This window comes from Quercus lobata, chromosome 4 (assembly GCF_001633185.2).
Source record: "Quercus lobata isolate SW786 chromosome 4, ValleyOak3.0 Primary Assembly, whole genome shotgun sequence".
NCBI lineage: Eukaryota > Viridiplantae > Streptophyta > Magnoliopsida > Fagales > Fagaceae > Quercus > Quercus lobata.
In genome coordinates this window covers 52,161,711-52,233,799 of record NC_044907.1, presented here as the reverse complement: position 1 = coordinate 52,233,799, position 72,089 = coordinate 52,161,711, and the positions used below count along the sequence as shown (strand labels likewise).

Below are 72,089 nucleotides of genomic sequence, written 5' to 3'. Positions count from 1 at the left end.
TAGGTTGATATTTTTTGAGCGGTAGGTCATATTTATTTTTTGGTTGGGGTTTAGGTCAGTTTCATTTGCTTCTTAAAATCAACGGAAAGTTGATGAGGAATGGTGTTTAGGGTATATCATTTATACTATTTATAAGAAAATTTGTTTCTTTGGATTAAATTTTTATGTGGTTTAAAAATATTCTTAAACCTTATATTTAATAGGAAAAAAACTTGAAGACAACTTGGTAAAAATATATATCTCCAATTTCACTTAAAATACCTATAAAATAGGACATTCTCCTACTAATCCATATTTTTATAACAAATTTATCCAATTTTTTTATTCTTAAAAAAAAAATTTATCTAATTTTTTTATATATAAAAAAATTATGACATTAGAAAAAAAAAAAAAAAAATCTCATCACATGTGCAAAGCGCATGCGATGAGGCTAGTATCATATAAGATGATGAAGTAAAAAAATATTAGGAATTGAAGTGTGGATTCGTCGTTTGGTCCAAAACAAACGTCTACATTTACAAAGCTTTCTATCTACTGGTGAAGGTGTTTTACTTTTACATAATTTACAATGCACAAAATCAAGTATATATTTAAGTTTTCTATAAACAAAAGAATTAATAAAAATACATTAAATTAGAAAAGATTAAGGAATGTCTGTTAACTGTTAATACATTCTCGGGATTCTCTCAGCTGGACGCTAGTTTTGGCATTAGAACTAATTCATCTTTCATTCAATTTGTTTCCTTTTAAATAAAAAATAGGACTAAACAAAGAAAAGCCATTTGCATGAATCATGAAATATATTCTCTGTCTCTTTTTTTTTTCCCCCGATATTACACATATTCTATATATTGTTTCACATGAAATTAAGTTTCAAGTTATGTTATTAGTTGTATGGTCACGAATATACTGTTATTAGAGGTTTAAATTAAGTTTGTGTTGTGTATCTAAGAGTTAAACTCTTTTGGATATGCACCATTGTTAGTTTCTTTAAAACATTTTTTCATCTCCTTTTATGTGTGTATTAAAATACTTAGTATTCTAAAAAAAAAAAAAAGTTGTATGGTCACGTATTCATTGCATAAGATGCACATGGCACGTGAAATTCCAACTAACAAAGTAAATAATCATGATCATTATCATATATACATGGTGTCGTGTGGTAGGGCATCATGACCAAGATGATTATAAATTATAAAAGTTTTGACAGCTATATATGTGCCCATGTCATTGTTCTTTCTAGATTTCAATATATTCTCTTTTTTCTCTCATAAGTCCTACCTTTCTTTTTTCCTTTCCCCACTAGTTTTAACCTTATTAAGTAGTAGTTGGAGCCTACAATGATGATGTTCTTTTGCAAAGTTGAATTAGCTAGGGTGGGTTGGTGAGCTCCCCAAAGTCAATCAAATTACGGAGTAATAATATAAATAGTCAAGATTTGAGAATACCAAAATTTTATAAGGGTACTTGTCCATTTAAAAACTCTTATAATATACATATTGTATACGTTGTTGCAGTTCCATGTGATTGCGATATCGATGCTAATCATATGAGAAATTTAGCATATGGCATAGAATATTCTCCACAAAAAAAAAGTTAAAAGAAAAAGAGGCACATTATGGAGCTTCTGTTTTTTTATACAGTACTTTGCTATGTTCACCTACATACCAATCATATTATATGCATGCCTTTTACAATAATTAATTGATTACTCTGCTCCACTGCCCCATTATACTTTCTAGTCAAAGTCTAGCATGAAATATTTTTTTGGCACTTCAATTATCACAACTAATCTGTTATATTTATAGTTGTAATAATTTTTTTCGATCGATATAACAATGAGCGGGAGAATTTAAATTCTAATTTTTCTTTCTTTCAAAGGAAATGAGGCAATACCACTAAGGGTTTGTTTGGATACAGTTGAAAATTGAAAAACACTGTAGTAAAATAATTTTTAAATGTGTGAATAGTATCGTGAGACCCATTTTTAATAAAAAAGTTGTTGAAAAGTTAGGTTTGTGGATTCCATGACTGAAAAGTTACTGAGGTGTGCACTGTTCACACTTTTCCAGTCAACAATCACGGCACAGAGAAAAAAAAAAGGGGTGAAATGTGTTTTGCGTCTAGACGTGGACGCAAAACACAGTACCCAAACGGAGACTAAATATTTAAATTACAAAACTCTTAGATTGTTGTAATTATTGCATTCGTACAAATAAGAAATTAATAATATCTATGTAAGATGCAAAGTTTTATCAAATTCATGTCTACATCTATGATCTATGTTGATAATACTAACCCAAATTTACTGTCAATTAGTATATGAATTATAACCATATTCAATTAAATTTTACTAACACAAATTAATCCCATAATTACTTTGTTTTCAGAGAAAATCCCGTTAAACTTAAAACAAACTATTAATACTACTAATTCATATATACGTAATTGTATTTTACTACTCAAATATAGGCAAATTTTTAAGTCACAAGCGTGAGTCTCTCTCTCTATATAGGACGACTTGCTAAATACATCAAACTAACTATTATCTAGCTCAAAATCACTTTTTTTTTTTTTTTTTTGAGCTTACAAGGAATACAAAACTACTTCTTTAACGGAAAAAAAATCAAATAACATTTTGGAAAGAATAAACTTTCTTTCTATAATGAAAAATCCAAATAAGTAACCAAATAAAAACATATTTGTGTTGTGTGTGTTTATCTAAATAAAAAAAAGAAAAAAGAAAAAGTAAAAACATACATGTGCGTGAGGCTCCACTGCATTTCTTTGGTGGCAGACAAGGAATACAAACTTAATTTTTTGACGAGAAATATTAAACTATTATTATCTCCTTTTATTTTTTAAAAAGAATAAGCTTTCCTTATATTAATAGAACTAACTCATAAACTTGAATGATGTACTAGGTCTTCATGCTCATGAAATGCGCTGGTTTTACTAAAAAAGAAAAAAGAAAAAAAAGAAGAAGTAAGCAAGTAAAATAAAAAAAAGAATGTGCATGCATGAAGCAATTTCCCTAAATTCTATTGTAAATTTACAAGTAAAACAATTTTTGTTTGGCAATAAGCCTTTTATACAAGTGTGAAATTGCGCATGATGTTCAGGTTGTAGCTTAGAACTTGTATAGAATAAAAATTCAAAATGGATTTCTTTTTTAATTCAATTTTCAGACTATAGAAAGGAAAACTTAAAGATATTGAATAATCAAATTATTTATTCAGTTATTACCTTTCTTTTTTCTCTTTTCTTTCTTTGCACTTAGGACGCTTTACTATTTTCATGTGATCTGATGGGTCAATTCAATTGTCAACAGGAACCTTAGAAAATTGAAATACTTATTACACTTCCACGACTTTGATCTACATTTCAAGAAGCATTGTGAGGAAGGGAACTTACCAAACTACGTTGTAATTGAACAAAGATGGTACGACCTGTTATCAATACCTGCAAACGATGACCACCCATCTCATGATGTCTCAGTAGGACAAAAATTCATCAAGGAAGTCTATGAAGCATTGAGAGCAAGCCCACAATGGAATGAAATGTTGTTCATAATTACATATGATGAGCATGGTGGATTTTACGACCATGTTCCAACACCAGTGACCGGAGTCCCTAGTCCCGATGACCTTGTTGGTCCTGCACCATATTACTTCAAATTTGACCGTCTTGGTGTTAGGGTTCCAACCATCTTAATTTCTCCATGGATTGAACGTGGAACAGGTATGTTCAGCATGCTATTAATTAGTTGCAATTGCAAATTTAAGTCTTATTTTTTAAACTAAATTATAAATTACACCCTCTAAATTTTTTTGACATGATTTCCTCTTTTTATTTATTGATAATTCGATAGTTAGGAGATGAGAGATTTAAATTTTGGATGCCTCCATTGAAAATACCAAGAGATGTTAAAATGAGTTGAGCTATAAATTTCTTAGTGACAATGTTTTTAATTCAGTTTATTAAATTTAATATTTTTTTTTTCATTTCAATCCTTAAACTTCTATTTTTTGTCAATGTAATCCTTCTGTCCACCTAAGTCCAATCTATATCATTGAAAAATAAATATGAAAGGACTAAATTGAAAATATATCAAAGTTAAAGGATTGAAATGCAAAAAAAAAAAAATGAAGAGGAAGAAGAAAAAAAGGTGAAACTTAGCACTAAATTGAAAACAAATCAAAATTAGAGTGTTTAATTAGTAATATAACTTATATTTTTTGTGTATTAGTCTTATATAAATTAGAATTTAACAATTTAAAAAAAAAAAGAAAAAGAAAAAGGTGAACAGAAATATGCTTGTCTTTTGGGTCATTTGAGTATTAATTGTTTTTCTTCCTTTAGTAATTCCTAGTTGCAGACAAAATATAAATTATTATGGCTAAATCTTGTTACATATTTTGAGTACACATTTCCTATGTAATTGTGTTTTGAAAACAATTTTAACTAAAATTGTGTTTTTAAAACGTGATTTTAGCCCACAAGACAACGAGTGTCCAACAAGTGTGCAATAAACCATCTGTGATTTTTAGTACCCAATTATAGCACTTCATTTAAAATTTTTCTTATTATTAGTTGGCATATGAGGTAAGTTTATAGGGAGGAAAGTATTAATACAAGTTGTTGATAATCAAAATGCAGTGTTGCATGGTCCTTCAGGGCCATATGAAACTTCACAGTTCGAGCATTCCTCCATTCCAGCAACTGTTAAGAAGATTTTCAATCTAAAAGAGTTTCTAACTAAGCGTGATGCATGGGCTGGCACTTTTGAAGGTGTTTTGACTAGAAAAACCCCAAGATCCGACTGTCCAGGTAAACCTTCACATCTTTTAATCACCAACTATTTTATAATTGTCACTTGGGTAAAACTTAAGTACAGTTCCTTGGATGCAGCATTTTTCATTCCTCAATTAAATTCAAAAGAATGGTTGTAAGTTGTATCAACTAATGAGTTATAAATACTGTTATCTTTTCCAAAAGTAACTAAATTCAATGCAATTATGTAAAGACTGTATCTGTGGTTTATCCATTGTGTAATCTATCTCTCTCTCATAAACTTATAAGCGACCATGCATGTTATTATGCATATTGCAGTTACTTTAGGGGAACCTGTGAAACTACGCGATGATGGGCCACCAGATGAGGCAAAACTTAGTGAGTTTCAAGAAGAGTTAGTACAATTGGCCGCAGTATTGAACGGAGACCACAGAAAGGAAACCTACCCTGACAAATTAGTGGAGAACATGACTGTTGCAGAGGCTGCTAAATATGTTACAGATGCATTCAAGACATTCCTAGATGAATGTGACAAAGCCAGGGCAAGTGGAGTAAGCGAGGATGAGATTGTTGTTTGTGCTACAAACTCATCATCCAAATCCATTGCTTCTAAGCTATTTTCTTGCTTGATCTGTGATAATTGACTAATTTCCATTTTCACTTCTCTGCAAATCACATTCATTGGTTTTCGATTGAAGCACGACTTTGGCCTTGTAGAATCAGTTTGGAGCTGCGTTTTAGCTTACGTTCTTCGGATTTACAGATTCATTTGTTAAATAATGTAGAGACCCTGTATATCTATGTTCTTTATTCTGATTCCAGTTATATTAATGTCAAACTTTTTTTTTTTGAAAAACGGAGCTGTAAAATTTAATAAATATTAGCCATGTTAGCTAAAGTTACAGCTAAGAGTTGGGGGGAACATCCTCTATCCACACCAACTTAGAGCTAACATGTCTAGCATGTCTGGCCAAACAATGAGCGACAGAATTACCTTGCCTTTTAACATGAGAGAAAATACAAAAAGAAAATAATGCAAATATGAGTTTTGCTTCTTCCACTAGGTGTCCATGATCTGCAAATGAGATGTCCTCGCTGAGCAAAGCCTTAATCGCAATCTCTGAATATCCCTCCACCACAACAGATGAGAGGCCTAATTCAGCAGCAAAATTGAGAGCCTTGACAGCTGCTACTGCTTCAAGAGCAGCAACGGAATTGGGAAGTGGTACTTTTTCAGCCATAGAAGCTATAATTTGACCCTTCTCATCGCGAATAATTACTCCAACTCCAGCCATATTTTCCTCTCTAAAAACAACCCCATCAAAGTTCACTTTGAGGCAGTTAGGATCAGGGGGCTTCCATTTGATGTGTTGGGGAGGCCGTGTCTCATAATCTGGTGGCTTTGGGGGACTGCACGAATGAAGGCTGAAAGTGCAGTAAGAGCATCAGGCATTACTTGTTCCACAGGAAAAGGTTTGGTGCCAGTCCTCAATTGGTTTCTGCGGAACCAATAGTCCATGAGATTTGTGCAAACAGCTCTAAGTTCAAGCTTTCCTTGCTCAGATATTTTACTAAATCCACAAAACTTCAAAACTGAGTTGAAGCCCGAAAAATCCAGCAAGTATTTGAACTCCAAATAGGATCCAAAGAGGGCATTGCCAAAGAGCATGGAGTACATCCTCTGGATCATGATGGCAGTGATCACAAGAGTCATCAATTAAAACTTTCCTCTTCACCAGATTAGATTTCACAGGTATGGAGTTTCAGATGGCTCTCCATATGAAATTTCTAATCTTATTTTGGACTTTTAAACCCCAAACCACCTTCCAAACATCATTATCCACCCATTGTGCCCTGAAATCCAAAACCTCCACCTCCTGAGATAGCAATTTGTATCCAGATTTCACAGTATAGACCCCAGAAAAATTGTAGGGCCACACAAGCTTATCTTCAACTGGTCTTTGGCTTAAAGGGATTGACTGAATAAGGAGCACCTCATGAGGTAGAAAAAGCCTATTCAATAGGTTAGCATCCCAACATTTATAAATTGGGTTGATGATGGAACAAACCTTGGCATTTGCAAAATCTTGGACTACTGGGGACTGAATTTGTGGTTGAATGGTAGAGGGTAGCCACAGGTCAGACTAGAGATTGACAGCATCCCCAATGCCAATCCTCCATCTGAGACCTTTCCTTAATACATCTCTTCCCTTCGATAAACTCTTCCAAGTATAGGACCCCTATGAGCAAACTGGTGCATCCATAATTGAACCGTGAGGGAAGAACTTGGATTTAAAAATCCGGTAGAATTGGGATTCTTTATTATGAAGAATGCGACAAGCTTGCTTGGCCAAGAGCACATCATTGAACAAGGCCAGATTTTTGAAACCTATACCACCTTCCGCCTTTGGCTTGCACAAAACCTCCTAACTGACCTAATGAATTTTTTGGTGGTCACCATGTTGGCCCCACCAAAATTTCCTAATCAAACTCTCAATTTCATCACACAAACCCAAAGGAAGTTTAAAGCAATTCAGGGTATAAGTGGGGATGGTCAAACAAAGAATTTGAATATATTGCATCCAAAATTTCTCCCACCTCACCCCAAAATTTGTTTTTTCTTAGAGCATTAGCATCAACCATTTTTTAAAAATATATTATTTTAATACATCCAAACTTTGTCTCCACTTCGTCATTTTCTTTCCTCATGTAGAAAGGATTATTGGTCTGAATTGGCTTGACTGTTTGGTGAAGCGCCTCATATTTCGTAATCCATGATTCAGGAATAAGGGAAGTCATCTGGTCTCTTGTAAGTTGTCTTGGGACAAACGTACACATAGGGTTCATCCCCGGATTAACAAGGTATCTTTCGTTTGGGCCATGGCTGGAATCGCCATATCAAAGGCATGATTTTGAAGCCTGTAAGCAAGCTAATAGTAAAGTGTAGCTGCATATGTATCTTGTACCTGAGAAGCTCCTGTGATCTGGACTTGAACCTTGAGAGCATAACAAAGATGAGGTCTTTGAGAGGCATGTTGAAATTTGGAAAAAGTGTGACAAAGACAATTCCTGCATTGAGAGTTGTCTAAACTGTTCCTATAACTACATGTTGATACAATAGAAATCTAGAGTCGAGTAAGATTCTAGAGACTGCAGGGAGTCATTTTCTTCCATGAAAGGTCAGTGCTAATTTTATAGCACCAAAATGAAGATGAATGTACCCTTGTTTTTGCCATGGAACAACAAATTCTTTGGAAAGCGCAAGGGTGATGAAATTTTCACTATCACTTGCTGGAATATTGAATTGGTCAAATTTAGAGGCTTGGACATATTCTTTTACAGTAGGGAATTGAGAAGGGCTAATATATTTTTTATAGTTTTTTTAAGGGAAGACTGGGGCTTATTAAACACAGTGTAGGGATTTACAATGGGGAAGTCAATAATAGGAATCTTACTATCTTTAGGTATACAAGAGATTTCATACAAGTAATCTAGTCTATATGAAATAGATCTACGGAGGGTAAGATCAGAGGAGATTTTGGAGGAATCAATATCTATGGAAGACGAGCTAGCCAAATTATTTTCTTTAAGAAAGAATTGTTTACCCAATACCAGACAGGACAAGAACGCCAACTCTAGGCTCAAATGTCCACAAGGTGACTGTGGTAAACTGAATTCTTTGGAACTTTTAAAACAAACTCCTTAGTGTTCTACTTGATTATCTAATCCAGTGTTTTGATGTGACTAATATAGAGGATCCACATATTGTGGCAATTGTAAATCACAGAGCATACTAATCAGGATAATAATCAATGTATACTAATCAAAGGAGATGAAAATGGTATATGGCTTTTGATGATGCAAAAAATCGTCAGTATAAACTCCTCATCGATACAGATGGATGAAGGCGTTGGCCTCATCCAGAGACGAACCTGTTAGTGCTATTCTTCTCTGGCTATTAATACGGAAGGACGAAGCTGTTGGATTCGTCTAGAGACGAACTTGCAATAAGATATAGATGGAGAAAAAGAAGTACACCAACGTGGCGTTTTGCTAAACACCCTTCGATGATTAAGTTAGAATGAGATTCAATTGAAGTACATTGCAAAAGAATTCAACTTATAGAATAGTTTTTGAGGTGAGAGTTGTGTGCACCTTTGGATTTCGTAGTTCTTTTCTTTTATAGTTGTTTCCTATCTTAATGGATAATAAATCTCAGCCTGTACGAGAAACAACTAATACGTTATCGATGTGAGCTTTGAAGTGCACAGCTTATTTGTTACCGTTGCTTCGTCTATTATGTTTCATCATCAATGCGTGTAATAAATGTGTAACGCTCGCTTTAATTGTCATTAATGGGAATGACAACCCTAGGTTATTTTCTAACTTATCAGAGCCGTTGGTATTAATGGCTGGCTTTTATTGTCTGCCAATGGCTATTTGTCTATTGGTACCCGTACATTACTCCTTAGCTATCTTAGGCGTCGAATGTCTTTTATGGCTTCGTCTGTTATTGATTTCCATACATTACACCTTACTTTGAATAGCATTTAATTCGTTCGTCGGTTACGCTTTTTCCTGTGTAGCGCGTTAATTGTTACTCATGTCATTTATAGAGAACTCATTTAATGTATGCTGTAGTCGTTTGTCACATAGATGATGTTGGCTTGATGGATGAAGCTGGCTTTCTCTTCTTTTGGACGAGGGTAATTTTTCTTCTTATTAGTTGCCCCCTATTCCTACCATTGTTTGTACAAGCACGGTTGGAATATGAAAGGTAATGAAGCCACTTTCATTAGTCAATAGGTTTGTCCAAGCAGAATCTGATGTGAATGAGTCTAAGATCTGCAAGAGAATAACAATGGTGTTTAGACCGTCCACCTATAGGTGACTTTGGTCGTTTGTCCACCTGCAGGTAACTTTGTGTTTATACTGTCTACCCATAGTCGATTTTGTGTTCAGACCGTTCACCCATAGGCTACTTTGGTCTTCTGTCCACCTGTAGGCGACATTGTGTTTAAATCGTCCACTCATAAGCGACTTTGGTCGTTTATCCATCTGTAGGCGACTTTGTTTAGACCATCCACCTGTAGGCGACTTTGGTTATTCGCCCACTTATAGGCGACTTTTGTTTAGACCATCTACCTGTAGGCAACTTTGGTCGTTTGTCCACCCGTAGGCGACTTTGTTTAGATCATCCACCTGTATGCAACTTTAGTTGTCTGTCCACTCATAGGCGACTTTGTTTAGACCATCCACCCGTAGGCGACTTTGGTTGTCCGTCCACCCGTAGGCGACTTTTGTTTAGACTGTCCGCCCGTAGGTGACTTTGTTTAGACCGTCCATCGGTAGACGACTTTGGTTGTCCGTCCACTCGTAGGCAACTTTTGTTTAGACCGTCCACCCGTAGGTGACTTTGGTCGTCCGTCCACCCGTAGGTGACTTTTGTTTAGACCGTCCAACCATAGGAGACTTTGGTCTTCTATCCACCAGTAGACGACTTTTATTCAGACTGTCCACCCGTAGGAGACTTTGGTCGTTCATCCACTTGTAGGTGACTTTATTTGTCCGTCCAGTTATAGGCGACTTTTTATATTTAGACTGTCCACCCATAGACAACAACTTTGGTTATTCGATTCCTTCTACCCAATGCATCATAAGTGGAGAAATTTTTTTATTCAAATGGTAAGTCTCAAATAAGAAAATAACATCAAACTATAAGTTGCATCAAAGCATGACACTTATAAGCAATGTATGCAATGGAAATGCAAACATGGTTGTAGGGAGTGAAGGAGTGAACTACTGGTAGTAAAGTGTTTGGCGTACCAAGGACGAGGTAGCTTCTACCTGTCAAGTGTCTCTTGTCGGGTGGTTGTCGTCCAAAGAGACTTTCCAATTCTTCTTTTGGTTCTACCATTAATCTTTGGTCTTCAAGGGGTGCTCTAAGTTGTTCTTCCGCTCTGCCATCAATCTTGTAGTGCCTTATGTGATCATTCTTATCTCTCCAAGGGGTGCTCTAGACTATTCTTCCGCTCTGCCTAGTTGCTCTGGTCCTTGTAGAGGTTGTATCCAAGGTCCACCTCTAATAAATCGCTGTAACTTCCCCTTTCGAATAAGGGCTTCGACTTGACTTTTTAGCTCGTAGCATTCAAAAATATTATGTATATGGTCATGATGGAAGCGACAATATTTTTCCCTTGATCGTTTGTCTGGGTCTCCTTTTAGCTTTTATGGCCAATTGAGTGCGGGTTCATCACTGATCTGCATCAATAGTTGATCCAGTGGAGTATTTAGTGGGTGAAGTTGATGATTCACTCGGATGGAGGCCTCGCCTTCTTGTTGTCTCTCTTCCTTTTGTACCGCGAGGTCTTCTCTCTAGTGTCAAGTTGGGTATCTTCTGTATTTTCCCTCTTCCTCTTACCTTTTTCATCCTTACGAGCAATTAGTGCGTCCTCCACATTCATGTACTTGGGAGGCTTTAAAAAGCATATCAGCCATGGTTTTTGGCTCGTTCTTCAACATAGAGAAGATGAATTCTCCTTCTTTAAGCCCACTAGAGAAAGTTGTTACAAGGATCATCTCGTCCGCTTCATCTATCAGTAGGGCTTCCTTGTTGAATCAGGCCACATACAATCTCAGGCTCTTATCTTCCCATTGCCTGATTTGCATTAGAGCATGTGTTGAGCATTTATGCCTTTGCCCCCTCCCCCCCCCCCCCCCCAAAAAAAAGTGAGTGATGAAGCTATTGCTCAACTCCTTGAAGGTTGACATAAAGTTTGGCTTGATCTTGCTGGACCAAACTTACACTAGCCCTTTCATGGTGGTAGGAAAGACTCAACACATTATCTCAACACATTATCTCAACAGGGACGCCTTGGAGGATCATGAGAGTCTTGAAAGATTCAAGATGGTCAAGTGGGTCTTTCGTCCCATCATAAGTCTCCAAGGATGGCATCCGAAACTTAGGCAGTAGAGGGCAAGATGTGACTTATGCTGTGAAGGGAGAGTTAGTGTGATGTACCAGGTCGTCAAGCATTGAGGTGGTGCATTTCCTCTTCTGGTCTGCTTATTAGATGCGTTGCTCTCAGCCTCGTCTTCCTCACGATGATCATTCCCTGACTGGCGATTGTTGCTATGCTTTTAATGGTTGCTGGCTTCAAGTTGTGGCTTTCCCAGTTGTTCGATTCTTACTTTTAACGCTTGATTTTGTTGCACTAGGGCTTCATTCTGTTAGGTAAGTAGTTCAATGGTAGCCAAAAGCGTTTGTAGCTGCTTCTCTATGCCGGTAGGGGGATTTTCAATTTCTGGATTGACTGATGTCATTGATCGAGTTTGGACCATATGGCGTTTTATCTTAGGAGTAAAGCAATGGCTAATTACTTAGTCCCTACTAGTGATGCAGAAAATTGTCAGTTGAGTTCTTCGTTTGTGTAGAAGAACGATTTCAACATAGCAGTTGTGAGACCATGCAAATTTTTTGTGTTGTGGAATCCAATTGGTATCGAGAGGAATTCTTATGTCAAGAAAAAGGGAAAATGTATGGCTTTGAAAACGTCCCCATAGACGGTGCCAAACTAATGATGCAAATAATCGTCAATATGAACTCCTCATCAATACAGATGGATGAAGGTGTTGGCCTCATCCAGAGACGAACCTATTAGTGCTATTCTTCTCGGGCTGTCAATACAGAAGGACGAAGCTGTTGGATTCGTCCAAAGACAAACTTGCAATAAAATATGAGAGGGAGAAAAAGAATTCAAACACCCTCCGATGATTAAGTTAGAATGAGATTCAAGCAAAGTACATTGCAAAAGAATTCAACTTATAGAATAGTTTTTGGGGTGAAAGTTGTGTGCACCTTTGGATTCTGTAGTTCTTCTCTTTTATAGTGGTTTTTAGCCTTAATGGATAATGAATCTCAGACTTTACGAGCAATTGCTAGTACGTTATCAATGGGAGCTCTAAAGTGCACAGCTCACTTGTTACCGTTGTTTTGTCTGTTACGTTTCGTCATCAATGTGTGCAATAAATGTGTAACACTCCCTTTGGTCATCATTAATAGGAATGATGACCCTAGGTTATTTTCTAACTCATCAGAGTCGTTGGTATTAATGGCTGGCTTTTATTGTCTGCCAACGGCTATTCATCCGTTGGTGCCCGTACGTTACTTCTTAGCCATCTTAGGTGTCGAATGTCTTTTATGGCTTCATCCGTCATTGATTTCCATATGTTACGCCTTACTTTGAATAGCATTTAATTCGTCCATTGAATAGCAAAATAAAAAAAGAAGTTAGTTGTTAGACACTAATACAAACAAATACTACTACACTAGAACCTCACTCTCCATTGCTTATAGTTACTCTTAATATGGAGGGAAAAAGTTCAAAGGAGAAAGAAGGTTGCTAGCTCGTTAGAACCAACTTTGATGTAACAAATTTATTATCTGAGTAATTTCACCCAAGAAAGCAATCGAATCTCTACCAAAAAAAAAAAAAAAAATGGAGAAAAAACTCACACCCTAGGACCTAGATTACCCATTAAATTGCAACAGAGCTTTATTATCTGTCACCTCAATGAACCAAAGTTTTTATTGGACTAGATACAACTTCCTTCAATTCACTGGAAAAGCCACACTTAAAACTCAAGGGAATTTATTGGACATTCAAATATAAATATAAAAGTCCCAAATAGACAAAACTCTATTTCCTTTAAAAATAATTGAAAGAAGACAAAATCAAAATTGATGCAACTCTGAAATGAAAGAACAGAAAAAGAAAAGGCAAAAATATTGGTTGTCCTTAAAGTTTATATGAAATTTGGTTTTCATCCCTAAACATCTAAACTATCATTTTTTTTTTTTGGTCAATAAACAATTGAAAACATCACACTTTTGGTCCTTCCATCCATGAGGAAACACTTGAAAATTCTCATGCCTAACTCAAAATGCAAAAGGCTTTTAAGGAAACAAATTCCAAGACTAAATAAGACATGGAGAAATGAAAGAACTTATCATCATAATCTTTTTAGCGCCCCTGTGATCGATGAACCTTCGAGTTACCCTATGGAACTAGTCGAAGTACTTATGGTGAAGAGGCATATCACCAAGCACTGCATGACATTGTCGTTCAAATCGATTACCCCAATCGAGGATATGCGCAACATGTTTCTGCGTCCAATCGACACCGACCTTCCCCCTCAAATTAATCCAATGAAGCACTACATCAGTATTAACAGGTTGGGGAATTTCTTGGACCATCCCAAACTAATGAACGACATGATCTGGTGTATGTTTCTCTACTAGGTGGAAACATACAAGCAGCACCGTTGCTGTCCACACTGCCCTCCCTGCAACACAATACGTAGGAAGGTCGCTTAATTCAGTTTCATATGGTTGCAACACCACCTACAATAACCAAAAAACAAGTAGGCAACACATTAGGCAACTTTTCATCTTTTCAAGTAATGAACAATTACAATATGTATATTTCAAAGTTCACCAAAGCTATATCATATTCCTAAATATGTCAAAAAACACATTTTGGTACCTGGTCTGGCAGTATTGAAGCTATTTGCTCAAGATGTTAGAAGGCTTGTTTTTCTTGCTTGGGACCCACAACCACCTACAATCAAGAATGAGGGGATCAATATCTACAACTTTCTTACAAACATACTCTTATGATTAAAACTATAATGTAATCAATCTGTAATGTAATCAAGTTACATGGTTAGGTAATGATCACAGAATGTATATGAGGTGTTTGAGGTAGAAACTTACTTCATGGACAATGGATCACGCACTGGAGGACCATAAGTACCTACTAGCGGGCCATGCTCAACACACGGGCACAAGAATGGAAACCTAGCCCATGCCCAATACTAGACTAACAACAAGGGCCCACCAATCTGATTGGCTGTCTTATCGCTTGCCTTGCATAACTCTGTGTACAACCATGCAAGGCAAGCACTTTCCCAATTGTACCTTCATGGGTTGCGAAGGTCTTCCAATAATTACACCCACATTAGATGCACCCTATCGCCAAACTTGTCCATGAAGATTGTGTCCCCCAATAGCGCTAGAATGTAACACCATGCATACATATGCACCTGATCCTTTTCAGCATTAGGCGGCAATGGAACTGCAACTTACTCCAAAAGCCGTTTAATGACAATCCTTTGGCCTTGTAGTACCAATGTATTATCCAAAGGAACAATAAAGCCAAGGAAGTCCTAGTACACGTCCCTCTAAACTTTCTTAGTGCTCCCAGTTACAGCCTTGCCATCAATAAGAAGCCTGAAAAGAACCTCCACATCTTGCAACGTGATGGTCACCTCACCATGTGGCATGTGGAAGGTGTGAGTCTCGAGCTGCCATTGCTTCACCAAGGCTATTATCAACCCATGATCAATCTCTCTACCTGGGGTCCTGAGGAGTCCCACCAAACCAACTCCCTTAATTATGTCAACCACACGGTCATCCACCATTGGCTCTAGATTGTTAAACTCTTCATTACGATTGCGGCAGGTAAGTGCCACCGGATCCTGCACACAACAAAACCATGGATTAATATAGAATTTACATAAAGTTATACTACGGAAAGTTATACGACATAATGTGTATCTACATTCTATGAATGAAATGGGGTACCATATGAAGGATAGAATTTAGAACATGACAACTAGTTTTAGTGTTGTGTTTTACTTGCCCATTTAAAATAGCATCTGACTGATGTTGGGCTTACAGAGTCAACACCGAATCATCAATGGGTCTCGGTCGTGTAGCCTCAATCTCGTCAGCATTCGCAGCAGCCATAGTGCATAAGAATGACAAGCAGTTAGTTTGATAAATGAGTGACTAGTAAGGTATTAATTGTTTACAGCTCTGACAATGCCTGTATAGATTCTACAAATATTCAACTCTTGAATCATGGGGACTTTTGAAAAAATAGACACTACATGATTTCAACCTCCCATGTCATATTCTAACAGCATCCTACTCTTAAAGAGTAAGGTGGAGAATAGGGATGAGGTAGTGACTTGTGGGTTCAAGACACATTAGATGAGTGATTAACTTACTAATATAAAAAGTGTCCAAACATTCATGTCCATAGTGGTTCTAAACATATAAAATAAAATTCAAAATTTCCAAATTCCTATGCATGAAAAAGAATATCATAAAATCTCATCCAATTTCCCTTCCTTAACCACTTCAATCGCTCTTTCAAGAAACACTCATCTCAGATGTTTGCCGAACACTACAATGGTGATAAGAGGAAGGCTAAAGTAAATTGAGTCCTATCTATTAAAATTTTCACAGTACTTACCTAAGAGATCAATATTTATATTCGATGTTGGCTTGGTCTCAAAGGACCCATTAAGTCCTAGATGGAAATGTTATCTCACTATACCAATTCTTCAACTCTTTCCCTTCCCCTTCCCAGTTCAGACTACATCTCTTATAATGTCTTGATAGTGTGGCAACCACCAAAGTTAACCAATCCCTAGCACACTTCCTTGGGACACCTTCCAAAAAGGTTCATGTGTTTGCTTAATGATTAAATTCTACAAAGAATTGAGCTTAAATTGAGATCCCAAAAGAAGCCTTATACAAACAGGAGAGCCCCTACTCAACAATACTTATAAAAGCATTGTAGTCTAGCTAGATTAACATGCAGCCCTAAAACCACTTTCAGAAAAGTCATAATAGAAGCTTGGGAAGTGGGGCACTCAGGGCAGATAGAATGCAGCCAATAGTGTATAGCATAAAAGAGAGCAAAAATTTATGTGTTGTAATTGGGTGACTAGAAGCACCCTGGGTAATATAATAAGACCCTCTGCTGATGCTCTTAGCCTACTCTAGGAAATCGTCCAAGCAAACTTTTTCCCCATCCATAACTAGATGGATCATCTAACAAATTCAATTAAAACTTTAAATTACACTAAAGTATTCGCAGTTGCAAAGAGCACAATCAAATAGGAAAAAGGATATCACCAGCAAATTGTATGAGTGTTTGGGGTCACCATGAGAATTTTAACAAGATCTTCTAGTGGTCCTCCTTCCTTACTCCTAGAAACCATTCAAACACTTTTTCACTATAGTCTACAGATAAGAAAAGGGTCACCCTGCTAATCCCTAAAGAGCTCTAAATAGAGCCCCAAAAAGTCATTGATACAAAAATAGTTGCAACAACTTAGAAAATATAAAATGTCCCCCAGTTTTTCATTTTTTCTTTTTGAAAAAACTTTAATCAATATTATCTTAATTTCCATGAGTATGATTTTGGATATGATAGAATGGAAGAGAAGAATACATGTGGTCTACTTCAATTTTGAGGATCCATGGCTAACCCCAAAAGTTTTAGGATTAAGGCTTTGTTGTTGTTGTTGTTGTTGTTGTATCTTAATCTCTATGAGAGTAATTTCTTTGAGTTCCTTCAACTATCACCCCACCTTGATGCCTAATTTTCTAGAGGAATACATCCAACTCTAGATGCATTATTGTTTGAGAACATTCAAATTACAAGGGAATGTGATAATATCAGAAAAATATTTTATATCATATGTTGCTTCATTTTGGTTATATTAATTGTTCTGTCTTACTAGAAAAAACTACATGATTAACATGCTTAAATTACTCAATGTAGTTTAACAAACACACAAGTCATATGTAATAATATAGAGCTAGGCATATATTAACTTTAGCAACGAAATCATTTTAGTCCTTTCATTCATTATTGATGAAACGATATCATTTCAAAATTAAACATTAAATTAGTTTTTTTTTTTGCTAAACAATGCAATCAGTGTTTCTTTATAACAGGTAATGGCAAAAGGAACACTATATACCAAATCAAATTTAACTCTTACAAGCTATTAATGAAATGAAATGAAATGCATATCACAGAACGATGCATAGGAATTTGATAGAAGATCCATCCAACCCACACTGTTCCCTTTTTTTTGACAAAATACAAGATAGAAATTTGATTTGCCTAATTTTTTTTTTTAATTGTGAATTTTAGGACAGTGAGGATTCGTATATCAATATATACATGATTCAATGATTTAAGCATATATCAACAGTTCAACCCATGAACACAAAAAAGTGTAAAAATAAAAAAATCAAACCCACAAAAAAAAAAAAAAAAAAAAAACAAAGAAATGGATTACCTGGTGTTTCACGAACTTTTATAGATTGTGGGTTTCAATGATATAGAAGCTAGGACTTATGGGTAGCAAGTTTCAGTGAGGTAGGGTGGTCGGAGTGTTTGGGTGAGTGTGTGGATTTAGGGGGAAGAACTAAGAGAGAAGAATCCTTGTTTGGACAAGGAATTGAGAGTGGAGAGGAAGAATCAGTGTGAGGAATTGAGAGTGTCTTTATGGTGAGTGTGAACGACTAAGAGTGGAGAGTGGTGAGAATGTGAGTGAATGATAGTGTGAAGGGAATTTCGCTGTTATGAAATCGAGCCTCTAAGGGTCGAATTCCAGGTGGATAAAAAAACCACGTCATCTATATCAGAACACCAAAATCGAGCCTTTGAGGCTCGAGTTGTTAGGGGTAAATCGAGTTTCTTAAACTTAAGATGCTGGTTTAATATATAGTTTAGAAACATTTCTAGTTAACTATGAGCCCATTTGGTAACATTGTTTTAGTAATATTATTTATATTTTTTGAAAATACTTAATAATTAAAAAAGTGTTTGAAAATATGTGTAATATTATTTAAATGCCATTACAAATGCCTTTTATTGTCAGGCGATTGGTGTTATCGGCCAATTTTTGCCCACGAGGAAGTGAGGAACATCATCAGCAACAGTAACACACAGAGAGAGCACAAAGAGATGAGTGATGAAAGCCAAGGCCTTAGCAAAAAGAGAAGAAAGCACAGTGATTGCCACTGCCACTGCATATCACACGAGTTCTTCAGAGTCGCATCCAATCACCCTAACAAAGTCGCCGTCGTCCATTCCCAAATCTCCACACAACTCCGCACCAGTGGCATCGTCGATAACACTGACACTGATAAGCCGCCGCTTCGTGTGAAATCGGCGTCGCCACCTTTTTACGACGGCGACCGCCTCTTTACTTTTTCTGATCTCCTAACCTCCGTTGATTCGCTCACCTCTCGCCTCCGCTCCATTCTCCTCGGTAACGATTTTAAATTATTTTATTTTATTTTTTTCTGAATTTTAAAAACTTTGTATTTATAATGAAAATTCATAGTGTAGATTGCAACAAAAATTTTGAACGCACTTAGAAACAAAGCAGGTTTGATTTCGCACATGGCGAATTTAAAGGCTTGATAGGTTTGTTGTGTAATGCTTTATTGTTAATCTTGTGAGTGCTCAAATGGCGAAACCTTTATCGCCTTTTGAATTGTAAAAACTTTATGTTTATATTAAAAAAAAAAAAAAAACATAAAGAGAGAAGAAATGGAAATTCATGGTGTTGATGTAATTACCTGTGTTTGAATAGCAACAAAAATTGAAAATTATGAACTAATAAGGCATGTTAGGCATTTTCTTTTCTTTTTTTCCTACAGAAAGTGATTCTGATTCCTCATTTTCTGTGAATTGTAAAAAACTTTATATGTAACAGAAGAAATTTAAAAAAGAAAAAAAAGAAAAAAAAATTCATAGTGTTGATGTAACTGTCTGTGTTTTTGAATTGTGAAAAATTTGAAAATCATGAACAATTGGAAAGGCAATGTCACCGAGTAATTGATGCGGTGAATTTAAATTTTAAAGGCATGTTAGGTCCGTTGTGTCCGAGAATTTATAAAGTGAATTGCAAAAACTTTATATTTATGCCAAGAAATATTAACTATATGACAAGAAATAAAAAAAAAAATTAGTATTTGAATCTTTTAAGCTTTCGGAGTTAGTAAAAAATTTTAGTGATTTGAGTTTAAGTGCATTTATTTAACTGCCTGTGTTTGAATTTTTATAAAGTGAATTGCAAATTATTTTATTTTATTTTTGTTTATACCAAAAAACGTACAAGAAGAAATGAAAAATTATAGTGTTGATGTAACTGCCTGCTTGTGTTTGAATCTTTCAAGTTTTTGAGGTGAGTTGGAAATTTACTTTTGTGAGATTGGAAAAATTATGAGTTATTGGAAATGTAATTTTACTGCCTGTGTTTTTGAATTGCAACAAAATTTGGAAATCATTAACTAATTGGAAATGCAATGTCACTGAGTAATCAATGTGGCAAATTTAAATTTTAAAGGCATTTTAGGTATGTTGTGTGATGATTTATTGTCACTCGACTTTGTTGAAGCTAATAGTACTCATATTGAGGTGGCACCTTTTTTTCCCCCCTCTAAAGAAAACAATTTTGATTCCTCAATTTTCTGTGAATTTATAAAAAAAAATGCAAAAAATAAAGTTACTAAACATCTGAGAAGAAATAAAAAATCATAGTGTTTGAATCTTTCAAGCTTTTGGAGTTAGTTTGAAATTTACTTTTATGATATTGCAAAAAACTTTAACACACTTAGAAACAAGTAGGCTCCATTAACTTATTGGAAATGCAAAGTCAACAAGTAATTGATGCTGCGAATTTACATTTTAAAGGCATGTTAGGTTTGTTGTGTGATGATTCATTTTCATTTTTGGCTTTGAAGGTAATGGTACTCATAATGAGGTGGCTGAGTGTGCTCAAATGGCGAAATCTTTTGTGCCATTTGTGTCAAGTGTGGAGCGATCAATTGAGTATAAGGATATATATACTCCAAAAGTGGTGGGAATATACATGCCACCTTCAGTGGAATACATAGTTGCTGTTCTTTCTATATTGAGGTGTGGGGAGGCATTCATGCCGTTAGATCCATCATGGCCAAAGGAGAGGATCTTATCGGTTGTTGCTTCATCAAATGCTGATTTAATTATTGGGTGCACATCTTCATTTGGGAGGAGTAGCAGATACTGGCTTGATAGATCACATTGGCTAATAGAATGCAGCAGCTGTCCTGTCTTATGCTATTCCATGGAAGAAAGCCTTCAAGAGTATATATGTCCGACGGATTTTTTATGGCCTTGTGAAATTGGAAAAGAAAGATTGTTTTGTTATTTGATGTACACTTCTGGATCATCTGGAAAGCCTAAAGGCGTTTGTGGCACTGAAAAAGGTAAATTGCACATTATGGGGTTCAAGTGACAGTCCAGTGATGTTGGTACCCTTTGTGGTGTCTGATGTATGAGGTTTGAACCCCACGACCCCTCCCCCACTATTTACCAAGCAAAAGATAAAGGGTAATTTGCAAATCACCGTATCTTAGACTGCACTTGGCTCTTTAATTATTAGACTTTAGCCTTTATTTTCATATAACTGTTTTCTTTTATTGTTTGAGTGTTTCTTTTTGTACAATGAGCTCCTGTGTGCTTCTTATATTTTTTTGTGTGTTTCTTTTATTTGTAGGTCTTATAAATCGCTTTATATGGATGCAAGAATTGTATCCCCTGCACAGTGAGGAACTTTTATTGTTCAAGACATCGATTAGCTTTGTTGACCATCTGCAAGAATTTCTTGGGGCTGTACTAACTGCTTGTACATTGGTTATACCTCCTTACAAGGACCTAAAAGAGAATGTATTTTCTGTTATTGACTTTCTGCAGGTATGCTTGCATATTGTGGTTTTGACTGTATCTAGAACTTATAATTCAATAATTTCCCTGTTATTGCTAACTGGTAATTTTTACTGTTCTTCTAGGCTTATTCTATTAGTAGGCTTACTGCTGTTCCATCATTGATGAGGTTAATCCTTCCTGCTTTGCAAAGTCAACGTAATAGGGCCATTGCTAGTTCATTGAAAGTTTTAGTGCTAAGTGGTGAAGTTCTGCCTTTATCCTTGTGGGATATGCTTTCCAAGTTTTTACCAGAGACCACCATTTTGAATTTATATGGGAGTACAGAGGTTGGAAAGCAACATTCTCTTTCTAATTTGGTTGTTCAAGTTGTAGAACACATTTGTCATTTTTCTGTTTTTATTATTGATGGCTATTACGTCATTGTTTGAATTAAGGTGTCTGGTGATTGTACATATTTTGACTGCAAGAGGTTGCCAATGATTTTGGAGATGGAGACGCTAACAAGTGTTCCGATTGGTGTGCCTATTTCTAACTGCGATGTAGTTCTTGTTGGCGAAAATGACACATCCAATGAGGGAGAAATATATGTTGCCGGTGCATGTGTTTCTAGTGGATACTTTTCAGATTCTACTCATTCGTTTCTGGACTCTGTAAAATTGCCTCAGAACTCCATTTGTAGCGGTTCCATTGGCCATGGAAATCAATTTTATTTTAGAACTGGTGATTTTGCTAGGCGGCTCCAGAGTGGTGACTTAGTTTTCTTGGGAAGAAAAGACCGCACTGTGAAGTTTAATGGGCATCGTATTGCTTTGGAGGAGATTGAAGATGTGTTAAGGGGACATCCTGAAGTAGTTGATGCTGCTGTGATTTTAAGTAAAGGTCAAGGGGAACTTGTGGTTCTTGAAGCATTTATAGTCTTAAGAGAGGAAATATCCAGTGAAACATTCAGATCTTCTATCAGAAGTTGGATGGTTGACAAACTTCCATTAGCAATGCTTCCTAACCATTTCACAATTACAGAGTCAATACCTGTGTCTTCTAGCGGAAAAGTTGATTATGAGTTGTTGGCAGGTTCAGGATTTCTCACTAAGCAAGTTCAAGATAAGATTGGTGACACGGGGAGCAGTGATCTGTTGCGCATTATTACGACGGTTTGCTCTTCATCCTTCAATATTATCCCTTTCTGTTTTTGTTTTGTAAATAAAATGCTCTTACGTTTAAATTAGAATTTGTTACATAGTGATGCAACTGTTTTCTTCTTCATCTCCTTGTACTGAGATATATTTTGAAAATGTTTCTATTAAAAAATTTCTTTGATGTTCTCATTCATTTTCAACGATTCTTGTTAGGAATTGTCTTTAGGTGAGAGTTGTGAGACATAGTGGTGGACCCAGACAACTTTACCTGGATGCTAACTTTCTCCATATATGCCCTGTTAATATTGTTCTGCTTGTCAATAATTGCTCAGCTTCATAATATAGGATAGGTCTCGTGGTTCATTATCCTCTTAGTTATTATATTACTATCCTCATTCCCATTTGGGAAACATAGAGAATTGGAGTTGAACCAATACAGATTATGACAGTGCCCTGGTCTTTTTCAGTTGGCAACTTGTCTGGACCACTTTCCACTTTTTTACATCATAATAGATTCTTTCAGCTTCAACTTGATTGGCTTTGTAAAGCTGAATAAGTTGTTCTTGGATTCCACTCCATTGTTTTTAGAGTCTCTGTCCTTTTGTACATGATTCTTTTGTAATTTTTTTGACTACTTCGTGTCCTTTGTGCATGAAGTAGTCTTCTTTTAATATATATTTCTCACTTATCAAAAAAAAAAAAAGAAAAAACGATAAATAAGTCATTCTTGACATAACTCTCAAGATCTGATATGATTATACTTTTGCCTTGTTTAAGCATTACTCCAACAGCCAATAAAGTCTTTATACTTTTGCATTGTTTCAATAAAGTAAGTGCAAGAGTCTTCGATTGGATAGCCTTGGGATTGGCTAATGAAAATATTGAGTGTTGTGCAAGAGAGAGAGAGAGAGAGAGAGAGGAGAGCTCCAGGGTTTCTCTCATCTCCTGATATTAATATTTAATTAAGTATTTAAATATGCTATTTCTCTGGTTGTATAAAGTTAGTTGAAAATCTGGTAAACAAGGTAACTCTTCTATAACCTTCATGGTGATTCTAGGCCCCATTGGAATATTACAAAGCACATGGCAAGTGTAGCAAAATGCTTACAAACACGTCTTTCATCTTTTCTGATTGAAGCCCCAAAAGATTGAATGTTTTAATGAAAATGGCTTGAAAGATGATTGGACTACGTTTCTCATGCAATTTTAATTATTAAGGTTTGAAGGGATTGACCATCTATTCTACAAATTGTGTTTGCTTAATGGACTCTGATCTTAGTGTATTTAATTAATTGTGTGGAACATAGGGTTATTTGAAACGAACTTGGCAATGCCAATTGATGGCTTCACATCAGTTCTCCTCCTAATATATATATTTGATAAGTAGTTGTCCTACTAATATTTACTTACCTTCCCGTTGTGCATCTAATGCTAGTGTTCAGCTGAGAGTTACATAGGTTTCCTCTGTTAGAGCAAAGATATATATGTTATTTGTTTTTTAGACACTTTCTAGTGTTTATTTGAAGAATAACAGAACATATGGATATGAATTGCATTGTGCAATGCATCATGAGTTGCACAACCTGATATCAAACGTGACTAACATTCATCATTGTTTGTGTTTTGTAAGTATATGCATACCTAAATTAATTTTATTTCTTTTGGTCAATCTCAATTTCTTACAAGTAGATTAATGAGGTTGTATTTTTCTCTTTTGGTATTGAAAATTCATTTAAAAAGGCTAGGGGGGCTAAGGCTGAGGTACACATCTTATACAAAAAGTTAATGGCTAATTCTCATTAGGCTGGTTGTATTTTCTTGTTAAGATACTGTTAATACTTTTAGCGCCCCCCCCCCCCCCTCCCAAAAAAAAAAGAGAGAACTAGTATGTTGTAACTATTATTGGGTAATGTAAAGAAATGTAGTAGTTAGCTGAGAAAATAATTCTCGATGTGTCACTTTTGATTACCTTTAAATTGATATTAGCTATTTTGAATCATCAATGACGTAAATATGTATGATCATCTCTCTGGCAGGCCTTTTGTGATGCTTTAAGGGTTGAAGAGGTCTCCAATGATGATGATTTCTTTATGATGGGTGGTAATTCTATTGCTGCAGCACATCTTTCTCACAATTTAGGGATTGATATGAGATTGATTTATTACTTTTCAAGTCCATCTAAGATTTATCTGGCTCTTCTAGAGAAAAAAGAACCGTGGCTTCTAGATGTCCAAAAGGATGATATTTGGGAAATGAAATTTGATGAGGGTAGGAGGAGCATTTTTCATTCCATTAAATCTGAGACCGCAGATCCTTTTCTCTTTAAACCACGGGAGGGTTTATTGAGGACCTCTTCTGGAAAGAATGAGAATAATGCTGTAGTCTCTAAACGCATAAAGGTGGATTCAAATATACATGTTATTGCAGAAGATGGTAGTCCAAGGGATGGGTATTTATGGAGTTCTGCTTCAGAATTCACATCATGTTCTGTCAGCCGGTGCAACAAGGTCATGTATGAAGGGGGGAGGAATGATATATGTCAAGCAACCTGGTCTGCAAAAATTTCAAGAGATAGAAAAGGTTCTATGCAAGAATTTTGGAAAGTTCACATGGAGTCTTGTGTTGATGCATCACCAATGGTTGTATTTAAAGACCCGGAGATCTATTTATTTATTGGATCTCACTCGCATAAATTTCTGTGTGTTAATGCCAAAAGGTATAGTCCACCTTGTAGTTTCTGAATTATTCTGTTCATATCTTTCATATGATGTTTTAGGATGATTCTATAATATTTAGCTATCAGATTTACCATATGATGACTAGGTTTAAATTCTGATTTTCCAGCATGAGAGTTGTGTCTTATTCTGAAAAATATTGCAGATTTCCACTGCCATATTCAATAAAATATAACTCGTATATATATATATATATGAGTTACATCTAGTTTAACTTTTGTCAATGTTACACCATTTAATGTATATACAAAGCATGTTTTATGAATTGGATAGTAAAAAATTCAATTCACACAAAATTTGATGTGCATATTAAGAAGAAAGAGAATATGTAACACAATGGTGAGATTTTCAAATCAATAGTGGTGTGTGTGACTTTCATAAAGAGTTACCCTACACACACACATATTGTAGATCATTGAGTTTTTGACGTCTTTACTTGAAACAAACTGTTTCCCTGTCATGTGATTTACCTAAAATCTGGTCCAAAATATAACCTGTCTATTTTTTTTTCTATTGGTTAGCCACACACATGCAAGGTGGGTTTGAACTGGCAAGTCAACGCCTTCCACCATGTACTTATGCACGGGGCAAGCAAAGAGAGTTTTTTTTTTTTTTTTGGGGGGGGGGGTGGAGGGGGTTTGGGGGAGGAAAAGTTGTGCTATGAGCTAAAGCTCATTAGCCAAACCTTAATGGAGTAAATGTGTTTAGTGAAATAAATTCAATCTAATTAGAGTCTGATTTCCTGTTGATGCCCCATATTGGTCTTGCAGTTTCTCCTACTTCAACCCTGACAAAGTTACTGATTTTGCAGTGGTTTTGGTTCGTGTGGCATCTTATATATTCTTTACAGTTGGATGGCCTTATATAGTTGTAATGCCTAATGTGAAATTTGACAGAGAATGTTAACATGCATATATATATTTTTTTTCCTTACCACCATGCATATTTAATTTTTTATCACACCCGTAGAATGCATAATTGCAAATGTTTTTGAAACATTCATGTTTTCTATTGGTACTAGTTATAATATGTTCTTTAATTATGCAATAGTAGAAGTAAAGCGTTTCATTATAATAGAGGATGAATGTTCATCTGAAGACCAGGGCAGAAACCTTCAGGGGTTACTAGGAATGTGATTTGATTCTGACCATGCACAGGGCATTTAGCATTAACCATTTGTATTCTAACTCAAATGTTGTTCTGCTACATATTTGGGTTTAGTGGTTCTGTCCAGTGGGAGGTCAAATTAGAGGGGCGAATTGAATGTTCAGCTGCAGTTCTTGCCGATTTTTCTCAGGTTGTTCATTTTATTGTTTGCTTATATCAAGTTCTTCTACCAATTACCATGAAAGGAGCTTAAAACGCTTTTAATGTATTTATTGTAAATTGTGCCATCTCTTTTAGGTTGTAGTTGGATGCTACAAAGGCAAAATATATTTTCTTGATTTTATGCATGGAAACATCTGCTGGATTTTCCAAACGTCTGGTGAGGTATGATAGTTATGATGCTTTTCCTTCTTGCGTTTGTATCTTCTTGTGTGAGGGATCTTTCTGGTCTTTGTAGTCTCCTAGCATTTGGGTTGGTAATCTTTGAGAGTTTACTGAATACTAATTATAGGGACTTTTGTGTTTTGGATGAATTAATTATATAGCTGATATGACATAGAAATATTTGAAGATTTTCTGGGGATGGATTTTTTGATATGTTTGTTGATAACAATCATGGGAAATTTGTAGAAATTGTTACCTGTACTGCTTTCTAATGTACATAAGTGAATCATTGCTTCTCAGATAGAGGATCTGCAAGAACAGGAAACGGACCTTTTCCCATTATTTAATAGATTTAATGAATTTCAATTACAACATTCAATATTGATCAATGCAAATAAAGATCAGATTTCCATACACATAGAAGCTTTTACGTATATTATGTAGTTCAAGTTCCATCAGAATTTTAGACTTTTAATATGTGTAGGATGTTTTGTATAGCCTTGGTGGTAGTTTCTTTAGGTCTTTGTGTCCTTGCAATATATAAGCAAACAATATGTGTTCTTCTTCTTCTTCTTCTTCTGCTTCTCTCTCTCTCTCTCTCTCATTTGTGGAATCTTACAAATAAATTGAGGTTATTTATGATTTTGTGTTTTTTTATGTATAAAGATATAGATGATTGGGCATAAATTGAGCAAACTGTCTCTAAACAATTTGGAAATCACTTTTAATGTTGGGTATAAACTAGAATTTATATGATTAATGATAGAAACACCTCTTTGAAATTGCATCATGGCTCTCAAGTTTTGCATTTATATTGGATTGCTTATATCTAATTTCTCATTGCACACATTAAACTAAGATATTGCTTCTGCTGTTTGGGCTCATACGGATTTCATTTGTAACATTTGAAAGGTGAAGTCGCAGCCAGTCGTAGATGTACGCAGGCAATTGATTTGGTAATTTTCTTGATACTTCGTCTTGTGTTTTTCTTCAACTGAACTGATCATTGTTTGTTAATTGTAGAGAGAGAGAAATTATCCCTTTAGTGATGCTGTCCAAATTAAAGATATCAGTTCTCTTTCTTTTCATCTTTCAATAATCATGCATGACATTGCTTTCATAATGTATCACCTAAAATTTACATTGGTCTCGGAAAGTAAATGGTTCAGTTTGGTCAGTGGTCCTTGGACCAATGGCATCTCCTCCACTCACATACAAGGGATGGAGCATGAAGTGGTGAGTTTAATCCCACATGATTTAGTCATATCTACCTATTATATAACACAGAAAGTGAATAGTTAGTTTTAGTGGCAGAACCAAAATAAGAGAAACAAGAAGCTGTTCATGCTCCATCAAACATCTCCATTCCATTATGCAACATTTAGGGAAACATGGAAAACTTTTTTCTTATTGCTTTTTACGCTTGAACTTTGAAGTTTTGTCTGTAATTTGTGTAGTAGAGAGCTCACTTGTCAAACTCAAAAACTTAGAAGAACATTATATCTTTATTTTTTGTTCGATGGCACAACCTCTGTCGTTTTTGAACACCTAAACTGATATTAATAATGTAAGGATGATCTTTGGTGCTTCATCAGTCTATTTCTTCTGCTGGCTTCTTTTATAACTTTTTTTTTTTTTTTTTGTTATGTTTCTTTATTTATTTTACGGTTTTATGTCATCTGTAAAGTGTTGCTTTTCCTCAATGATACTGTGATTTTTGTTTGTTATTTCAATTTCATTAATTTTGGTGAAATTATGCCATACTGTTGTAATTTATTTGCTTGATAAGAATTCTTTTACACCATTGATTGGCTAGAGGAAACCAGCCCCCCTCCCCCCTCCCCCCCTCTCTCTTTTTACAAGGATTTAAATCTGCAACAAATTATTTGTAGGTGTGGATCACATGATCATAACTTATATGCTCTTGACTACAAAAATCGTTGCTGTGTTTATAAGCTTTCATGTGGTGGGAGTATTTTTGGCTCGCCTGTAATTAATGAGGTGAATCTTATTTAGTTTTGCTCCACAAAGCATGCTTGATCAACTGGCAAACATTTACATTTTGGTTTGAATTACCTTGTTATTTTCTTTTTGATTGTGATATGTTTTCTTGCTATTTAGCGTATAGTCTTATTTCTAATATATTTGTTTCTAATCTTTGCACCTATTGCATCCAATATGATAGTCACCATCTTTTTTATATTTAGCATTTTCCCCCAAGTTGTAATTCAACATGGAATTGTCTTGTTATGTGCATTTAAATATCAATCAGTTTTTGGATTGTTTTTGTACCTGGGATTGGTAATGGAAACTTTTTCTATGAAAAGCATTTTATTGAAATAGCTCATAATGGGTTTCAAATATGGGCAAGAATGGCCAAATAACACTATTTGGCGAAATATAGCAATCTATCACAGTTCACGAAATATTTACTAATCTACCACTATTTTGTAACTTGACTTCATGGACATTTATCCCTATCTTACACCACAAAATATCCACAAGGGCATTTATCCCCATAAGTCATGATAAATTGGATCACAAAAATGTATTGTAACGAATTTAACACAGAATGAAACAAGTCTAAGATACAAACACACAAGCCATACAACCAATCACTATCTATTTCAGTTTAAATAACCATCAAAGTAGTATGCATGTAATGGAGACATCTGATCATGAAATTTTTTCTTAAAACTTTTAATACTGTAACCTAGAAGGCAAAGAAGTTTCTAGGATGCACAACATTTTGAGATGATAATAGATAAATCTGATTAATTTATCAAATAGCAATAACATCAGATTTCATCAAATTTAAAACCCACAAGAAATTGAAAAAAAAAAAAAAAATTTCGCTGTATTCAATTAGACAAAGGTTCTAAACAACTGAGAGAGGGGTTTTGTACTTGCTGATGTCAAAATTGATCAACAACTCCGTATGTGCAGATCCCCAAGCTCTTGATGCCAACAACTTTGAGTTCTGCCTTGATTTGATACGAGCTTCACTTTGTTCAGGATATGGCTGATACGGTTTTCTGGTGAAGCACTGTTAGGCACAGTGGGTGGGCTGAGTGAAGGGAAGTTGGTGAAGGAGAGAGGGAGAGTGGGTTTTCCGGTGAGAGAAGGAAGCTTTGGGGAAGGAGAGGGAGAATGAGTCTGTGAAAACAGTTTTTACTTACAGTAGAACTCGAGTTTAGTGATAGCGAGTTCCATGTGGACTTTTTAATTAAAAAATGCCAAATCAGCGGGTGCCACCGTGGCACAGTTCTAAGAAATTCGATTTTTGGGAATTTGGGTTACATTTAAAACTTGAGTTCCATGAACTCGAGTTACAAAAGGTGGTAGATTGTTATATATTTCTCCAAAACATGCTATTTGGCCATTTTTATGCTGCTGCATAAGAAACAGCTCAAGATGTTTTTTGGCTTAACATTGGATTCGCTTTTAAATGAAACTTCATAAAGTATATTGTTACAGTAGCATGATTTTACAAAAAGGACTCCAAACAATTATAAAAGGTTGTTTGTTGTACTGGTTTGAGTAGTGTAGCAATTGTGGTAATAAGTTGTAATGGGTTCTATAAACATAATTCTTTTTTTTGAGAAGGGGAGGGGGGGGGGGTAGGAATGATTAGTTTCTCCTAGTTGATGTTTTGAATATCTTTTCATGATCATGTGCCTTTGTGGTACAACTAGAGAGAAATATTATAAATAATGGGAAATGTTTCTATGATCATCACTTGATTTAGAGTCTGATCTTTTTTCCAAATTGCTCATCATCATGATAATAATCATTATCATATTATTGGTTTCTTGGCTTTGAGAAACTAAAGTTGTTGCCATCTGTGTTATTTTAACCCCAGTCTCTATTAAACACATGTTGTTAAGAGGGTCAAAACAAAAGCTTTAACTAATTTGGAGATTGTTGATCTATCTTCTGTCTTACTGATTTAATATCTAATTAATTTTTCATATAGGTGCATGACACACTTTATGTGGCTTCTACTAGTGGTCGTTTGACAGCTATATCAATTATGGTATGACAGATTTCAATTTTATCAGTTTATGAAGATAGAATTAATTTCCCAATGTATCAAATTCAGGAAATTCTTGAGTGGTTCAAGAATGGGGATTGGATTTGTGGCTTTTGATTGCGGTTCTTGTGCTTGAAATGGAGTCACTTCATGCCAATTTAGATTTTTTTTTTCCCCACATTTTTTTAAAAATGGGATCTGTATTGTAAGGAAGAAACACTATTTTCAAAACCTATGAACAAAGAATTTGTAGAGTAGGTGCGGCAAGAACTTCTGTTACATTTACCGTTGTTCTTACATGATTGTTTCATCCTTCTAAATGGTCCTTCACCATTCATCTCCCCATTTGAAATTGGCATTATCTCTTTGCCACTGATTGCTTATACAACCATTTCTTTAATGGGAAAGGAATATAGCATTTCATTAAATAAAAGAGAAATATTAAAGATGAGGAGTATAAGGTGTTCAACCAAGAGCAGAAGCAGAATAAAACATAAAAGAGACAAACCAATACTCCCAACTAAATCATACTGGATCTTTTGCTGTAATTTTTAGGGGACAACTTAAATATATGTATACCTTTGTATGTTCCACGTTTATACTTTTCTTGTTTTTCTACTTGTTATATCCCTTTGTAGGTGAAACTCCCTTCATTATTTGAATTTTTTAAAGTCGCTTGATGACTTATGCTACACTTCACAAATGCAGATTTTACCATTTAATACTTTGTGGCTGAAAGAGTTAGAAGTGCCAGTGTTTGGGTCTCCCGCCATCAATTCTCTGAATGGAAATGGTATCAATTTGTTCATTTAATAATTGTATATGTATTTTGTCTTTGAAAGTTCGTTCCTGAAAATATATTTGTATTATTAGATCATTATGTTTTATATATTTGTATAATACTTTTCTGCTGTTGTCCACTGCAGTTATTTGTTGTTTGGTGGATGGACATGTTATCTCTTTGGACTCAAGTGGATCCATTGTCTGGAAGGTGCAATTTCATTATATTGCACAATAGTTAAAATCTATGTGACTTATACTATTATCCTTATAATAACTATGTTTGAATGATTGCTTAATCCACCAGTTTTTCTTTACCCTTTGTGACATGCTAGACTAAGTGATCTGTCCACATGCTTAGTGGGCTTTTGGGTAGGAAAAGTTATTATATGGGGAGTTTGTCATGGTGAAGGAAAAGGCTTTAGAATTTTGAGAGATAAGAAGGGCTTAATTATGGGTTCCAAAAGAAATAAAAAAGAGAGTGTGACTGTTCCAGGGTTGCGAACAGTGCCAGTGTACATTGAAGAAGAAGACATAGAGAGGGCATACCTCAGCGTTCAAAACTCAATATTCCATTATCAAAGTCTGAATTTTTTGAAATGAAGTATATATAAACTCATTGACTCATAACCTATCAGAACTAGGACTTATATTTTGACTAGTAAAAAAAAAAAAAAAAAAAAAAAAAAAAAATCCCAACAAAAAGGAGGAATAAGTTGGACTCAAAGAAAAAATATATATATTCAAGACAGCTAGGGACTCCTAGAAAGTTCTAGGATGAAAACCTAATTTTAAAATTTGTATTAAAATTTTGATCCTAGACTCCTAATGCGATTGCCTTCAACACCATATAAAATGCATCTTAATTTGTTGCTACACGTGAGTTGCACACAAGAAAAAATTTCAAGTTGCCAAAACTGAAAACTGGTTGGAAAGAAGGTTTTTGATGTTAAGAAATTAGAGTAAATACAGAATGTTGGCGCACTCAATATAGACATTTCATATATATATATATATTTTATTATTATTATTTTATTTTAGGCTTTTTGCCTATTTCAGATTGTTCCTCTTGAAAGGGGGGGTTAATCCTTGGGGGGTGTGCCCTATCTTATTTATTTATAAAAATGGGATCCTCCGGGGGGGTCTGACCTTGGCAATTCTTTTTGCTGTTATTATTTTGATAATTCAATCATTACAACTTAAAAATGGGGGAGGGGAGATGCAAACCATGGTAATCATTATTAAGGAGGTTAAGCAATGCTATTGAGTTATGAGGCTCTTGCTCTCTTTTGTGTTTGTCTAGAAAAATCTAGAACACTTCAATTATAGAAGAAAATTTCTAAGATGTGCTATTTTAATTGCTATCATCTTTATGTGGTAAATCAACGATCAACACTGCAACCTACCTTTGCACATTAAGTGCACTGCAAATCTTTGAGTTAAAGTGAATTTATTTCTTATTAATACCTTTCAAATATAAATAAAAGGTGGTAATGTAGGACCATGGTTGCAACCATTAAAAACATATAAAAGGAATCCAAAACTAATTATAATACCCAAGCATTAATTTGGAACATGTTGGATGATGCCAAGTGTATGTGGGAGTTTGAATAAGCTTGCTAGTAGATTATGAGTTTTATTTTATTATGTTTGGGAATTAAATAGCTATGGTTAGATTTCTTATAATTATATTCATTTTTAAGTTGGGCAATATTCTAATTATTTCGTTTCTGGGCATCCGCTATAGTAACGGTCCATTGGGTCTTATTTTGGTTTTATTTGAGTTCTGTTATTTAGTTTGGGCTCAGAGTAAAAGTCCAAGGGGTCCAACTTTTATTAAGGTTTCAAGCAGTCCAAGTTCTACTAAAAATAGGTTTTAGTAAATGTATTTAAAGGGATTTTCAATAGAGAATATTTTTTTGTAAATTTTTAGAAGTTCTAAAGCTTTGTTTGGGGTTTGCGTGATGCAACCTTCTTTATGGTGTGGTGCCTAGTCTTGGAAGCTTATCTTCTTCTGTTTTTTTTTCCCCCCCCTAACTTCCAGCAACTTGAAACCTTGCAACCACACATTGATTTGTTACTTTTGAAACCCTAAAATCCAAAATTTCATAACTATAGATCCGTAGTAATCAATGGTCAATGCAGTTTATCCCTTGCACAGTGTCTTTTAGGAGTTACTTGTTAAATGTGATCTTTTGATCTAAAGATATGTAAGTTTAATTTTCTGCCTCACTTTTACATTGTTGTAACATGCGTGATTGGGATTTTATAGGATCTTTTAAGTTTTAACCCTTTTTCTAACCAATGACTTCCTTCTCCAGTATAGAACTGCTGGTCCAATATTTGCTGGACCCTGCATTTCTGCTGCTCTTCCTTCTCAGGTATTACCGTTTTTTTTCCAAGCAATTAAGGGTTATTAGTATTATTGCACTTCCCACATGCCTACTTTTAATGAAAATGTAGTATTTATTACTATCCCACTTCCTGCGCACCCTACTTTATAAGAAAATGTACATTGATGATATTATTATTATCCCCCCTCTGCATGCCCTACTTTTTTTTAACACAAAAATGTACATTGAGGTAGACATTGGTTGTATTGTCAATACATTTTGGCATGAGGAATACACCTAATGATGATTCCATACTGTTTAAAGTATGAGATTATCTCGTGTAATAGTGCTGATATGTCCTAGACATGTAGCTTGGGATATTCTCTTTCTATAGTACTTTGATATGTGTTGTCAATGAGCTTAAGCTCAAATGAAATTTCATCAAGAACTGGATGGAGGATTATGTCTTGGGTTTGAACTTATTAGCTGCTTGTGTTACTTATCAATAATAAGTAAAAAAAAAGTGTTAAATATCTGTTGGTTTAAAAAAAAAAAAGAAAAAAGGCATAATGTTTGAGCGTGTCTTAATATTTTAATATTATTCTCTAAAGAAACTCTTGTAATAATAATAATTTGGTATGAGTAGTTTCACCACATAATATACCTCATCCCCCCACACACCCCACCCCCCACACACACAGGCATAAAATTAACTCAGACCATAGTGATGAGAAAATATTTTGCATGATTATATGTTGTCTTATTTTGTTTATTATTCTACAGGTGCTTATATGTTCCAGAAATGGAAGTATTTATTCACTTGAACTGGTAAGTTCCAGCAATTATCCTGACCAAAATGTGTTCATGATAATTTGTTTTATTGGCTATCTACACAACCTCCCAGTGGTTTGTCTTGAACATCTCATTATTTTGGAGAAGTGTCATTTGAGCTAGAGCTCAATGGCACAAAAAAATTTGAAGATAAATAGTTTTGGTCTTCTGTAATTTCTGATTACAGAGAATCTCACCTCATGCTTGAACCAAGAGCTTGATCTCTCTTTACAGGCTGCTTGATTACTGGATAGTCTGATAGTTCTTTTTCTTTACCTTGATTTCATTTTATAATCTATTGTCTTGAATCCCACTTGTAGTAGATGTCTGCCTAGAAAGCAAGCAAGCATTCTTGTACATCTAATTGGTTTCCCTAATAGATAATGTTAGATTTAGAAATTAAAATTTGAGGTTTTGCTCGTTCTAATTTAAAAGTTCGTTAATTGATGCCTCCCAAAGCCTTTCCAACCATGACTAGTGACCTTGATGTTTGTTCTCACATTCATGAGTATTAGTGCAAAGGCTTGATGATCATTATTATCCAATAGATGTTAAGGATTTTATACTCTTCAATTGTTTCTATTTTAAGCAAAATCTTCACATCCCATTTTACCTAATAAATCAGTTCATTAGGACATCTTTCACAAGTTGGACCCATGTCTTCACATCCCGCTTTACCCAATAAAAACGTTTTTTGTTTTAAAAATGTGGAAAAGGTTTGTCTTTTACAGCTTGTTTTCCATTGACTTGTTTTTCGGTCATACCAAATACCAAAATATAGTGTTTTCTGCCAAAACAAATGGAGCGTTTAAGACACCAGCTCTTTGTAGGTGGACACCAGATGGTTAGAGTAAGAATCTATTGCTCGACTAAATAAGATATTTAAATAATAGAAACTTGTGGCATAAATCTCAATTTCATTTTTTAAGATGTACAACCATATGTCAAACTACTCATTCAATTGACCTCAATTATTGGTTATTGCTGCTGGAATTCATTCCAGGAAAAGGGAGAACTACTGTGGGAATACAATATTGGAGATCCAATTACTGCATCTGCTTATGTTGATGAGCACTTACGGTTGATATCTGATTCTTCCCGTTCATCTGACAGGTAGAGAAAATGCACATATCAAAGAAAATCTGAACATACAAATGGTCATTTATACATTTTTCCTTGATGTTTCCAGGTTAATTTGTGTCTGTTCCAGTTCTGGAAGTGTATGTTTGCTTCGAGTTAACTTGGAGGTCAACAGAGAGACGAGTCAACTAGGAATAGATGTGCAGGAATTCGCTAGGTTGGACCTCCAGGGAGACATATTCTCTTCACCTGTAATGATTGGTGGCAGAATTTTTGTTGGTTGCAGGGATGATTATGTGCACTGCATTGTTGTTGAAATTCAAAGTCTATTGCAATCATAGAGCTTATTTGTGTGGCTTTCACTATCCAAACCATCGTCATATTCATCATTAAGCCATGAGAGTCTAGCTTGACCCATGCCATGAAATCTTTTCGTCAACTTAATTCAGGTTTTAGCTTTGCAAGGTCTCTAAGGGGACATAACATAAAGAATCTAGGTTGACCCCCACTTGGTTTTTTTTTTTTATTTTTTTATTTTTAAATTAATTTTTTTAGAAACGAATTATATATTAGAGAAGGGAGGCAAAATCGAGAGGAACTATCCCATCTGATTCACAAGAACCCAAAACAGTGGGAAATAGAGGAGATGGGGATGGTTCCTTGAGGAGGCCCAACCAGCGAGCAAGTGTGCTGCAGAGTTGGGTTTGATAGGACTATATATATATATATATATATATATATATATATTTATATGTGCTGATTACTGCATCCCTCCCTTAAAACCCGTAGTCACTGTCCAAATCAAATGATAAGAGTGACACAATTAGGTATTCTCGTCAACAACATTTCAATCCTAGATTAGGCTTATAGGAGTTGAAACTTAAAAAGTTAGTTAGTGTCCTAGAAAAACTGTAACAGCAGACCAGCCCAAAGATGGCATGCAAAATTAGCTCCAAAAATCAATTTTGGAAAATTTCCGGATTTAATCTCCTATATGTCAGGCTAATATATCCCAAGTTTGGTGTCAAAATTCTACTACTAAGTCAATTATAAAGAGTTTAATTTGGAGATGTCAGATTGTATTCTGCAGCAAACAACCCTTTGTTTGGTTACCCTTTGACACCTCAAATGACAACAAAAACTTGTGAGATTTCACAAATATTCAGTACCATATGAGTGAGTAGTTAACTTAGGACCTTAAAATTCTGTCTCAAATTTCAGCCTAAATTTTCAACCTGTCTTCTTTCCTCAAAAGTTTGTCTATTTATGGAAGTAGTGAACCATGGTATGTCTTGAAAAATAACTCTGATTGCGAGAAGTTAACTCTGGTTAATCAGTCAGTGGAGGATACTATTCAATGAATAGTTTAAACTCTTCACGAATAGTGACATTTTGCAGGCTTTGCTGTTCCTTCTTTTCTTTCTTCTTTCTATCTTCTTCTGTCCTTATTATGTCTTCTTGCAATTATAAGGTTTTATCGTTCCTTCCTTCCTTTCTTCTTTGTATCTTCTTTTGTTCTTATTCTATCTTCTTGCAATGATTCTTTCTATTCTTCTTTCTGTCCTCATTTTGTCCGTAGGTGCCTATCTTTCTTGTTACTATTATCTTCTTGCTGTTTGTCCTCTTGTGGAGTCTTCAGTTGTATGTATATATGCACTGATTACTGCATCCCTCCCTTAAAACCCATAGTCACTGTCCAAATCAAATGATAGAGTGACACAAATAGGTATTCTAGTCAACAACATTTCAATCCTAGATTAGGCTTATAGTAGTTGAAACTTAAAATGTTAATAGGTCTCCTAGAAAAACTGTAACAGCAGACCAACCCAAAGATTTACTCCAAAAATTCATATTTGGAAAATTTCCAGATTTAATCTTCTATATGTCAAGCTACTATACCCCAAATTTGGTGTCAAAATTTTACTACTAAGTCAATTATAAAAGGTTCAATTAGTGATGTCAGAATGTATTTTGCAGCAAACAACCTTTATTTGGTTACCCTTTGACACCTCAAATGACAACAAAAACTTGTTAGATTTCGCAAATATTCAGTACTATAGTTTGGCTCTCTAAAATTTTCATTCAAAAAAACAAGATTAGTGTTAAGTTATAGGAACTTCTATCCAGACGTATATAGTTAACATTCTTAACCATTATAAATCAACTTTTCAATGATAAAGAGTATGTTTGAAAAAAAAAAAAGAAAAAAAAAAAGAAAGGACCATCCAATTGATGTCATTGGTTTGATTGCCAATCGTAGCACTGGAGGAGACGGGCCATGGCCCCCCTAATTTTTGAAAAATTCCTCTCCCTCTTACTGTTTTTAATAAAAAAAAAAGAAAAAGATTTTAGACATAAAATTAAGTATTCCCTTCGATTTTTATTTTATATCTACATGTATAGAAATGAAAAATGCATCATCTTTGTTTCCCTTATTACTCTTGAAACAAATATAGCTCATTAAATCTAAGTGTATTTATGATTTTTCTTTAAAATATATAATTTTATATAAATGATCAGTACAATGTTTTTTTTTTTTTTAAAGCATAAATAAGATATATGTTTATAAAGATAAATAAGTAAAACTTTTTAATAGTTTAAAAACTGACTAGATAATTTTTTATTTTTTATTTTTTATTTTAAGTTATGTAAATATTAACTTTTATTTATTTATTTTTGAGAATCATGTAAAAACTAATCTAGGTAAATATTTATCTTATATATAAGAAGATAATATATGTTAAATCATGTTACAAATATACTTTATGTATACCTACTATTTATATGATCAATAGTTTATTCTTTAGATTCAAACATTTTTGACTTGATTACTAAACCTTTCTAAAAAGGCGATGATAATTGAACTAGCATAAAATTGGTCTGTTACATTTAATTAGTTGAAATCTCTTTAAAATTAGATAATGTTAGAAATAAAATTTGATTAGGCGGCAACGAAAAGTTTACTTGAAATGTGTAAAACTTGAAGTGTACGTGTAAGGATGTATATTCATGGAGATTTATATTCATAATTGTGTTCATTATTATAGTCTTATATCTTAAACTCAAGAGACATTATATACATGTGAGATTACTTTACTAGATCAACTTAAGATTGTGGATGACTACTTAAATACAAGAGTTTATTGATATATATATATATATATATAAATATTTTTTTTTGAAAAATAATTACAACATGCTGCTAACTCCGCAGTTCGAATCATTTTTTCCCAGTTCGAATCCTTTTTCCCCTAAACTCCAAACACTTTGTGCATAGAAATATGCTAATTCAGTTACAAGGCCTTTCGCTTATTGATATATATTTTTTGTTCTTTTCTCACCTAGTGTTATATATTATCTCTTATTTCACAACATGGAATATTATTTGTTATTTTACCTTTTCTTTCCTTCCAAATTTTTAACCTTAAAAAAATTTGAAAAAAGAAAAAGAAAAATAAAGAGAGGAAAGGGAAGGGAAGGTGCCCTAACAAACAAACCCGCTTTCCCAGCTCTTATTTCGTGTGTGTATAGAATATGTCCACCACTGAATTCAACACATTCCCATCCACCACTTTGGTGGATCCGGAAGGAAAACACAGCTCTAACCTAAGACCAACAAAACTCTCACACGGAGAGAGAAGGAAAAAAAAAGAAAAAAAGTGAGAGTTTCACATCCTTGTCATCTTCCATCTTCACTTTCAATGGAGGATAGGAAAGAAGATGTTAGAATATACATAATCTCGTTTCTTTTCTTCTCCTGCATAGTTTGTGGAGGTGTCTTGCTCTCCATCTACCTTTTTCTTCCACAATCACAATCCTCAACTTGGTATCCAATCGCAGGACTAATTCTTGTTGGGGTCCCATGGCTCTTCTGGTTCTTGGCATATTTATATCGATGCATCAGACCCGGCCATGATAGATCCGAAATCAACGAGGGCGGTTGCAGTAATGGCAGACCATGCCCACCTGCCGTCTCCGCCACGAGCGAGGAGGAGTGCCCTTTAGACTCTCCATGTGGCGGTGGTGGGGAACGCCGAGTGCATTTCGGGGCGGTTGTTGTGTTGGGAAAAGAGGCAGATCAGGGTGTTGGACAAAGAGGACATGACATTGTTGTGACAGAGACTAATGGTAACTCCGCAGTGGATGAACATGAACGTCATCATGATAACAACGGTTTGGTTGGATTTAGGGAGAGCGAAATGCCATTGTCTTTGAGAGTTTCATCTTGATAATAATGAATCAGGTACGTCAAAAAGTGCAAGTTATTGATATGTGTTTGCCATGGCTGTAGGTTTCTGTTTTTTTTTTTTTTTTACAATCAAAGTTATGGACAAGAAAAAAGCATGCTATAGAGAAATATTGGGCTACATCCATGGATGCCAAAAAAAAAACATTGCAGTGAAAGGGACCAAATTTAGTAGACATAGCACAAATTTAGTTTCTTTATCAAATTTATTTTTGAAATATCTTCACAAGCAAGGGCTTGAGAGATCCAAAAGTGATATAAAACTATTTTCTCTATACAAACTATGGAAGTTGGCTTATAAGTCTCTTGTGAAAATTTTACCATTCTGCTAGTCTGCTACATTGGAAAAGACTAGAGGCCTCAGTTAAATTATCTAACCCTAGAACCGTACAATGTAAATTAAGAACGCCCTGGAATTGCTGTGGCATATGGATTTTATTGCGCGCGTTTGGAGAGTAATACTAATACAAACTTTTTGCTTGGTTTATGTGTAGCAATTTTAAATATATTTTTTAGTAATTCGGAGAGGGTATTAGAACCTTAGATGTCTCTGTTTGTGTCACGTCTCGAATGTATTCAACAAGTCTAGGTCTAGTATAGCCTAAGGCTAACAAACCTCAAGAGTCTAACTATTGTCTCCACAAATTTAGTAAGACCAAATTACCAACTATGAATAATGAGAGTCTCCCCATAAACATAAATTTAGTTTTGAATTTCAGTATATATATACTTTCTTAATGGAGAAGAATATTTTATTTATGTTTTGGCCCATAAAGATAAATTTTTTATTTTGTCCCTATGATTAGCGGCTTGTTTGGTTAGATGGAAAAGGGAGATAGAAATGGAAGATTTCATTTGTTTAGTATGGTGGAAAATATGGAGAATGGAAGAAAGTGTGTGGAGTATTCCACCGAGTCCCACCAAAAACTAATCTCTCAATTTGGGAGGAAAAGTGGGAAATACATGTTTTTTTTTTTTACTAGGAATTTACTTTTGGGGTAGTCTTTTTTCATTCTCTCTAACAAATACACATTCAAGAAAAATTGAAAATTTTAATCATTCTTCTATTTTATACTTTCTTTAATTTTTATCCTGTCACTTTCCATTCTCCCAACTAATCAGACTCTAAAAGAAATTTGATGACCGTCACATTGACAGAATTTCCATTTAGACTATAGCTAAGGAAATTGACTTCAGTTCTTACTTTTGATTGAACATCATTAGTCAGAAAAAAGAAATGAGAAAAAGGAATCTCATGTTCAAGAAAAGAATGGAAGAAAATTAGAGGGGAGAAGAAAAACAACAAATATAAAGCTTTAATGCATACTTTAATACATTTTATAGAAATACAGTCACTTATCAATCATGGCTAATAAGCGAGACATTATTACATTTTATTCATTTTATACCTTGATCAGAAGTAGCTATTAAGTTCTTTATCATCTCAAAGAAGTAGCTATTATGCTCTACCTCTTTTATATGTTATCCTTAAAAGTTGTTGTTGTCCAATAGTAATAGCTTCAGCTAAGGTTGCCGGTGGATCATCTGGGCATTTACACCAAGTGTTCTTACATACGCATTGACATTGTGAACAACAAAATTTGCACTCTTCGTCTTTATGGCATCTCAGGATAACTACGTTCCTTGCTTCAGCTCGCATCTCTGCACATGCATTTTTTTTTACTTAAAATATGTACCACATTGCTAATTAAATTTGAGAGAAAAAAACAAGTGATTTATTGAGAGAGAGAGAGAAGAGTAACAAGATGCAAGAACTAGGAGCGCCACCAAGATAGCCAACTTGAAGGACGAATTCTCCATTAATTATGAGTTGATGGATTGACAGGATGGTAAGATATATTACTGGTTATGTTATTTTTCGCAATGGAACTACTTTGACTCTTCCAAGCAATGGATATATATATGGATGAAGCAGATAAATATAAATGGCAACAAAATCTTCGTACATGTGGATTTTTTGGATATTATCTTTATTAATTATATTTATATGATATTAAATTCATTTTTCTTATAGGTATAGTGGGTAAAGATTCAAGTGATAGTCAGTAATAATAACAATCTTTATGGTACCAAATGATTTGATTCGAACTGTACCTTATCGTTCTCCATTATCTACTTATAAAAAATTGCAGTGTGAAAAAAAAAAAAAACTATTCTAAATAACTGCATGATAAGCTACCACTCACACCCAGCAATAGCAAAACATATAATTGAGTAGGTGCAATTAAATTTATTAATTATTTTATATAAAAGTGTATGTGGAAAGTTAAAGACGTTTAGAAAGTTTCTAAATAGTTCTGGTTGAAGCAAATATTGTAGAGTCATTTATGAGAAGTGAGAATTTTTGTAAAGGCAAATTACAATTTATCCACTTGTGATTTGGCTGAAATTTAAGTTGCTTACCTGTAATTTAAAATTTGACACTACAACCATCTGAGATTTGACTGAAATTTGAGTTATCTACCTGTGGATTGAAATCCAATGATGCAAGTGTTCCGCTGGATTCTTTTTGATCTTATTTGATATTGAATTATTATGTTTTTTGTGTTTTTGGATGAAAGAGACAAAAAAAAATAGAGCAAAATTACATATTTACCCATGTTTTTAACAAAGTTGGGTTATGAAACTCTAACTGAGCTAACCTCAGGTGGTAAAATGTCAAATTTCAAATTACAGGTAGACAACTTAAATTTCGGCCAAACCACAAGTGGGTAAGTTGTAATTTCTCCAAGATTATTTACGTTATATATCTGTGTGATAAGTTTTTTTTTTTTTTTTTAGTTCCATCCATGTGATAAGTTGATATTAAAAAGGAAACGAAAAAAGAAAAGAAAAGAGGCCATTAAAGAGAATAGTCTAATGGAGGGAAATTTTTTCCAATAATCAATATCTATATATCTATAATATATGGGTCCTAAAAATGAAGGCTAAAAAAAAAAAAAAAAAACATTGGGGTGTCTAAATCACTCCAATTGCTATTTTTAACCACCAAATGCATATTCTATACATCGGGTAAGACTCACATACAAGACCTATCTTTATGTATACAATAAGTTGGGGTACAAACATTGCCACAACTTGACATACATGCAAGTGACAAAGTTGTGATGCTAGATGAATTGGTATGTATAGTAGACTAGGTGTACAAAATAATTTCACTTTATCTACAAGATTATTTATGTAATATATCCATGTGAGAAGTTGATTTTTATTTAAAAGAAAATATTAACAAATGTTCCAAGGGCATTGGTTTAGGAATTATTTTTAGAAATATTTTTATGGAAAAATGATAAAGTAACTAATTTTTCTGACAGCTTTTTATATTTCCTATGAAAGTGGGGTTAAGTTTTCCTAATATAATTTATTAACAATTGTTCTAAGGGCACCCGTTTACATGATTCTTATTTAAAATACCATTAAAGAGTCTCAATGGGCATTTAATGTAGGGAAACACTTCCCATTTTATACATCAACAATGCCTAATGGTCATCCCATTCTATAATATATTGGATATGAGTGCCAATTATTTGCGTTACATCTTAAGTCACAATCCCAGTAACGACAATTTAAAAAAAAAAAAAAAAAAAAAAAAAAAAAAAACAAAGAAACCAAAAATTAATATGAGAAGACATATGTACAAGCTAAGGGTATTATAAATTTGCTTTTATTTGTGATGTTATTTTAATGCTCAATTTAATAATAATAATAATAAAAACACTATCCAACCCAACTCAACTTGATCCACGTGGGTTAGGTTGGGATGGACCCTTGTGATGGGTTAGATTTTTTTTAATCCACTATGATAAGTTGGGTTATAAAAACTTTTTAACTCGACCCAACTCGACTTATGCACACCCTTGATACAAGGTCACCTAACAAATCCAAATAACGAACACAACCGAGAAATCCAATTGTTCCAAACAATTAAATAACAATTCAGCTAGTTCTTTGATAAAAACACCTTTTTATTTTCTTCAAATAATTAAAAGAGAAAAACAATTTTTTTTTTTTTTTAATTATCATAACCCAAATCTGTGAATAAGAAAAAGATAAGAATCATATTGTAAGAACTCACGGCTAACAGTCTCGTAGCACAAATGCAAGCCCACATCCGCTCAAAGATTGGTTTTAAATTCATGACAGATAAGGAGAAAGAAGCTTCAGGACTCTGTCGATGCCAGAGAAGGAGATGTTAGCGGTCATGGTTGATGTTGAGTGAAAATTTTATTTTATTAATATGCTGTGACTTATTGTGATTAGGATTTGACTCATATAAATGAGCTAACATGTCAATATATTTTGAATGTGAGAGGATCATTAGGCACTGTTGATGTGGTCGTTCGAGTGCATTGAATAATTTCTGGTGGTGCACAATCACGCCTGTGAAAATTTCCATTAAGACTATCCAAGGAATGGACTTCAGTTCTTATTTTCGATGGAACACTATTAGTTAGAAAAACAAAAAAATAACAAAACAAAACCAAGAGGTATCACATATGCAAGAAAGGAATGGAAGAAAATTAGAGGGGAGAAGAACAGCAACAAATTTAAAGCTTTCAATTTATTCATCATTGCCCTCAATCCTGGATAATAGCTTCAGCTAATTATAAGGATGCTGGTGGCTCATTCGGGCATTTACACCAAGTGTCCTTACATAAGCATTGACAATGCTGACAAGCATATTTGCAGTCGATATTTTCATTGCATCTTAGTATAACTACGTTCCTTGCTTCAGCTCCTATCTCTGCATCTGCAGGTTTTTTTTAAATTTTTGTTACTTCAAATATATTTGAGAGAAATACATGTAATTTATTTATTAAGAGAGAGAGAGAGAGAGAGAGGGAGAGAGAGACTAACAAGATGCAAAAATTAGGAGTGCCACTAAGATAGCCAACTTGAAGGACGATTTCTCCATTACTGATGAGTTAATAGATTGGCAGGATAGCTCAGATATACTACGAAATATGTTATTTACTTTGCAATTGGACTACTTCAACCCCTCCAAAGATTGGTTATATATAGGTGAAGCAAAAGGCACATAATCTCCTTTAGTGATGTGGATTTTTATTATTTTATTCAAAGTGATAGCCAAGAGTTGTAGATTTTTAATATTTTCTTTAAATAGTAATAAACTAGATAATTTCATATACAAAATACAACCAACATTAATACCTATTAATACTTTCTCCAAAAAAAAAAAAAAAAACCTATTAATAATTACTATAACTATATATTTAATTAATATAAAAACAAAATCATAAAATATTAAATATGAACTTTGATAATTATGGTAAGTTTAATCTAAGTTTATATTTGAGTGAATCTCATTCTTGGAAACTTTGACCATTATACCAAAAGTAGATGGTGGTAATTATGGTAGTTATTAATAATCATTTAATAAATTGCTAATATGGTGTATGATTATTGGTATATAAGAATTGATATTAGTGGTAGGTCTAGATGAGATCCAGTAAAAATTTGTCACATTAATAGTTTGTGGTTGTAGTATTATTCATATTTTAGCCTCATCATAATATCTAAATAGCCTCATCACAAAAGCTTTGCATGTGTGATGAAGCTCAATTTTTTTTTTTTTTTTTTTTTTGAATACATGGATTAGTAGGAAAGTGTCATATTTTTTTTTTTTTTTTTCAGTTAAACGTAAGGTTTAGAGTATTTCTGAACCACATAAAAGTTCAGTCCAAAAATTTCTCAATGCGAATCATCAATCATCACAGGTTGCTACTTGGCATGTTCAGGTGAAATGGTCTCCGCCGTTGGAGTCGGTATACAAAGGTAACTTTGATGCGGCCTTCTTTGAAGCTTCTGGATGTGTGGGTATTGGAATGGTGTTCCATATTTTTAGGGACAAATTATCGCTGCATTGAGTCACAAAATTCCACTGGTTCAATCAGTGGAGCTAGCGGAGGCCATGGCTACTCGTCGTGCATTGTTATTTGCTAAGGAGCTTAGCTTGTTTGATGTGGAGATAGAGGGGGATTGTGCAAGGGTTCTTGCTGCTTTGAATATGTTGAAGAGGTGTAGCACTTTATTTGGTCATGTGATTGATGATTGCAAGAGTTTAGGGGCGTCTCTTTGGTCTTGCAAGTTCAGCCATGTTCGACGAGAAGGGAATAGGTTAGCTCATGCTTTAGCTAGGAGAGTAGTTTTATCTACAGACATGGATGTATGGGTAAAATCCCTACCTAGTGATTTGGATAGTGTATTTCAATCGGATTTGGTTCAATAAAATTCTCTTACTTTTTTCTCAAAAAAAAAAAAAAAAAAAAAACTATCGAAAGTTTAAATTTTCATATTTATATACAAAATAAAAGAAATATATATATATATATATATATATATTTATATTAGATAAAGCAAGTTTTTACTAGACTAACTAGTGCATTACACGATTTTCTCACTAGTTATTAAGCTATCTACACTATAAACTCATTTTTTAGACCTTTCATTCATCTTGGTTGTAACCGTTGAAAAGTCTCAAACCTCTTTCAGATTGAATCATAAATCAGCAATAAACACCTCATTGATTGAAATTGTGTGTTCAAGGCGTTACACCTTCCTCACATAAATTCTGGAGAAGTTCTACAGCATTGGGCGTTACAACTTCCCAATTCTTTAAATTTTGCAATTGTTACCAAGGGCTGGATCCTAATAATTTCTAAAAAAATTTGGCCCACAAGTTATTTCTAGCTTTAAAAACTTCTGCCATCTGGTCGATGTTCAGCAGGTCATGGTGAATGAGTTACAGTTACCTTCGTTTAAATGCTATGAATACTTGCAAAAGATCCAAACTAACATTGAATATGGTTGCTAAAGGATGAATGATGGATATCAATATTGTTTATGAAAGTCGCCATGTTGTGAAAAAAAGGATTTCTTTGCACCATCTTCTTGGTCCAAGATAAAAGTGTGTAATCTTTCTTTTTCTACTTGTAGAGAGAGAGAGAGAGAGAGTTTTGGGAATACCGAAATTTAACCAATGAGGTGTTTGTTGCTGAGGTGTCAAATTTATGGTAGTTTATGATTTTCATCTTTTTAGATCTAATATAAATCAACAGTGTAAAAAATGTATAATTTTTGTATACTAACACCAAATATAACTAGAACAATAAATATAAGATAAAATATAGTACCTTATGTCCTGCACTTTAAGTTCACTTTTTAAAATTTAACAATATGACTACTTAACAGCTACACTACATGACGTTAATAAAATACATTCTATTTCCCACAGCTGAGAAAACCCAACTCATTCTCTTTTCCCTTTCGTTGAACTCAAGAACAAGAAGCAAATCTTTCAAACCCCTCTTCTCTCTTAATTAGCTAGAAATCAAGCACCTATACCCTCTTGAATAGAAATCAAATAATATTGGTCAGGTGGCTCTAACTGGTGGTGAGCTTGGAATTCAAAATCGAATGTGGAACTCCAAGGCTTTCGTTGCCGAATCCAAATCATGAATGAAGAAAAGCATTAGATCCTAATACAAATCCATTGCTAAACAAACTGGGCCTCCCATCAAACTAATAAACCCATCACCACAAGTGGGTTTAATGTATAATTAATACATATTATGATCCTAGCGTCCCATATGGATTAAGTGTAAGCTTAATCATGTGTTTATAAGTTCTTGGGCAACATTTCCTTGCAAACCGGTTTTCAAGGGTGAGTTCTACCAATGAGTTTGTACATTTGGTATCAGAGTTAACCACCACCCCAAGTAATCAGGTGTAGCTCATTGAGTATGAGATCAAATGAGTTGTGGCTTTTTGGTCGGATCTTGAAGGGGGTGACGCAAAGGCTATATTGAAATAACTAATAGATGAGTGGAGCCGCCAAAAGAGAAAAGGCTACTATCAGGTCAGTGTTGTTAGAGTGAGCCGTTGTGGACATTGACCCTTATTAAACTAATTCCTTCCATTGTGTCCTCAATATGAACCAACTGTTAAGTAAACTAGGTCCAATTCAAAATTGTTTGATTTTTGTTCAAGAGGGTATGAGTACTTGATTTCTAGAAAAGTGAGAAGAGGGGGTTGAGAAAGTTGCTTCTTGTTCTTGCGTTCAATGAAAGGGAAAGAGAAAGGGTTGGGTCTTTCTTTTTTTTTTTTTTCTTTTTTTTTTTTCAAACGTGGGAAATAAAATGTGTTTTTCTAATGTCGTGTAGTATATTTGCTAACTAGTTATATAACTAAATTTTAAAGGAAGAGCCTTAGATAAGGTGCAGTATTTAAGTTTTGTCTATATATATATATATATATATATATATGTCGTGGGAAAAAGAGAGGTGGGGTTTCAATTACAGACATGAAATACTACAAAGGATGTCATTACTACTAAGTTATCACTTGATCAACAATTGCATGAAATATATTTTGCTAAATGCATAGTGGGTGCTATAAAGCCTGCTCTAAACCACAGTATGATAAGCAGGAGCTTGCACATGTAGTCGTGAAACTACATACATTGGAGTGGGAGTAATTACATTTGTTGAACTCTCTCTCTCTCTCTCTCTCTCTCTCTCTCTCTCTCTATATATATATATATATATATATATTAAAGAGATTCAAGAATCATGTGATTGATCTCATGACCAACATTTTATCTGCATCATGTAATGGACTTGTAGACCACATTATTTTTTGACTTTTCACGAATTGAGTCTAAACTCTATACTTAGATTTTAAATTGGACTCATAGCCTATATACTATTCTTCACCACTTCACGGGATAGGCTTAAGGCCCAAATCTTGCCACTTTAGAAGATGGACTCAAGGCTCTAATCTTGTTAGCTCATGAATTGGGCTCTAGTCCATGACATTACCATCACATGATGGACTCATGACCCTTATCTCTCTCACCTCATGGGTGGGCTCAATCATCAAATCATTTTTCATTAATTAATAAATTCATTCTTAAGACCCACTTCCTCTTTTTCATGGCTCCACGATGAACTTCACGCAATCTATATTTTCAATTGTGCAAAATTTCTATGCTTGAAGTAATTTTTAGTTATCTTGCTATTTTATTCCCTTATCATGTAATTGTATGTTAGGAAATTAGGATGGGTGAATTATTTACTTTGGCCATTATACTTTACTTTAGGAGACCAACTTATGTTATGCGGGCTGGGTGCATAACACCTTTCCTACTAGAACTTAACCCAATATTTAGTATGTTAGAGATAGGTTAGGTCTTTTCATTTTAAACTCCTTTTCATTTTCTTTTTTAGAATAAAATAAGAAACATAACTGTATAATTTTCTTTTCCAGATTGAATCTAAGGTCAAAGTTTTGTAACTTAATTTTATTTAAATTTTTTATGTAATTTTCATTATTCATGAATAAATATTATTTCATATATTTTTCTTTCGTTTCCTATAAAAATTGAATTAATTTTGACTCCATTATAAGTTCCTTAGATTCTGGAAAAAAAAGATTTCTACCTTGAGATTTGTAATTGATGATGCCAAAATCGTCAGTAGTTGGAGACATCCAGGTGGCTCCGGCGTAACCTACAAGATGATAAGAAAGTGAAATGGATAGGTTACCGGCGTGGTGCCAGCTAGGGGTGTTCGCGGTGCAATGCGGTGTGGTTTTGGGCTATTTTTAGCACCGCACTTTGCAGTACAGTTTAGTTAAAATCATAACTGTACTGCACTTTATTTTTGTGGTCACATGTATGGTGCGGTGTGGTTTAAAATTTAGTTTAAAAACCATAACTGCATCATACCTCATTTTTTCAGTCACATGTGCAGTGTGAAGTATAAGATTCGGCTTGAACGCCTTGAAGTCGTTATATTTTTCAAATTTTGGATTTTTCCTACCCAGCCCAAAACTAATATTTCTCTTTGTTTTGTGCCAAGTTTTAAACTATTGAGCTAATTTTTCTTTATTTTAGGTTAGCTTTCCTAGTCAATACTTGCTAGGGTTATCAAACTTTTTTTTTTTGTTGAAAACTAGGGTTATTGAACTATTAATAATATATTTAATATTAAAAATAAATAAATATATTAATATATAGAGAGAGTGCAGTGCGGTTTGTGCGGTTTTTTAATTATAAAACCGCAAATCGTACTGTACCATGCGGTGCGGTACACTGTTACTTATAATGCGGAGCGGTTATGCCCTTTTGCGGGTGGTTTTGGTGTGATTTTTGTGGTTTGTGAGATTTGGTGAACACCCCTAGTGCTAGCCAATGAGCCTCTGAGAGAGAGAGAGAGAGAGAGAGAGAGAGAGAGAGAGAGAGAGAGAGAGAGAGAGAGAGAGAGAGAGAGAGAGTATCTGTGTTGATAAGGTTGTTTCTGAGATGATCCTTTTACCTTAGGTTGGATGTGCTTTATATAAGCTTCCATTTTTTTAGCCGTTGGAGGGCCATTAATGGTGGTTTAATTCCTTATCTAGGTAACGCCTCTTATAGTTAAGAGAGAGAGAGAGAGAGAGAGAGAGATTGAGTATCTGTGTTGATAAGGTTGTTTCTGAGATGATCCTTTTACCTTAGGTTGGATGTGCTTTATATAAGCTTCCATTTTTTTAGCCGTTGGAGGGCCATTAATGGTGGTTTAATTCCTTATCTAGGTAACGCCTCTTATAGTTAATGCCGAGATATGGAGACCTCTGAGTTGTTGCTCTTTTTACTTCGTCTAATCATAACGGCTCAAGTAATAAATGCCTCATTTCTGGCTCATTCCTCGTCCATTACCATGTTTGGATGAGCAGGATTTCCTGACCCATCAGTAATCAAGAGATTCATTCTCCTTATTCATATTAAAAAGAAGAATCCAAAGTAGTCCCCGTCAGGTTGTGATTCTTACAATCTTGTAATTTTCTATCAACAAGATATTGATCAGAGCATCATCATGAGGATGTTATACCCCCTGGGTCAGTTTCTATGAATGTACTTGAAAACTCATCTAGTCGAGGACTTTTGTTTGAATTTTGGGTCAATAAGACATTTTGCCTCGCCTGGTGTAGGCATTCTTGGATGAGCTCAACACCCTTCCAACTAATTCTTCTACAATGCCCTTATTTTTTAGTTGGCTTCCTAGCTTTGTTCCTCATCTTACCCCTGTGCCTCCTGGTCTTGATTCGTTCACAACTCTTTCCTCCACCCAACGAAACTTTATAGCTTTCCTTGTCTAATAGAAGTTTCTATTTATTCCTTCATATCAAAACAATCCTTGGTGTTAAGCTAGGGTCGTGGTGGAATAAGCAATACTTGTCTTTTAGCCTCTCTAGTACGGGGGTATTCTGTGCTTTCCAAGCCACTTGAAGAAATGCCGTGATTTATTTGCATGAGAACATGGTCAAGTGATGCATTTGAAGGCCTATATATATATATATATATATATATCGTGAACCTGTTGTTGGGTAGGGTACCCCCCGACTTCTTTTTTTCATGGCTAGGCTTCTCTAACGATTGTAGGTTCTCCAACTTCATCTTAGATCATCTTTTGACTCTTCCTCTTCCTCTTCATACTCTCACTACCACTGGCTTTCCTCACATTTATACTTCTGAGCGTTCACCATTATCTCTACCATGCTAAAGGGACAGCATGCAACTAGCACATAATCTGTGTGATTAGTTTTCCAGGCCCAAAAGCGCTCTTTGTATCACTAATCACATATGGTAGAGTTTTTTAAGCCTATTAACTAGCACTTTAGACATTAATTTATATATGGCATCGAATGAGGGGCTAGGTGAGTGTTAGTTCATTTTCCTAAGCATGTGGCCAGAGTTCAAAGTTTCTAGGACAGTAGAAATAACACTTCTTTACTATAACATGCCAATATGTTCGATTGAAATTAAAAAGGCAAGCATGCAGTCAGGCCAGGTGCTTTGGTTGGGTACATTTGGTGTAAGGCTTTGGCCACCTCCTCAGCTCTGAATTCCTAAAGAAGCTCAGCATTCATATGATCAATAACACTTTTGTCCACTGCTTCAATGATAGGTTCTAGACTCTGAGGATTTGCGCCAGTATAGATAATGGAAAAATAGTCAAAAATTAAAAACTTATCTTTCACCACATCTATGGTATTTCTCCTTTGGCAGTGAAGAATTAAAACTTGATAAATGAAAGTCAAAAACTGGTGTTTCAGATTTGGAAATTTTTAGGCAGGATTGGTCCAGCAATGGACCTTAATGTGGTAGTGATATTTCTTATTTGGCCATGGTCTTTCTGCTTTGATCAACCATAAATAAGACATTTGAGAATAACCAGTGAGTGAAGACCACTGATGTTTAATAAGGGAAAAATTCAAGACCATGTCTTAGCTTGTTGATCATTACATATGCTCTTCTGAGGCTGAGTGCACCCAAATTCGCCACTATATTTTATGTGCTTGGTACTACTAGTCAAGTCCATATTCGTCAAAGAAGATCTAGGAAAAGAGAATTTTCTTCAAAATGTTGTTAATTTATCAAACCTATTACTAGCCCCCACTTTATCAATTCATGTATCCAACTAAGACCTCTCCTATCTGATACTCAAAATTATAATAGAGACAACAATCATAAAATGCAAGTCTGTTCAAGGAATTGCCATGCCGATGATCTCTTAATCACATATTTTGCCCCATACAATAGCTACACCATTTCCTAATAATATACTTGGCCTCCTTTTATTGCTCAAATATGTAGAGTATTTTTAATTTGCACACTGATACAGGTACGAAGCAACTATATATGAAAACTCAATGGTAAGAACCAAGTCTTGAAAATTATGGAAGAATTGAAGAGTAAAATATCCTCTAACCCTATTTGTTTAAAATGGAATATATTCCGGTCACATTGGTTCCTTTCCCTTCTCCTTTTCCTCTTCCCCATGTACCCCAGTTAGAAACATACCTTATAAAACAAAAATAACAACAAACAGGTATATACTTATTCAGCAAAACAATATATATACTATACTCAACTTTAGGTGCTCTACTAATAAACTTATATATTCTTCTAAAAAGTTATACTAAAAAATTTATCCACGCATTCTCTTATATCAATTCATACACACATCTCTGCTTCTTGTTTTATATTATGTCTAATAAGAATAAAAAAAAAAATTCAAAAAGAGTCCTATTTTAATTTTTAAAGCTTGAGTTGAAAGCAGCACTTCTCATCTCATCTAAAGTAGCATAATTTTAAAACAAGGTAAAACTCAAATATAGTTATTTATGCTTTAAATTTCTCAATTGAGTTCAACTACATGTGATTGTATTGATTAATGTAACAAAAATAGTATTATCTTTTCCAATAATAATTCAATTCAATTCAATCATGTGACTGATTGGTCAATGCAAACAAATGATTAAATTTTATTTGTAAAATTAATGTAGAACAACTTCAGATTTGTATCTAAGTTTACCCATAAAATGTCCAGGAATTTGATATAGATTCTATTACAAAATGAACGAGTAGGTCAGTAGCTAACCAGATCACCAAACATACATAACATTCAACTTTGAAAACAAGGAATACAAATTGAACCAAGTTCATGTATACCTTTCCTACCACCAACTTTATTAATTAGTACTTATACTACTAGTATTTACTATCACATATATTGAACACTAAATTAAACTCAAAAGACTTCATTTCTATCCTCTCCAACCCTAATAGCTACTGGTAGGTTGAATTGCTGCACACTGTTTGTCCACAACCTCAATCAGCTTGTTGGCTATAGCACTTGCATATACAGAAGACCCTTCATATATCTGACAAATTAAACCAAAAAAACAAATGCAAACATAAATTTATAATGTTAAACTGAACCCAAACTTTATGGCACAAAAACTAATTTTGACAAGGACATTTATGTAGACATACATAGTATATTGGTTACTAACCTTGGTGTTGAATAAGAAGCTGTAGAAATCACCAATGTGGCCTCCAGCAACATGGTGAAGATCAAGCTGAAGGTCGTCGAGGACTTTGGACACAAATAGCAAGCAATTGTTCTTACGCTGAACTAGCTTGATGGTAACCTCATCGTCAATGATACGAACATCAACCTCAGTGTCTTTGGATTTTCTCTGAAGCCATGAGCTTCTCAAAGACCCATTGTAGGACTGGTCAGTGTCACCACCAAGTGGCTTCATGCTACAGTTCTCCAAATCCCCAGACCCATACTCAGATTCGGTCTTAAGCCTCTTGCTTCTCTCTCTCCCACATCTCTTTTTCTCTACCAGCAATTTTAACTCATTGACTGTCCTCAAAAGCTCTTTGATATATTCTATGGCATCTCCCACCACAGATGCCCTATCAGTCTTCATAAAATAAAACACAACAAAGAAAAAAACAAAGTATTGTGAGTATAAAGTGATTAATGAAGAGGTCGGAATTGGTACTTACAAATTGAATCACCTCTTTCAAATTCCGCAAAAGCGATTAATGAAATGAAATGAATTGGATACCTTAGTAGGGTTAGGGACAAGGCTTCTCAGGGCCGTGTATTTCTGGTTCAAGTGTTGTCTCCTATGGCGCTCAGTTGCAAAGTGTTTTGTCTCTCCATCTCTGGCTTTTCCAGTGAACTCCAGGACATTCTCAAACTGCCTCGCATCCCCATCATCTTGGTACACACAACCCTCTGTGTCATCAACTACTACTCCAGTTGTGGCAAACAAGGAACCATTTCTTGAGCCAGGCAAGGTGTAGCCATTGGGTAGAGACTGAAACAATTCCCTGAACAAAGGAGGCTGTTGGGGCAGGTGGTTTAAATGGAAAACTGGGTCATAGTAAACAGACCCACCAGAGGGGCTATCTGTTACTGTTGGAACTTCTCCTCCAAGAAAACTGCTTGGATAATTGTTTGTGGGATTCTGGAGAGTTGGGTTTGAGAAGGTTATGGATGAATTAGGCATGAAAGTTGAAGCTGAACATCTGGGCATGTTGAAAAGATTGAGAAGGTCCGGTGTTGTCGCCGGATAGGAACTACAATCAAAGCCTTGGTGCCCATTTTGGATGTCGATTTGGTGCTGTTGTTGCTGATGATAGTTGAAACTATCCATGCCTTGCATCTCGTGGAGGTTGTATGAGTTGTCAATCAATTGGGTATTATTGTTAAGATCGGTTGTTGTGTTGTTGTTGTTGTCTATGTTGAATGCTAGGTGCTGTTGGAGCCCCATATCGATAGCAACATCTTCATGGCAAGGGGTGTGGTTGTTATGGTGATGGTAAGAGAGCTCCTCCATTGAGAGCCTGACTTCAAAGTTGTTGTTTGGGAGTGGGACAGAAAACCCATCCACTGATATTGTACCTTCTGTCATGGGGTTTGGATCAAAGCAAGCAGTCTCCTCGTACATTTTTCAGACACTGCAAGTGCTGCTTCTGGGTCTCTTTGTCTGCATCAATAAAAGCCCAAAAAAGAGAATGATGATAAGGATATTGACATTGAACAAACAAAAAAAAAAAAATTTATTAAACTAGAGTCATGACAAATAATTATATATGGGGCCTTAAAAAATGTACAATAAAATAAGGTGGTGTTGTATTAGGCATGACAAACCTAGAAATGGAAACCAATTAATCAACACTGTTCAATTTGAGAAAAGAAGGAAAACCCAGATGGAATAATCACCAATTTGAGGGAAAGAGATGGTTAAGAGAGCAAGAAATATAGAGGGAGAGAAGTCTCAGAATATATATATAGAAATATAGAATAGAGAGAGAGAGTAGGAGAGAAGGATGAAATTGCAAACATTTGAAAGAATTCTTTATATTTTTAATAAGGGAGGTTGTTACTGAGATTCTCAGCGCTGGGGCCCACTCATGATCTCCGTATTGTTCAGAATTCTGATACTCAGAGGCCCGCGTGATTTGCAGTGCGGCCCCCTCAGTCCTCAACCAGGACACCTCATTATTATTATTTTTTTCTGTGTTTTTTACTGTGAGTATAGAAAAATTGTGAATCATTACTTTGAGTTTAGCAATTAAAAGTTGTTAATCATTTTATTTACATATGAGCAATATGTGTTTAGCACAATGATTGTGAAGTCATTTTTGCAACTTTGTCGTGACCCACTAGTACTAATCTATTTATATGTCAGCTCCTAATACTCTTGTCCCGGAAAAGAAAAGTACCTAATTACCTTTCATGATTTCATGTCATCTTGGAGAGTTTCATGGTAAGACTCTGAATTTTATGAGAGAGAGAGAGAGAGAGAGAGAGAGAGAGAGAGAGAGGGGCACACCAAGTACCAGCAAAAGGATTGAAGGATAGGATGATACAACTACTCAACAAGGCAGTGAATTAGGGAACAAGATTTTGTGTCATTTTAGTCATTCTACTCTATCAGTATTTTTTTTTTGTTGCTAAAAGTGCCGTTTTTTGTTTGGTATAGTTTATTTTTATTGGTTCTTTTACTTAAAATTCGGCTTAGTAAAACTACAGTTATAGCTATATAAAAAAAAAATTAGGCTTAAAAAATCATACATAAGTTCGTTTACAATATAAATGAACTTCTAAGCCATATAGGCCCTTAATTATATTGCGGTCTTGATATTAGACTTTTATTTTATTTTATTTTATTTTTAACTCAAATAGAAATCCTAATCTAATGAACCTAATATACTACCCCCTCTCCACCCAAGACCACTTGAACTTGGGTCCTAAAACCCCCCACAAGCCTTTAAGGCTTGAGGAAGTACCATTCCGCACAACGTGGGCGTTGGTATTGATATTAGACTTGAATATAATTTCAAACAAATGGTCCCTAATATTGTAGGTAAAGTGACAAACTGGCTTAAAACTAAAAGAAATTTGAGAAAAAAAGGTATATATATTTAATTTCTTGCCCAGTAAGCTTTATCAAAATGTACATTTTTTTTTGGGTAACATTTTCAATATCAATGGTAAAGTTGTAGTGACAAGTTAGAAACAATGTTAGAGCTGTAAACATCAGTAAGAGAATCCCAATTGGTTACCATTTTCCTTTGGGCAGAGGCTAAATACGTATGGTGGATGCCAAATTTGGTGCACAGTTAAGACTGGAGTAAACAAACAATGGACCAAGAGAATATAATTGTTAGGATTTTCAAAGACTCTGAAACATGTAAAGGAAAGATGGCTTTCAGCTGGTTGATTTGCATATGGCAAAGAACTGTTAGGATTCTCTAGACCCAAACAGTTTTCTTTTCATGCAGGCTGGGGCCACCACTAAAAAAAACACTGGGGCTATCCCGACGTTTTAAAACCGTATAGCCCCAAAAAACTGGTGCACTATGGACCCCATTTTAGTCTCATGGTCTTGAGTGCATCAACTTTTATAGGTACCATTGTGAAGAGAGGAAAACCTTAGGATCACCTTTGGTTTGTACTTCACTTTCTTTCTTTCTTTTTATGTTTTGACATGTTAATTATGCTTAAAAGTTAAATAAATTTTGATTTGATTGAGTACCCTTTGATCCAAATTTGATCTGGGTTTAGATTAGTTTTCATTCATACTTGATCAACTAAAGAAGCAAACAAAAGAAGCTTGAATTTGGGGTGTGATACTTTTAGCTTATGAGTTATATATTGTTAACAGAAAAGTTAACTGAGATCCCATAAGCATAAGACAATTTGTTCAGGATCATCATGCACGTTTTATATTAAAAAAAAAAAAAAAATCATTAGTTGGAATCTTTTCCCATTAATAGAAAAGAAAAAGATTGAAATGTTTAGTCATTTATAGAATTAATAACAAAAGTGATCCTTTTTATGTGGATGATAATACTTAATAATGACTAAAGTGACTTTTTTTTTTTGGGTCTGAATAATGGCATGCATGTAATTCACAGGAAATTCTTCGGATTCACGCAATTTGTGGGTTACTCCAAAGAGTGTGTTAGTTTAGGTCGGAGCTGTATTTTTAACGAGTAGTTAGGGTCTCTGGGTCCCACATTTTAGTATTCCCCTCCATGCAAAACACCAGCCCAAACTAACCAACTCAACCGTCTAGCCCTGAATAACAATATGGTTATATGGGTATTATACTATATTTATATATATATAAATTATTATCAAATATCCAGCATTTGAATTAGAGGGGGTTGGTTTCTCAACTTTCTCTCAAAGAAGGGAAAAAAAAAAAATTTAGAGGGTGTTGGTGAAAAATAAAATGGGCATTAGTAGGTGAAAGAGAGATAAATAATTAATAAATTGACTCAAAATTGAATAGCTCATTTGTTTGCAATTCATGGAAAGTTTGTGTTAATGCTTTCCATAGCTTAATAATTTTTAAATTTTATGTCAAAAAGGTTTTTGAGCTCCATTGAAAGATATAAAGAATGGAGATGAAAAAAGAGGCATTGAAAAATATTATGGTTTTTCATCCTTAGAGCATCCACATCGGTGGAGCTAAAAAATTTAGTATTTAACACTTTAAAAAACTACTTTATCTATTTTAACACATAATTTCACAATACACCTTATATCAGTTCTCTTATTTTTCCATCAGCCAAATACTATTAATTTTTTTTCTCACTTCCTTTCTCTCTGTCACAAAACCCCAACAAATGTAATAAAGTAATACTTTTTATCCCTTCTTGCATCAGTGAATTGCTAGTCTTGGTAGTTCACTGTATAGCAAGTTGCCAAAAAAAAAAAAATTTGACCTTGTAACCATTGATATTGGGCATTTTTTGAAGTTTGAGGCATTAAAAATAGTTTTATAGCTTTTTAACACTTCTATTGCTAATGCTCTAAGGTGTTTGGCAGGAAGATAAAAATGTTTTGTTTAATATATGAGAAAGATAGGAGGGAAAAGAAGAGGGATTTATTTTTGGATAGGAAGGTATTTATTATTGAATTAGTATTACTCTTAAATCTAAACTAAAATTAGTATTAAACAGTGGCAAAATTAAGCAAATAACATGGCTTATTTGTCAACAACTCAGCTTCCATTTTTCCTCATTTTCTTCCAACATTTGAAAGATAAAATATAGTGCCAATTATATTAGAAAACTTTTCTTCTTCCCATTTGTTCTTTACCATTGTTGAAATATTCTTTTTCCGATGAACAAAAATATCCACCACTGCTCCAATTGAGACTTGAGATAAGTCTAAAAGCCACAAAATTTTCACAATTAATCATTGAGGTAGCGAGTTGTAAATAGTAGATAATAAAGTGATGTTAGTGGTAGGTTTAAATAAAAATCAATAACAACTTTAACCGCTAAATACTTGTGAAATTTGTTATGAGAAATATTTTGTATGTGACAAAGCAATGTTGTGGCTTTTTTTTTTTTTTTGAAACAAACACGCATACACATAGGGGAGAGAAAATGCAGTTCTAACACAAAAACACATCATAAACTTGAATCTACCTAATTAAAAGAAAACAAAAATTAACATTAGAATTAGAATTAAAAAAAAATAAAAATAGAAACTAACAATAACAATGGCAAAACCCACACGTCTGTACTTCAAATCCATGGACAATAAGCTGTATTGGAGGAAGATGGGGAACCATGCCCCACGCTTTGTTTTTTTGCATAAATATGAATAACCTTTAATTGTTTTTCCTTTTTGAAGATTCTCCATTCACTACTCATAATTAGAATGCATGTCATTGATTTTCTTTTTTCCCTAATCTAGCGTTGTTTGTTTCCTAAACTCATCATTAAGGGCCACGTCAATGGTACATATATAGTCGGAAAAAAAAGATATCATACTTTCCGAATCAAGCCATAATCCTATAATTGGCTTTTAATTAATGCAAAATCGAAATGGAATATTAAAGCAAAAAGCAAAAAGCTCTAATAGGTTTAAATGCCTTTTTTTCCTTTTATTATTGGAGAATGATAATTAGGTGTTTAATATATTAATGCTGATAAGCCATGGGTGCAGCTCTTTGAGAATATGTAGTTGTGAGGAAGGAGCTTATCAGAACCTAAACAAGCACATATATATGTCATCCATGAGCCTCTATCGATCTCAACGGACACTACTTCTCCCAATTATTAGAGTCCACGTTCGATTCGCAAGTAGAGTCCTCCTCTTAACTTAGCAATAATATGTAAAATAAATATTTTATATGTAAAGAATAAAGATATTACTATCAAGAAAGGCAGAGATATTAACAAAAATAGAAACTAATTTATCAAAGGCACTATTAAAATTAAAATTTATTAAAGGTACTATTAAAATTTAAATTAACAAATGAATTACAAAAAATCTCTAATTTTCAATTCAAAAGTAAAGACGTATCACTTAAAATTAAATTATAATACAAAAAATTTATAATTTATCAACATGACAACTCTTATTCGTTTTGCAAAAGATTTCTATTCTCCCAAATCATTTAATTGTATTAAAATCAAAGCATAGTCAGAATCCAAATTGAATCCAAATTAGTTTGTTATTGTTGTTTAATCATGTATCCAATTTAATTTATCATTTTTAGTAACAAGTGACCAATTATAAGTCGAAACTAACAAAGGAGCCGTGGTGAGGTGAATCGCTTGATCTGATCTAGCTAAATCTTAACAAATGAGAGAGAGAGAGTTTCCGGAGCTTTATGCAATCATGGGTTGGTTGGTTCGATTTGTGTCGGGTTTCAAAACCTAAACCCACCACTCGACCCACTTATATCGTTTGTTGATCTGAGAGACCTGTCACCTACTGCCTCTCTGCTCAGATTGAGTTGATTTCGGATCGGACGGCATTGGGTTAGAAGATTCCGTCAGGTTACTCGTTGATCTAGACAATCCTTGTTTACACTATAGATGTGTGGAAGCAATGATACAAATTTTTACTAAATGACAAGGGTAATTGGACCTTAGAGAAGGATGTAATCAGTAGGTTTGTGAAGGGCTTGTATTTTACTCTAACAACATCAAATTCCAATTTTGCGTTTAAAAAAATTGAAAATTGTAAATAGAAGGTTTATTTTTTTTTATTTTTTAATAATGATTAAAAAAAAAAAAATGCTCCAATGCAATGAACACAAAACCAATTTCAAACACATATCTATATCGTGTCTCATATCCCGTTCAAATTAGATTCAAGCCAACCCTTTAAATGGTATGATTTATGATTTGAATCATGACATTCAACCAAATCTTTAGGACTAGTTAGTTTCATACATGCATTGGAAAACTAAAGATAGTGCCGAGAAAGAGTATTAGCTCCTTTACCCAAAAAGACATTTTAATTTTTGCTTCATAAATGAGTTTGTCACGAAGCCGAATTCAGACATAACCAGAAAACATTTTGGGTACAAAACAAAAGGGTTCAGAGAAAGAGGACTGCGTCTCAAGCACGTACCTCCCATAAGCAGTATTTCTTACCTCTTTGTCAGTGGTATATCCTCTTTTTGCTATTCTTAGCCACACAGACAGACGCAGACATGGTCCAACGTACGTCCTAGTCAAGCAGAGAGCACTGGGTGATTTTACCTTTCTTCAGTCAAAGAATAAGATAATTTCCACAGCAGGATTTGATTTACGTACACTTCCATCATTTGTTGTTTGCTTCTCTTTGGGAATTGATGTTTTATATTGTCATAGATTAATTAATTGATTTGGTACATTATGATCTAATGTAAATTAATGTTTGGGATCTAATGATCAATTGAAAAAAAAAAAGGATTGGAACAATGTTTTGATCAATTTATTAAAAAATTACTAAGCATTCCTATCCTGTCATCTGATGGACAATAAAAATTTACTAAACATTGTTCAAGCGTATCATACTCGATAGCAAGAAAAGAAAATAATTGGAACAAAAATAACAATGGTTTAAGATTTAGCTAAATAAACTTAATGTCCTTAAAATGTATAGAATTGAATTGTTCTCAAATAATGATTAAATCAAATAGAACAAGTTAAAAGAAATATGGAAGCCATTTTATGATGATATATTGATATATGAAATCAAACTAATCAATTTTTGCATCAATATGTGAGATGCATTAAAAACATTATTTAATTTATGCATGAAAAAACCATTGCGTCATGCGAAAATTCATTACTTCATGTGGAGAATAATCCTAAAAGATGAGGCCCCAAATGGCTATGGTGTTAATGTTGTATAAATCTGAATGACTAATATTCGAAGTAATGATAGCCATATGCATGAAACAATATATGACTTGAGAATACCCTAATCTAGTATGCAGGGGCGGCTTGATGCATTTGGGGGCCTAAGGCGAAAATTGATCATCTTATTTAGATGCAAAATTACTACTAATTAACATGAACTACATAGAATTTTTTTTTTTTTTGAATTTTTAAGACAAAAAAAAATTGACAAAATTTTTCATACTTGTTGATGTGGTAGATTGATAGTGGTAAGTAAAACAGTGGTGTTAGTGGTAGATTTAGATAAAAACTAGTAAAAGTTTGCTAATAAAACTCTTATTATTATTCTTTTTTTTTTTAGAAGTGCAACATTCACAATATTTTTTACAACAAATCCTAGATTTTAAACTGCTTTTTGTTTTTTATTTGAAAATATCACTATAATTATTTTTTTGCCATCAACAATAGGCTGTAATAACTTGCTACTTAACATTAGTTGTAAAAGTGTTGTGAAAAATATTGTGGACGACGTTGCATTTTTCTCTATTTTTTTATTTGTTTTTCATCTAATAAAAAAAATTATTTTATTTATTGATTATAAATAATCCTATTGGTTAAAATTTAGGGGCCTTTTTTTTACTTGGGGCCTTAGGCGGTTGCATTTTTTGCTCCACCATAGAGCCGGCCCTGCTAGTATGTGATAACGCATTAACTCAAACATATAAATTAATAGACTATTGTGTGTCAATCACATGAATGTAGTACAAATCAAATTTCGCATGTTCGACTATGTTTCCTAATCCTAAATAATAAAGAAATCATAAAGGAAAAATGAATAAAATAATTTAAGCATAAATCTATTTTTTGATAGAGAAAACGTATACATATTAATTCAATAAAAAACCTACTTCTGTATCCAGTTTGTAAGGTAATCGGATTTGCCACCAATCATAGCATTTTTTAAGTGTGATTGGCTAACTAAATTTTAATTTATTTTATTTTATTACCAACCTGAAGTCAAGAGCATGTGAGGTCTTTGGTCCTAAATTAGGAAATAAAGTAAATATAAACCATTAAAAGTAGGTTCATGGGTTTCTTTATGCATGGGAAATTTGTTAGACATCCCACAACATCGGTTTAATAAAGATTATAGTACTTCATCTTTTTACACACATGCACAAGAAAATACATTGCTATCAGTAGAGTTCAGTTCAATTATTTCTAGACAACGCATAGATATCACTTCATTTCAAGAATTAGAATCTCATTTCCACAATAATTTTGCATTAAGACAATTTTTCTTTAGCAAAAAATCAGTCTTGTGAATCACAAGAATCAGCCTTATCTCTTTTAATCAAAATTATTCAAGTTTTTCACTATTTGGTGTTAGTTCTCTAGAAGAATCAAAATTATTATTATTATTATTTCAATTCAGCCTTCATACCTAAAAGTACAAGTACAGCTAAAATTGGTCCTTTAGACATGTTTAAGCTGTTAAATAGACACTTGTCCAAAAATTTCTCTTTAAGTGTTTCAAGATTTGTGCAATGTGGTAAATTATTTCTGTGAGTTCCACTTTTACTTTATTAGATATGATCTCCACCATTGATTTTCTTTAAAAAAAAATTAAAAGTAATGATTTATGTAGGAATTGCTATACTCAAGGTTACAACAAATCTTTGCCCAAAACAAAATCTGTAGAGGTATTTTGGTCGGAAAACTCTCTCTCTCTCTCTCTGTCTCTCTTTCTCTCTCTCTCTCTCTCCAAAGTAATTTGATTGAAAGGGGACAATGTCACCTTAAAGATTATAAAATAGAAATTCTACTATAACCTAATCTAAGTGTATATGTGTGTAAAACTCTCTTCTAGAGACTTGAACTCTAACCCTTGTCTCCCACACCTTACAAACATTTATACTTGTAAAGTGATCATCGTGCCAAGGGTACACGGTGGTGATTACGTGTAAGTTAAACTAGTAGATGTTTCATGTTTGTTAATTAAACAAAAGAGAAATCGCTAGTATTGGTTGATGTCCTAATAAAGAATTTCTATAATAATAACAATTGGTTTCAAAACCTTTTCTACTCAAACACGTTTCTTGGATGTAGCATTGTCGGAAAGTTTAGGAATAACGTATAAACTATAAAGCCAATTTTGTAGGCGTCAAATAATATAAAAGCATCAAAAAAATATTGAGTCTGTTTATAGGAAGCAAGGCTAGTCGTGCACTCTCTGTCCTCTACTGCCAATATCTTTCGTTTGACAACTAGTCAACTAGGACATTCGTGTACGGTATCCTACCAAATACCCCGTTATAAGGCCCTCTCTCTTCTTCCTTTTTTTGGTCCATAATAAACGGCTATGCTTTCCTTTTTCTTTGCTTTTTTTTAGATAGGATAGCATTTTATCAATAATAATTGTTTTTTGGGAATGACTTGTGTTTAGTGGCCAGTTCTACTGGACACGTTGCGACTTTTGATGCGGATATATGTTCAATCTTAGACACGTATCCATATCCCAACATGTCTAATGAAACTAGTTATTGGACACAAGTGCCACCCTTGTTTTTTACCATTAAGCCAAAACACCGATTGATTTAAGAGGTAAATGGGTTCCAACCATAAGGGCTATACTCTCCTAGGAGTGGTATCATCTATAACAATATATGCAACGTCACTCTACATCTATAGCATAAGATTTCTTAGAGTTATTGGGCTTTGCTCATATGAGTGAAATTAAGAGTACTGCTATTTAGTTTGGGCTTTATCCATGTACTTAAAGTTGGGACCACTGCTACATAGTTTGGTACCTCTAGAAAGTAAAGCCTGGGTTATCTAAAAGGATCTTTTCCATCAGAGCATAAAAGTAGCTCATCTGACCATCAGCAAGAGTCTCCTTAAGAAAATTTCGATGATGCTTTATTGCTTTTAAGAATTCAAGCTTGGGTCGAGGGCCTCAAGGCAGCCAAAATAAAACATCAAATTTAGGAGTTAGATTCCAGAATCGGAATAAAGTTTGAATATTGCAGAATCCGAATAACATTGTAATATTTGCATTCTTAACGTAAGGTGCTGGTCTAGTGGTTTTCAAGTCTCATGTCATCATCCATGAAGTCTTGGATTCAAAGTCCCTAAACAACACCTTTGAACCACTCCCAAGACTGTCGTTTACTTTTGTTTGTCTCTCATCTTATTCATGACCAGCACACTGCTAGAGATTTGGATAAATCCCTCTCATCATGTATTCAGAGGGAAAAACAATTCTCATGGTTAGCTTTAGACTAATCCACCTGATCATAGAAATATCTTGTGATAATGTTTGTTGATTATATTTTCTAAAAATCAAAATTATGACTACCGAAACCTTCCATTTGCCACATGAAATTTCCGGTGTCTGATTTTCTAAAATGGACATAATTAAAGCTTCCTGAGAAGTCATAGGTTAAGCATTTAAAACTTCAAATCAATAATGTAGGTTGCGTATAGAGTGAAGACTGTAGATTTTGTTATCTAGGCATGTAATCATATGATTAAACCTTTATCAACAAGGCTATAACTAAAGAAGTTTGCTATGAAAGTTCTACACAAGCATGTGAAGTAAATATGTACAAGAAGACAATAAAGGAGCTTCTCATGAGGGATACATACATCATGACATTGCAGTGACTTCAGCTCAAATGATTTTATTTTGACGTTAACTAAGTACAAGGTAAATAAAGACAGATTACGTTATTCATCAAAAAATAAATAAATAAAGACAGATTATGTTAATAAATTAAAGATGAATGGTTACCACTTACAAGTTATGACTTTCTACTAAGTTGGCACAAGTACCTGATTTCAATCCTCTCACTTGCCTCTTAAAGGTTGTACTATAATCCTCAAAGTCCTCAATGTAACCTGGGGGATCGAGCTGAAAGAAGTGCTTTGCTTCTAAGATAACTTCTTTCCATTTCTCAATCTAGTGAAACAATTTGAGTTGATTTACTTCAATTATATATCAAGACATTCTAGTACTGGGCTAAATGTCCATAGTTCTTTAACTGACTCATGATATCTTCCAGCAACTTGTATATCTCTTTACTCTTTGGGTGCGATTTGTCGCCCTTGCGGAACTCATGGACCACACCATCAAGTTCAATTGAACTACACACAGGAGTCTTTTTCATGTTTTTTCCTTTCATTGCCTTTCTCAACTTCAATGCATCTCTCCATTTATTTGAAGATGAATATATATTTGACATGAGTATATATGCACCATCTCTTTCTGGCTCTACCTCTAAAAGTTTTCTCATTACACTTTCTCCAAGCTCAACTTTCCCATGGATTCTACATGCTCCCAATAGTGCCCCCCAAACAAAGGCATCAGGCTCAATTGGCATGTTTTTGATAAACTCCTCCGCCTCATTTATCAACCCTGCACGTCCTAAAAGGTCAACCATGCAGCCATAATGCTCTGTTTGAGGTATGAGATTGTACACCCTTGACATTTCCTCAAAATACTTCTGGCCTTCTGCCACAAGGCCTGCATGACTACATGCTGAGAGGACACCTATAAATGTCACCTCATCTGGTTCTATGCCCACACTAGGCATCTCAGAGAAAATAGATAATGCCTTCTCTGCTTCCCCATGCATAGCTAACCCAACAATAATGGCAGTATATGAATATACATCTCTGTTTTTCATTCCTTGAAACACCCTAAATGCTTGGTCTATACTTCCACACTTTGCATACATATCCACAAGTGCATTCCCTATATACCCATCTGCCTTAATCCAATTCTTGTCAATATACGCATGAACCCACTTCCCCAACTCAAGTACTCCAAGATTGGCACAAGAATTTAAAACCCCAACTAAAGTAACATCATCCGGCTTAAGACCTATGTTTTGCATCTTCCGAAAGACATCCAGTGATTCCTTAAATTTGCCTTGATGAGCCAAGCCTGATATCATGGAGTTCCAAGAAACCACATTCCTAAAAGGCATCTCATCAAACAACTTACAAGCAAAGTCAGCATCTCCACAGTTCAAATACATATTAACCAATGCATTCCCAACAAAAACATCCGAATTCACCTCATTATCACGCATATAATCATGTATCTTTCGCCCCAATTCCAAATCACCCAGTTTAGAACATGCAGAAAGCACGATGACCAATGTCATCTCGTCTGCTCTTAAATTTGAATCACACATCTCAAAAAACGCTGCCACGCCTTCCCTCAAGAACCCCATTTTTACATATCCCTGAATAAGCGTGGTCCACGAAACCAAGTCCCTCTGAGGACTTCCATCAAACAGCTTCTGAACAGCTTTAATAACCCCACAAACAGCATACAATCTCATCAATGTATTCTTTACATACACAATGGATAAGAGCATCCCTGTCTTGATGCAATGCGCGTGAATTTGGTCGCCTTCTCGTAGCGCCTGAGACTGCGCACATGCCTTAAGAACATATGGAACAGTATAATTATCAGGAACGAGGCCTTTGATGAGCATTTCACGAAATAATGCCACGGCTTCGAGTGAGAAAGAGCTGTTCTGGGCACTTGAAAGCGCTTTTATAGCGTTGTTGTAGAGGATGACATGTGGGTTCTCCAAGTTTGTTAGAATAGAGCGAAAATAGGTGAGGTTTACACCAAAGGAAGAAGAGGAAGTAGTGCATAGAGAGATGAGCTTGGGATATATGAGCTGTGGGGCTCGGAGACGGAGAGAGCTGGTTTTGATGAGGAATGCATGGATTTGTTTGAGTTGGGTTATTGTTTTGCATGATTTTAGCCTGTCAAGGACCCATAATTCTTGAGAATTCATGTCATAGGCATAGAAATGGGCATCTCGATATTGGACTCTGCAGGAGCCTATAATTTGGGAGTTCATGTCATAGTAAGTCAAAATTTTTCCCTGCAATGAAAATAAGCCATCACCGAACGGTTTGGCTTGGTGACAAGAAGAGTTCTTCCGTCGCTTCATATGATACTTGATAGAATTTGAATGGTTCGAGCAATAGCGATTTAATGAATGCATTGTGTCCACGATAATAACCTCATCAAAGCCCCAATAGCACACATGGTATTACTTTTATTCACGTGAGGTTTTAGAGTTCATTCAGAATAGTATTAATTTTGATCATCGTTGGGTGGTGCCTAAAGTGGGGCGCAGTGGTGGTTTGGTTCTTTATTGGAGGTCTACGATCAATTTGACTATTGAAGGATCAGATAAAAATTTTATTGATGCTGTTATTGACAAAGGTTTGGAAAGTGAATGGCGTTTAACCGGTTTTTATCGTGAGCCGAAAACAACAAGGCGGTTTGAAGCTTGGGATAAGCTTAAGAGGTTGAATTCAAATTCAGAGAGGCCATGGCTGTGTTGTGGCAATTTCAATGAAATTATTAGACAGGATGAAAAATTGGGAAGAGCAACTCGATCCCATAGCCAAATGCAACAATTCAGAGATGTGATTGATGAGTGCGGCTTTATGGATTTGGGCTTTCTAGGTCCAAAATATACATGGAGTAGACACTTCAAAAATGGTAATTCAATATGGGAAAGACTGGATAGATGTTTGGCAACAAACAATTGGTTTTTGAAGTTTCTGGGAACAAAGGTGTACAATCTTTGTTGTGATTCATCAGACTATAGCCCTCTTCATATTGTTTTTTCGGGTATTAATCCTCCTACCCGGAAAAAATTATTTCGATTTGCAGAGATGTGGCTGTCACATTTGGGGTGTGAGGAAGTGGTGCAGGCAGCATGGACTAGTGTTGGGGAGCTCGGGTTTGCTGATTCTATTCTAGCCAAAGTAGACAAGTGTGGGAAAGATTTAGGGTGGTGGAACAAAAATGTTTTTGGTAGCGTGAGAAAGGAATTGGATCAGTTGAAGAATCTAGCTAAGCTTAAAACTGAAGCCATGGCTAGTGGTAACGACCATCAGATTAGGCAATTAAAAAGGGAGATTGAGGTGTTGTTGGAGAGAGAAGCTATTATGTGGGCTCAAAGATCAAGGATACTATGGGCAAGGCAAGGGGATAGAAATACCATATATTTTCACAGTTGTGCTACAAGGAGATATAGGAAAAATATGATTGAGAGAATTAGGGATGAGGAGGGTAGATGGAGGGACCAACTGAATGATATATCCACAGTTCTGGTAAATTATTTCAAAAACTTATTTACCTCAACTGAACACATTATGCCCTAAGATGTATTATCATGTGTACATGCTATTATTGATGATGAGATGAATGCCGCTCTAAGTAAAGAATTTGATGAAAAAGAAGTGAAGGAGGCTTTACAATAAATGGCACCACTCAAAACTCCTGGACCCGATGGAATGCCTCAACTCTTCTACCAGCATTGTTGGGGCACAATAAGGAAGGATGTTACTACATCCATTCTAGCTTGGTTGAACTTAGGTACCCTACCTTCCCCCCTTAACCACACTTTTATTACTCTCATTCCTAAGACAAATAAGCCAGAATATGCTCATCAATTCTGCCCAATTAGTCTTTGCAATGTGCTATACAAAATCTATTCCAAAGTTTTGGCCAACCGGTTGAAAAAATTATTGCCCTTTATTATAACTGAACACCAATCAACTTTTACAAAGGATAGACTAATTTCTAACAATATCCTTGTAGCTTTTGAAGCCCTTCATAGTTTGCAAAATTTTAAGTCAAGTACTCATGGTTTTATGACTATCAAATTGGACATGAGTAAGGCTTATGATTGGGGTAGATTGGAGTTTCTTGGAAAAATTGATGAGGCAAATGGGTTTCAATGAAAGATGGATCCAATTGACTATGGGGTTTGTAAAAACTGTTTCCTATTCAGTGTTGGTGAATAGAGAGCCTTGTGGGATGATATAGCCTACCCGTGGGATAAGACAAGGTGACCCACTATCACCTTTTCTTTTTCTGCTATGTACTGAAGGCCTAAATGGGCTATTCAAGAGAGTTGAAAATAATGGAGAAATACATGGTTTTTCACTATGTAGGAGAGGGCCCAAACTAACCATTTGCTTTTTGGAGGCAACCATAGAAGAATGTGACAAGGTACTGGAGATTTTGAATATGTATGAGGAAGCATCAGGGCAAAAAATCAATAGAAGAAAAACGGGGTTATTCTTTAGTAAGTGCACCCCAAGAGAAATGAAACATGAAATAAAGGTGGCTTTTGGTGTTCAGGAAATCATGCAGTATGAAAAGTACTTGGGTCTTCTTTCCTTTATCGGAAAAAGGAAAAAGGCAAGTTTCAACTACATCAAGGAGAAAATATGGAGGAAGTTACAAGGATAGGAAGGTAAATTGCTCTCTCAAGCTAGTAAGGAAGTGTTACTAAAGTCAGTTATACAAGCTATCCCTACCTACACAATGGGTTGTTTTAAATTTCCCATTGGATTGTACCATGAAATTGAAGCCCTAATTAAAAAATTTTGGTGGGGTCAACGTGGTGACTGTAGAAAGATTCATTGGGTTAAGTGGGAGGACATGACAAAATTCAAAACAGTGGGTGGAATGGATTTTAGAGATTTAGCACTATACAATGACTCTACTAGCAAAGCAAGCATGGTGCCTTTTGCACAACACAACATCTCTATTCTATAAGGTGTTTAAGGCTTGTTTTTTCCCAAACTCTACAATCATGGAAGCAACCAACTCAAGAATGGGGTCCTGTGCGTGGAAGAGTATTCTTAGAGGAAGGGATATTTTTCAAAGGGGTGCAAGATGGAGGGTTGGAAATGGAGAAAATATAAATATATGGCAACAGCAGTGGCTGCCTAGAAAACACCCAATAAACCTCCCAACATGTCCCATAAAAGACTTTGAAAATGCTATTATGTCTTGCTTGATTGATCAAACCACAAGGCAGTGGAGGGCAGATTTGGTGGATGGGTTATTCGTGGAGGAAGATGCTGAATTAATCAAGTCAATGTCGTTGAGTCTTGTGGATGCAGAGGATGTGATATTCTGGCCGTACACAAACAATGTTGTCTATACATGTAAATCGGGTTACTGATTCCTCAAAGAAGAATCTGAAATGGAAGCCACTAACCAGGTTCCTCCTCTTCGAGACAAACATGTGTGGAAAGCTATGTGGTCGATGCAAGTACCATAGAAGGTTAAGATGTTTATATGGAGAGCTTGTCGAAATGCCATGTCGACGAAACAAGCCCTGATGAGACACACAATCATTGGTAATTCAATCTGTGATTGTTGCCAAGCTAAAGTTGAAGACCCACTCCATGCCTTGTGGACTTGCACCGAGCTTGACACGGTCTGGGCAGATTAAGCTTTATGGGAGTTCTGATATTTCGTGGGTTTTGCAGACTTTACAGACCTGGTTTCATGGATAATAGCAGAGGGTAAGCAGCTGGATCTTTTTGCAATAATCACATGGTCAATTTGGAATCAAAGAAACAAGGCTCGGGTACAAGCTTATGCTAGTGACCTTCATCAGATTGCCGCTGCTGCTAGAATCAATTTGGATGAGTTTCACATGACAAGACAGGGGCTGGAGCTTCAGAGACAATGTGCAGTCTGACCAGCACAAAACTAGTGGCTTCCTCCTCCAATGGACGTGGTGAAAATAAATTTTGATGGAGCGACATGTCCAAAAAAGAAAAAGGCTAGTATAGGATTAGTGGCTCATGATGTAAATGGCTTGGTGTTGGCCTCATGTGCAAAGATAAAACACCAACCTTACAAGGCAGTGGAGATTGAATCCTTGGCAGCAGCAACGACATTATCCCTTGCAATAGATCTTGGTTTTCGACACGTTATTTTGGAGGGAGATTCAATGGAAGTGATACAAGCTTTGCGAGAGAATTTACAGCCCCTAACACCTATGGGTTTACTGATTGAGGATGTCAGAAGGTTTTCCCAAAACTTTGATGAATTGTTATATTCTCATACTAAAAGAGATGGCAATGTTGTAGCTCATAGTCTGGCTAAATATGCTCTAAGCATACCAGATTTTTTAGTGTGGATAGAGGATGTTCCGT

General features: G+C 34.7%; 5 protein-coding genes across 8 annotated transcripts in view; 3 read left to right on the top strand and 2 right to left on the bottom strand.

Annotated features, from left to right (window-relative positions):
- Positions 1-5,638, top strand: part of LOC115983758 (non-specific phospholipase C4-like) — a 6,976-nt gene extending 1,338 nt beyond the window's left edge. Inside the window, exons 2-4 of the mRNA XM_031106519.1 lie at positions 3,332-3,741; positions 4,660-4,830; positions 5,113-5,638. Coding sequence (XP_030962379.1) covers positions 3,332-3,741; positions 4,660-4,830; positions 5,113-5,438 — 907 coding nt within the window. The 3' untranslated portion in view covers positions 5,439-5,638. The remainder of the gene's footprint in view (positions 1-3,331; positions 3,742-4,659; positions 4,831-5,112) is intronic.
- Positions 5,639-18,541: 12,903 nt separating this feature from the next.
- LOC115986436 (putative acyl-activating enzyme 19) lies at positions 18,542-36,159 on the top strand. Of its 3 annotated transcripts, XM_031109455.1 has the most exons (17): positions 18,542-18,939; positions 20,420-20,923; positions 21,214-21,410; positions 21,506-21,709; positions 21,818-22,534; positions 24,556-25,235; positions 26,476-26,551; positions 26,659-26,745; positions 27,658-27,701; positions 28,638-28,746; positions 30,722-30,781; positions 31,487-31,571; positions 31,705-31,769; positions 33,880-33,939; positions 34,675-34,719; positions 35,726-35,835; positions 35,912-36,159. In XM_031109455.1, exons 1-17 carry the CDS (start codon positions 18,633-18,635, stop codon positions 36,141-36,143), a joined length of 3,582 nt encoding a protein of 1,193 aa, XP_030965315.1. In that variant the 5' UTR covers positions 18,542-18,632; the 3' UTR covers positions 36,144-36,159. The 3 variants fall into 3 exon arrangements, with proteins under 3 accessions (XP_030965315.1, XP_030965316.1, XP_030965317.1); XM_031109456.1 differs by lacking the exon at positions 30,722-30,781; XM_031109457.1 differs by lacking the exon at positions 18,542-18,939 and having other exon boundaries at positions 20,426-21,047.
- A 3,217-nt stretch (positions 36,160-39,376) lies between these two features.
- LOC115987679 lies at positions 39,377-41,040 on the top strand. The gene has a single exon (XM_031111266.1). The coding sequence runs from the start codon at positions 39,504-39,506 to the stop codon at positions 40,029-40,031; it is 528 nt and encodes a 175-aa protein (XP_030967126.1). The 5' UTR covers positions 39,377-39,503; the 3' UTR covers positions 40,032-41,040.
- Positions 41,041-53,440: 12,400 nt separating this feature from the next.
- Positions 53,441-55,733, bottom strand: LOC115987222 (transcription factor bHLH10-like). Of its 2 annotated transcripts, none has more exons than XM_031110729.1 (4): positions 55,585-55,733; positions 54,494-55,420; positions 53,927-54,346; positions 53,441-53,794 (listed from the first exon to the last, which is right to left on the bottom strand). In XM_031110729.1, the coding sequence occupies exons 2-4, from the start codon at positions 55,379-55,381 to the stop codon at positions 53,693-53,695; spliced, it is 1,410 nt and encodes a 469-aa protein (XP_030966589.1). In that variant the 5' UTR covers positions 55,382-55,420; positions 55,585-55,733; the 3' UTR covers positions 53,441-53,692. The 2 variants fall into 2 exon arrangements, with proteins under 2 accessions (XP_030966589.1, XP_030966590.1); XM_031110730.1 differs by having other exon boundaries at positions 55,657-55,682.
- Positions 55,734-65,756: 10,023 nt separating this feature from the next.
- LOC115986666 (pentatricopeptide repeat-containing protein At1g08070, chloroplastic-like) lies at positions 65,757-68,050 on the bottom strand. The gene has a single exon (XM_031109899.1). The coding sequence runs from the start codon at positions 67,964-67,966 to the stop codon at positions 66,092-66,094; it is 1,875 nt and encodes a 624-aa protein (XP_030965759.1). The 5' UTR covers positions 67,967-68,050; the 3' UTR covers positions 65,757-66,091.
- Between the last annotated feature and the right edge of the window lie 4,039 nt (positions 68,051-72,089).

What these genes read in the sequence shown, in the direction of transcription:
- LOC115986436 (XM_031109455.1), top strand. Translation starts at nt 18,633, where the DNA reads ATGAGTGATGAAAGCCAAGGCCTTAGCAAAAAGAGAAGAAAGCACAGT. An exon ending in TTCTTGCCGATTTTTCTCAG is followed by an intron (nt 26,552 to 26,658) that starts GTTGTTCATTTT and finishes CATCTCTTTTAG; the next exon opens with GTTGTAGTTGGATGCTACAA. An exon ending in GTACGCAGGCAATTGATTTG is followed by an intron (nt 27,702 to 28,637) that starts GTAATTTTCTTG and finishes AATTATTTGTAG; the next exon opens with GTGTGGATCACATGATCATA.
- LOC115987679 (XM_031111266.1), top strand. Translation starts at nt 39,504, where the DNA reads ATGGAGGATAGGAAAGAAGATGTTAGAATATACATAATCTCGTTTCTT.
- LOC115987222 (XM_031110729.1), bottom strand. Translation starts at nt 55,381, where the DNA reads ATGTACGAGGAGACTGCTTGCTTTGATCCAAACCCCATGACAGAAGGT. An exon ending in TTGTCCCTAACCCTACTAAG is followed by an intron (nt 54,347 to 54,493) that starts GTATCCAATTCA and finishes TATTTTATGAAG; the next exon opens with ACTGATAGGGCATCTGTGGT. An exon ending in GCTTCTTATTCAACACCAAG is followed by an intron (nt 53,795 to 53,926) that starts GTTAGTAACCAA and finishes TTAATTTGTCAG; the next exon opens with ATATATGAAGGGTCTTCTGT.
- LOC115986666 (XM_031109899.1), bottom strand. Translation starts at nt 67,966, where the DNA reads ATGAACTCCCAAATTATAGGCTCCTGCAGAGTCCAATATCGAGATGCC.